A 72,089-nucleotide genomic window follows, 5' to 3' on the forward strand; every position below is an offset into this window, starting at 1 on the left:
GGCCTTGTGGATGCAAGGCAAGCACTTTACCAACTGAGCTATATCAGCAGCCCAGAATTCTCAGTTTGTACATTTCAAATTCTAACTTACTATCATGAAGTATGAATCCCTGGCTGGGAGGTCCACATGTTTATCTACCCTAGGATTTGATTAAAACCAACAAATGGGCCTGAGAGTACAGCTCTGTGATAGAACACATGGCCCTGGGTTTGATCCCCAACCCAGAATGAAGAAAAGAAGAAAGGAAGGGAGGAAGGGAGGAAGGGTAAGGGGGAAAAAGAGGATGTGAGGAAGAAAGAAAGAACCCAGAGTTCACACTATCTATTCTGAAGTGTGTTAAATTGCAACCCATTAATGGGGGGCATTTTGTGTTTTGAAGGTATAGTTTCTGGGATACCCAGCTCTTCCCTCTCCCCCTTCTCCTAGGCTCTCTCTACTATAAGACAACAAGCACTTGGTCAGCTCTTGTTGGCTTGTAGAGCCAGGGGTCTTGATCCGTGGTTTATAGATAAGTTCCAGGAACAGTCTCATTACTCAATTAACTCACACACTTTAAATCCAGTTTAAACCTCCACTCATATCCTCTCTCCCCACACCTCAGGTTGCCTAGCTCCTTTGCTGGGCCAGCTCTTGGCACGCATTCATTCATTCAACAAATATTTGTTTAAGCACCTGTAGACAAGGTGCTGACTCAGGACCCTATCTTGCTGCTAAATCAGCTTCTGTCTTCTGGCCCACACATATTCCCCTATCGTTTACTGCACAGAAGTGGAGTCAGGGTGCTTTCCTGCTGGAGACTAAATGACTTTGAAAATCTTCATGATCTTATCAGGTGGTAGCCTGAGTACAATGCCAGGCAGGCTATGCTAGGGTCACAGAACAGGAAGACTTCAGATCAAAGTAACAGGCACATATTGCACAATGTATTAAATTGACTTACACACCTAGCAAGAGGGAAAGGGATCTAGATGGGTTTGGTTAGCACACTTGATAAGGTACAAGCAGGTGGCAGAACCGAACTACCTGAATTCTATTTCCACAATGTTCATCCTTCCAATCTGTCTTTCTCTGTACTGATATGGTTATCAGGACCCAAACTGATTTTTGAGCAAGGGGGCCCAGCAGATGGGGGGGAAGGGGATGCATGGAGCCAAATATGCACTTTTATTCTACCAAAGTCACAGGAACAAGGACACCTAGCAATAGCTATAACTTACCAAACAGCCTGCTGAACAACTATGGATTTTACCTGTGTTTGGACGCTAACTTAGGGATGACATAGCTGTCACCCCAAAGTGATTAGGCCTCTGACTTAAACTTTTCATTGCTTCTTTATCTAAAAGTAATAATTTTGTTTATTCCATTACATATTTTGTTATATTGTTAACATGTCTTTCGGGTTACTCACCACCTCTATTTAACATTTCTTATGAGTTCTGCCTGAGTCTCACAAGGCTTGCTTCCTGGTTTTCAGCATGCCTAACACATCCAGTGAGTTTTGCCCATATTTAATAAGTAAATTCAATAGTACACCAGTAATGAATGCTTCACACATCTTGTGAATTTGAAACATCCTGTTTGGTTTTCTTGAATTATTTGGTTATTTTTACTTACCCAGCAATATCTGTAACAGGTACCCAAAATGAAAACATAGATTATAAAGTGGTACATATAATGATTACAAGTAAATGGATACTAATTAGAAATATCCGTTTACAAATGGAAGAATGTACTAAGATAGTGGAATCTTGAGAAAACTTTCAAAACTTTCTTTGATATCATTTGTAAAATATTTCCAGTGATAGTTATTGTTTTTACATAGTTTGGAATTTCATATATGTTATACAATAATTCTTTCTGACAAAGAATTTGGGTGTAGAGTGTTTAACTATAAAGTCCATCTTAACTTTAAGGGATGTGGTGAAGTAAATTGAATCTTGAAGAAGCATATTAATCCTAAACCATTTACATCTCAATGCAAGGGTCTTAACAAGACACATGCTTTACATATTTCATAGCAAAAATTTTAGGCAATATATTTAGCTACGTTTTTTGCTTTTATTTAGAATAATTAAATAATAGTAATACTTGTAATACTTTTCCCTCCTATTTGTTCTAAGTCAATTTGAAGTTTCAAGGTAACAGAGAGAATACAGAAATTTCTTCTGTGTGTTTAATTGCCCAGCAAAAGGTAACGCTATTGGGTTCTCTCTGTTTATTACCTTCTGAGCAATTTTCCAGAATGCCAATAGCCCCCAGTTACTATGACACAGGTTAATCACTTATATTATAAATCAGTCTCTCAAAAGAGAGAGAGTTGAAAGGGTCTTAAACCTATGCTGGGGATTGAACCCAGGGCCTTGTGCATGTGAAGCAGGCACTCTACCAGCTAAGCTATATCCCCAGCCCTAAAATCTTAGAATTTTAAAAAACATAACAATTGCAAATTCAAATGGTCAGTCAGTTTTCAAGATGTATTGTTCAGAAATGAGAGACCCTCCGTGGCTTCCAGCTAAGCATCTGCCAAACCCACTTACAGTTTAGTGAGAACTGAGCTGTCCTTTCATCAAATTGCCCAGCAATTTAGCTTCTCTGTGTGATGACATGAATAGCTAGATCTGTTCACATCTTATCTCTTGGATTTTGCCGAACTGCCCAAGTTGAAGAGTGTGTGACTTGAGCAAGGACAGCTTGAAATTTTCAAATGCCAAGGAAAAAATTCAGAATGTCCTTGATATGTATGAGAGTTATCTTTTTAAAGTATTCAAGTGCTTAAAAGACAAACAGGTCCACTAAATGCAGAAATAATTTTTCACGTTAAGTTTGAGCCCCTCTCCTAGTATTTATCACTAATTAAGTTAGTGTCCCAGCTAACATATATCATGCTTGCTTTAAATCTTCTTACTCTATTTACTTTTAGTGAGGAAGAGCTGTCTGTCCATCAAACTTGTGCAAATAAAGGCATTAGTATTAGTCAAATCATAATGCGTTTTTGTTTGCTTCAAGCCAATCTTTCTAATCACTTTATGTGTGTGTAAAGAACATAAATAGTAGAGAACTTTGTTTTAGGCAAATAATTCTCACTGGAAATAAAATGAGTAGTATAAGTTGGTAAATAATAATAGGCATATGAATTATATATGTGAGAGAAATAATGATGAAGCATCTATTTCAAACCTATTAGATCTTATCCATTATCATGAATGTGTTTACTTTGGAGGATGATTCCAGTAAGGCTGCCATTTCTTGAAACCATTTTAAAATCCTCATTAAAATTGCTTTTAGGGTCATTTTAAATGAAGAAAAGACTATCAAAATATCATAACTGAGCTTTGTCTGATCTTCTGCTTTACTCACTGACACTGACTGCTAAGGTCTTCAAATGATCTGTAAGAATCAATTCATCTTCCAAATATAAAGATTTACCACCTCTAAGTATATTTCAGAGAAATGCAAGAGAAGCAAAAGGACTTTTATTTTTTTCAGTACTAGAGATTGAAATCAAGGCCTCATGTATGCTAGGCGAGTGTTCTACCACTGAGCTCCATCCCCTGCTCCATCAAGGAACTTTTCATGTATTTTGAAGCTGCTTTGAAAAGGCTCCCTTAGTTGGGTGAATATGTGCTTGTTGAAGAATAAATCTGGCTCCTTACCTCACAGTTTTCCCACTCCATGCTAAGGATGAGGGAGCTTACTGATCACAGTGGTATCTCCCACGAAGCACCCTTCCACAGAACCTCAAATGAGAGCCTCGCAAGACAGGCGCCCATGGTGAATCTTACTCGTCCTGGGCCTGCTTTAAAATAGCCTTGTGGACAGGAAAGCTCTTCTAACCCTTCTCTAGTTCTTGAGTCCCCAGTATGATGGTGCCCAGCATTCTCTTACCACTTTCTGGGGACCCAAAGGAAACCAGGACCAATGAGAGGATGAGGTTACTCAGTGCCCAGCAAATGGATCAGGAGTTATAATGCAAACTGGAGACAGTAGCAGAAAGAAAAACCCGGAGGAGTTACTGAACAAAACCAGCTTGATCCACCTTTGGCCAAAGTATCAAATCAGGGATCAGGAAAATGGCAAAATAGGCTTCCTTTGTTTTCAAGCCGTGGTAGCACTGCATTAAAAACTATCCCAAGGTCTGAAAAAGCAGGTCAGTCAGGTCACAGGATAAACCATGCCTCCACAGAAATCTCTCCTCCATCCAGAAAAAGGAATCCCAAAGGCAGGCCATGAACCTAAGCCTTCCCCTACCAGGTTCTTGCCATTGATTTCTTGACCCCTTACTACCTGGAGATTTTTTTTTTTTTTAAGGCGGTGGTGGGGCGGGGATTGTGCTGAGATTTCCACCCCAGTCTAACATGCCGGATGCTGGGACTCCATCGCTCCTCCATCTCATTTCTCCTCCATCTCATTGCTAGTCATGTAAAACACATTTCTTTTATGGTAGAGTGGGAGAGCATCTCAGGGTTCAAGGTCATCAACTAAGCTAAAGGACACTGTCCTCTGCAATTTGGTTAACTGGAGCCAGGCTTCAGGATGAGCCAGTTTCCTTCTTTCCTGGTCTACTCTGCCCCACCCCCACCAGGAAGATCGTGGGTTTTTTCCCCCCCAGAAAGTTCATGTACTTCCACTTCAGTCTTAAACTAAGCTCTCCCTGAGCCACTTTGGTCACAGAAAGCAAGGATCTTTCTGCTGGGCCACAGGTTCACTTCTAGGCTGTGCATTCCTCCAGCTTCTACTTAGCCTCTTAGTGCTCAGCTGGACAACATGCCCTGGACTCTGACCTGGGAATCCCCTCAGAAAGATCTCCAGGGACTAGAACAACCACTGAGTTTCCCTAAGCTGCCACCAACTGTCAATATATTCATCCCTCTTTCTACCCACTTCACCTCTAATTTCTCCTTTCCAAGATTCAGGCTTCCCAACAAGAAACACCCCCAAAACAAACCAGGGGTCACTATCTATTCTATCTGACATATATCCAGCCTATCCAACCCACCCACACAAAGACAGGCACCTGAGTAAATTACACCTATTCCCTGGTATGTTTTAATTCCCAAAACATCCACTGATAAATATTTGTGAAGAAACAAATATCTGGATTTCCCTCCTGACCTGACCACATACGAAAAAGCATTAGGACTAAGCCCTAACGATGGATACATCCGTAACTCATCGAGGCACTTCATAAACATTGGGATTATATTCATTTATTCTGGTTGCTGCAGAGGCCAAGCTATCCCTTATCTTCCAGTCCTGATTCTTCCACTTGATAAACACACCTGTCATGCATTTCTCTCCCGGCTTTTAAATATCCATTGAAACTCCCCTACAAGATTGGCCTATCCTGGGTAAATAGACACAGAAACTAAGCCTTATACCCTGGGCTTATAGCCTACATTTACTCCAGACTGATGTTATTCAAATCTCACTGTATGTTGGAATTACCCAGGTTTCTGGGTCCCCTATACTTGGGATATTAGAAATTTTCTTTTGTAACCCCACCTATGATTCTGAGAAACACTAATATATGTGTTTCATACACTGTAAATCCTTTGTGGTCAGGAGTCATTTATTTTTGCATCTTCCGTAGGCTTTTGTATAGTTTCCAGCACAAGGTAGGCCTTCAGTAGATCGGATGATGTTGAAAAGCATCATTACATTGACATTTAGCAATTACTTATTTTCACACAGGGTATGCGACATTGACCCTCTAATATGACTATGCTTGTAAGAATGACCACAAGCAGTTGTCTGAGCAAAACACAAAAACCGGTATGCAGGGAAGGTCTGCACATCTTGTCCCACTTGCCACTCACTCTTTTCTCACCAAAGCTCTGTGTTTATAGCCTGGTCATTAGCTTCTCTGCTGGGGCTAGTGAAACGTTAACTCTTAGATGGTTGTTAGCTAAGAGCCAGTGCACCAGTTATCTACTATCCCTCTGTTTAATCTCTGTCCCCAAAGATGAACTTCTCACATTCCTTTGAAATGACCTGATTCTTTAAAGCACAGCCACCCATTGCTAAACCCAGCTGTCTAGCTAAGGGTTTTATATGTACCACCTCAATGTTCCCAAAAAGTAAAGGAGCTGGGCTGAGTGTTGCTCAGTGGTAAAACACTTGTCTTGTATGCATGAGGCCCCGGATTCAATCCTCAGAATTACCAATTAAGGTGAAAAAAACAACTACCAAAGAGTGAATGGCTACTCCTGGCCATAGAACATAAGGTGAATTATGGTGGGTTACCCTAGGAACACCAGTATCCATCCCAGGTCCCAGATGGCAAGGGCTGAGCAGATAAGCCAGTCCCAAAGGCCTGTCTCAATCCTGGTGAAATGTTCACAGGGCACCTGTATTTTATTTCATCTGGTTGAAACTCTTCAACCTCTGCTAGGAGCTTTCTTCTCCTGTCACAGGTGGATATTTTAAGAATTTCAAAATGTTTTATTTTGTGTTTTTTTCCTTCTCTCCCTCTGTCACTGAAGGCAAAGATCAAAGACACGGATTCCAGTCCTGCCTTGCTGTGTGACCTTGGCCTTCTCTTCACATCTCTGGATACGCAGTTCCTGACCGGTAAGAAGACATGAAACCAAACTGTGCCTGAGGAAGTGTACCATCTCACACTGTGATCTGAATGTTGGGGGGCAGGAGAGAGAGCCAGAGTGGGAAGGCAAAAATGGGGGACAGCACAGGCCATGATGAGCAAGTCTACTCCAGGTCACCTGATCTCCAGGAGAAGATCAGCTCCAGGACTCCATGAAAATACTTTTCAGGCCCAATTACAATGTAAAAATAGAGGCCTTAGAAGACATACATCTTCCCTTGTCTCTGAATCAATTCCTGACACACAGTATCCCATCCTCGTGACCCTCCCGGAGCGTCAGCTGCCCTCATCTTTTACCCCTTTTTCCCCTCCTGTGCCCAGCCCACCCCACACTCATGTGGCCACTGCTTTCCTCTCCGGACACTGGAAGGATAATAGTAACATGCCCAGGTCATGCCACACTCTCTTGAGAGGATGCCTGGAGCTGCCCTAAACCACAGGTGGCTGAAACCAGTCCTTCCTATTCACACGGCTGTCCCAGCAAGTCAGAAGAGTTGACATCTGTGGGACTCTAGGAGGCTTCTCTGTCCTTGTCTAGTGCCTAAGTTACAATAAATTCATTAACGTGATAATATGAAAGTTAATGAATCACCTCCTTGGCAACACCTCCACAACCATACCAAGCAGAGGGCAGGCTCCAGCCACCGAGGGGGAATCACCTCACTGTCACTTGGGCTTCATGGTCTTGCTCACTGTAGAAACAGCTCCTTTATATGGGAACCTCTTAGTTGGTTCAGAAGGGAAAGTCCCAAAAAGTTGGGATGGGACAGGAAGAGAGGAACATGACCCTCTTGCTCCAGCTCCCTGGCAGTGAATGAGGGCACACGACTCTGGGATAGATGAGGATCCTGTCCTAATGCTCTGGAAATGTACCAGTAGCCCAAATCTCTAAAGCCCTGTACTGTTCCCCTGAGCCCAAAATAAGTTTCCAGACAGGAGATATTTAATTATATAAGCAATCCCCCAAGTTCTCAGAGAGGTTGAAACCCTAGGGTACCTAGTAAGGAAACCTGAAGATCAACTAGCCCAAAGCCTTCATTTTACAGTAAAGGGAACTGAGTCCCGGGAACCAGTAATGACATACCTAAAAGCTCACAGAGTTAGCACAGAATGATGATCAGAGCAAGGCCCTGAGCCCCACTCAGATGCCTTCCTCTGGCTGCCTCTGACTAGTCTCATTGGCAGGGTCAAGGAAAAGGAGCAGTAGCCCTTAGGTTCATGAGATTGGTGGGGGGCCTGAAGAAAAGCAGTCCTGAGAGGAATGTCCCATGTGAGCCCTTTCACATTTTGTTCATTTCTGAAGAGGAATGTCACATGTGAGCTCTTTACTGTCTTTTTTTGGCTATTCCGTTTTCAGGGGAACTTTTTTCCCCTTTGGAAAATTCTGAAAATATTTGAGGTCAGCAGATCTTTGTGTTCTCATGATCTGGTGACAAGAATTGCCAGGAGGTGGGGAAAGGAGAGGAGATGGAGAAGGAGGAGGAGCTGGAAGGGGAAGAGACAGCACACAGCACTGACCCTGGTCTTCTTATGTGCCACACCCTTGACAGTCACCAGCTGGTTCAATTCTCACCACTCCATGAAGCAGATACATTCTACAGATGAAGACACTAAGGCACAAAGAGTCAAGTTTGCTTGGCCAAGTCATATAACTAGGCATGTTTAACTATAAATGAAAATTTAGCAAGCTGTTCAGCATACCAAGAGCATTTACAATACTTGTCTAAACTCACTTCAGAGAGCTTCAATGTTCCCTCACCTTCAGCAAAAGGAATCTTCTAGCATTATTTTTAATCCAGAAGAGTAAAACATTGATGTCAAACTTGTAAACTGTTTAGAAGCCTGTAGCTGACAATGACTGCCCTAGAATTAGCTATGAGGAAGCTGGGTACAATGGCGCATGCCTGTAATCCCAGTGACTCAGAAGGAAGGCAAGCTTGCGGTCTGGCTGGGCAACTTAGTAAGACCTTGTCTCAAAATAAAATATGAAAAGGTCTGGGGATGTAGCTCAGTGGCAGAGCACACTGGGTTCAATCTCCAGGACCACACACACACACACACACACACACACACACTAGCTATCAGGAAAAAAGTTTTCTCAATTGCAGCTGCTCAAATGAGATTTCTAAAACCTGACCCCTCTCCACCACACACATAGCCAGCAGGGAATTTGGCTCATCAGCCATTATTTTAGTGAGACAACGTCTCTCTTTGAGTCCCTGAATTATCGCTTAGTGTTTTCTGAATTGCTTCTTGAATGTTCAGGAATGATACTAAATTTAAGATAAAAGAACTGAGTCCAAAAAGCCCAGGGAAAGGAAACATGAGGGGTTTTTTTGTTTGTTTGTTTGGTTGGGGTTTTTTTGCTGTTTTGTTTTTGTTTTTTGTTTTAATCTACCATCTACAAAGCAGGTGATGGGTGTTTAGTCTCTTCTAAAGATTGCCAAGTTTACCCCCTAAAAACTACAGGCCACAAGTGAGGGGCCCATGCTTTAACCCTTATCCTGAATCTCCAACTGCAGTGTTAAGTGAAATTGTCTCTCTATAACTACCCCCAATAAAGACACTAGTGTTTTCACATGGGCTTTAAGGAGAAGCTCACCCTCAGCCTCTCCCCCTCCTCGTGCCTGGTGCCCTATCAGCACTGTGCCAGTACAATCAGAGCCTTGTTTCTGATAAGAGTATCTGCCACTGAAAAAGAAAAGGCAGTAAAGGCAGTGTGTGTGTGTGTGTTTTTTTTTTAGTTGACCCCCCTCAATAAGCAAGACACGAAAGATAATTAATTATAAGCCATCCTCTGTCCCAAACCCATATACACATTTGCATTTCTAAAAGCTCCACTCTAACCCCTTGAAAAAGCTCTGCCTGGGTTTTTGCCAGGTTGGTAAGGAAATGGTAGCACCCTCAGGCCCCGCCAGCATCAAATCTCAGTGCACAAAGATGTGCGTTTAAATACCACAGGCTCATGAGCCCGGGCTTCACAGGGAAAGATATATAAAGACAGAGTTGGCACCATTTCTGATTCTCACCATTGGAAAAGCAAATATCAGCCAGAGGAGAAGGGCAGCATGCTCACACATGGAGAAGTCCCCACCTTTTGTGCAGTGGGGTCCCAGCATGAACAGCACCTAACTGAGGTTTTGCAGTATTTGCAGACTATTCCACATGAAAAGGAAGAGAAAATGTTTTATTTGGAATAGTTCATTCTCCCTGGGAAATATGTATTAACTTGTCAAACTAAAACAACTCATGGAAGCCACTTCTTCAGACATGCTTTGGAAGCTCAGTTCACCGAGACAATCCTCATGTTTGTATTTGACATGATGCAAAGTCTTAGAATGACTTGTGTTGAAAGAACAACCTGGGCAGGGCTGTTCTCCCCTGTGCAAGAGATGTGCAGCGTGTTCTAAAAGGTGGAGGATACACTAGGCAGGACTGGTGCTGATGGGGCACAAGGCACTTACATTTGGAAAAGGGAAAGGGGGAAGAAGGGAAGGAGCCCACCTGTGAGCGCTCTCCTGCTTAAAAAAGAGAACAAAGTCTTCTGCATGGCAACTTGTTCTTAATATCACCCTTAGCCCCTAACTTCTAAACATTCCATAATAGGCACTGTAATTATCAATATCGTCATGCCTGACTGCTAATTGTCCACTGTACAGTCCCGGGCAGCCACGCCATGGCTTTCCCTACTAGAGTCCTGAGTGAATGGCACAACCACTACTGGAAACCCAAGCCCAAGGCCCCCTCCAGTCCATGTTCTCTGTCCCTCAATGGGGACTGAGTTCTGATCTGATCTTTCAAGTTCCTATCACTACATTCATGTTATTTGGGAGGAAAACTCCAAGTCTCCTGAACCGTGACCTTATAGGAGTTTTGGTCTGAAATACACTAATTCTGGTTAACTTTTGCTTGAGCAGCATCTATTTCCCCACTAAGTTGGGAACAATAAGCAGACAGATCTGCTGAGGCACCAGCCCAGGGCCTGGCATATAGTAGATATGTAATGGTTATGGAAATGAAAAAGGAGACAGTGGTCCTCTCAAGAGAACAATATCATGTTCTCGGCATCTAACAAGCTCACTTAACTCTTTGTGTTTACTTTTGTGTTTACCCCTATCGGATGGGTTTTCCCAGGATATAGAAAAGAATGACAACTGAAAGTTTGAAAGGAACTTGCATCCTTAAGAACACGATACTCTCAGAAATGGATGTAGCTGTGCATGGTTGTGACTACCAGGTAAGGGCTGAGGGCAACCTGGGTATTCCATATCACTGAGATGTTTAAGGGATTCTTATTCTTAAATCCAACAGAACACAAAAAATATGGAGATATTTTTCAAAGACCTTAAAAGCATGGGCTGAATTTGCATTGGTTGCTGTGGAACACAAGGACAAATTGCTGGATCTCCTAAGTCCCAGGTTTCTCATCTACAAAATGAAAATCAAGCAGTTATCTCACGAGGTTATTGGCAGGAATAAGGGAGAACAAGTGCTAACAAATATTCAATAAATGTGAGCTCTTAATCATAATGATATTGAAGGAATAAAATGATCCAAGGGATAAGAAAAAATAGGCTCACAAAGGAATCCATGTGGGTTGGAAGGGATGAGGGCCCGAACCAACAATACCACCCCCTCTCTACCCCCGCCACACACACACTCCTGCCAAAACAAGGGTTTTCAACTTGGGATCTACAGAGCCTTCCAACTCCCTCAAAACAGACCACAATCTTTTGTGCATGTGTACATTCTTCTAAGAAAGTCTATGGTTTTGCAGGACACTCAAAGGGGTCTGGCGCCTCCCAAAATTAGGAATCACTGCCTTGGGGTATATCAAACTCTTCTGGTGAGTCTTGTTTTCAAATTTAAATACTCACAAAACTCCCTTTCTTCCGCTTTTGGTTCAGCTGACAAGGCTGCTGGGCTTTTCAAAAGAATTTGCTAAGATTCTAAGGAGAAATTAGAAAGGGAAATAAAGCACATACAAAAAAGAAAAAAACATCAAAGTACCGTGCACTTCACTGATTCTAAGATAAGGACAGTTTGCAGGTGTGTGGGCCCAGGTTCCTTCTTCTGTTGTCCTTAGAAGATTCACTGCTCTTTTATTTAAGAGCAGAATTCATTTAGAAAATATGCTGTCTGATTAGGCTTGTTCATGTAGATCCAGACCATTGCTTCTCTCTTAAAATAACTTTTATTTTTCACTTTTATATTTGGTCTTTTTAGAAGTACATGACAGTAGAGTGTATTTTGACATCTTATACATACATGGAGTATAACTTATTCTAATTAGGATCCCACTCTTGCTGTTGAACATGATATGGGGTTTCACTGGGGGTGTATATATGAACATAGGAAAGTTATTAAAATAACTCTTGAAGGGGAGTTTACTATAACCATAGGAGCTGGGTGTTGGCTCAATGTCTTGGTGATGAGACTAAAAATTGTTGGCTGACTAAAAATGCCAAGGAGATGAGAAAGAGAAATTGGGGAGAACCAGAAAAGAGAAACAAAAATTAAATCAAACCTCTACATGATCAACAAAAGGCGTTATTTTTTTTTAAAGAGAGAATTTTAATATTTATTTTTTTAGTTTTCGGCAGACACAACATCTTTGTTTGTATGTGGTACTGAGGATTGAACCTGGGCCGCACGCATGCCAAGCGAGCACGCTACCGCTTGAGCCACATCCCCAGCCCCAAAAGGCGTTAACTTAATAAGCAAGTCCACCATTACCAGTTATCAAGTCTTGAGTGGGAGCATTTTAGGGGGGTTCCTGGGGGCCAGGTCAGAGCTAGATAAAGAATAAAAATATATTACTATACAAGATCCTTGCATATGCTCATCTCCCCCTCCCTAGCACAAGCTTCAGATGAGTGAGCGGGGAGTGCTGGAGGCCAGGAAGCCCAAGATCAAGAGGCTGCATCTGGTGGGGGCTTTCTGCCTGTGTCATTACCTGGCAGAGGGCATCACATGATGAAGAAAGCAAAAGAACAAGAGCATAGGAGCAAGGAGAGGGAGCTCACTTTTATAACAAAGCCACTCCTGTTAACTACCTCTCCTGTGATAATGTGGTCACCTGTTCACTTGGCCTTCGAGGTCTGATTGTTGGCCATTAGGCCCTCCTCCCTACACTGCTGCATTAGGGTTTGTGTTTCCAACCCATGAACCACAGCAATCCACAAGCCAAATTTCTATGAAAAAAAATTTCCAAGGATGGAAGAATTTCCTAGTCAAGTGCAAAGAGGAGCCTCTCTGAACATTTCGGTTATAGGCAGAGTAACTTCTTCCACTTCCCAGGAAATGTGGAGAAAGAAAAGAGAAGTTCTTTCTTCTTTCCCCATACACCGAGCCCTTAAAACTCTTTCCTTTGCTTTCAGAAGATCTTATTCTGTAAAACCGAGTTTTTCTAGAAACAACTTTGCCAAAATATATGAAATCTCTCCACTTGAGATCCATAAAAGTAGGCAAAGTATGGGGCACCGTCTGGTGCCGTAGACCACCTTGGCACCAATCCCTTCATTAGTCAAGCTCTAACAGGACGATTCTTCCAAGTTCTCCTTCCTCGCCCTATTTCTGCCACCAAGAGGGTCAACCGCTTATGAATAGGCCCCAGTCTAATTCTAAACCAGCACCATTCTCACCACTGTCGCAGGAGCTTTTCAGGGAGTCACTGAAAGAGAAACCTTGGAACAGCCACAGATGCAGGCAAGGGACAGGGAACAAGACACGTGAACCCGGGAGTCCTCCAGAGGTGAAGCAGAGGGATGGAGGGAAGCAGCAGATATACTGGCAGGAGGCTGAGCTCCGTGGAACTCTCACCAGCTCACACCCACCACAGCCACCTGTCTCTCCACCAGGCTCCAGCCCACCTTTAAGACCTCTCCCAGAACTGTGGTCCACAACCAGGACCAGGTTAGTTGACACCATAGTTGATAGATGCTGTAGGAGGTGAGAAGTTTCTAGTCCAAAGTTAGCACTGAGAATGACAGCTGGACTGTCCCGTCCGGCAGGACACATCAACGTGGGCAGCGAACCTAGATGGGGAGGAATGAAGGGACAAGAGACACGAAAGGTGACAGCAAGACAGGTGTCTGATCAAGCTGCAAACTTTTATTGTTCACACAGGGGTATTTATATGCTGGGGGTGGGGAAGCTCTCTAATCAACAATTGCTGGATGTGGGTGGTAAAACTGCCAGGTGCAAGATGTCTGATGATCCTGATAACCGCAGGATGTTCCAGGGAGATAGGTGGCTGCAGGATGCCTCCCAGGCAGGATGTCTCCCAGGGGGCTGTCAGGCTAATCTTTGAAGGAGAATTTCCTTCTAGTCCCTGACACTGGACTCTCTAGACCACACACACACACACACACACACACACACACACTTCCTATACCCCTTGTCTCTGCAATCCCCCAAGGACTCACCTCTCTCCCTTCCTTCCTCACCTGAATAGCTAATTCCTAGAAAATCAAGTCATCATCCCCTCTTGCCTAGATGACTATGATCCTCTCTTTTTTAAAATATATTTTTTTAGTTGTAGATGTACATAATACCTTTATTTTATTTGTTTATTTTTATGTGGTGCCAGGGCTCAAACCCAGTGCCTCACGCATGCTAGGCAAGCGCTCTACCACTGAGCCACAACCCCGGCCTGACTTTTATCCTCTCTAAGTGCTCTCTCTCTCCTTGCTTCCAGTCCTGTCTGCTTGCTCACCCTTTTCCAAATGATTCACCACAGAACTGGCACAAAAAAGTAATATGAATCTGTTCCTGCTTAAAATCATTCAGAAGCTGCCCAATGCCCAGAGAATAAAGTTTAAACACTTCTATATATGACATAAGCCATTTCCTAATCTGCACATCTCTCTGAGTTGTCAGTTCCCACCTCCTACCACCCTGAATTACACTGTGCCTCACCCATGCTGAGCCCCATGCTGACCCCCTAAATGAATTAGTTTAATTGGTTAAAGCAAGACAGAATTTGCTGGAAGGATAAGAGGTTGAAGCTTGGGAAGAGTCAGGAACATGGATACTTGGGAGGAAAGAGAAAGTACAAGAGTGTTGGGAACAGTTCAGCAGGTATACACCATGGCAGCGCATTACCTCCAGGTCTTCTGTGCAGCCTTGGATCCAGAGGACAGTTCCAGGAGAAAGCATCCCAGTGGCAGACCTCAGCTTCCTGCATGGTTGAACTGAGGTCAGCTAGGGAAGAATGTGGCCATTCAGCTCACTAGTAGGAGGAAGGGCTGCATATAGTCCCTCCTGCCTACCATATAACCGTGGGGAACAGGTACAGAGAGAGGTAATTTCACAAAGAAACTGGGATCAGGAATTGGCATTGGATATGAGGAAGGTGGTATCCATGCTGGTCACTGGAAAAGTAACAGTGGTGTCCATCATGACCCCCATGTTTCCTTATACTGAAATTCTGTTTCTCCCTACTCATACACTACAACTAGCCCGTTCTGCCTGATGCAAATTTCCTACTTTTATGCACTCCATGTAAGCTTAGCTCTGATATTATCTCCTCTAGCAAGTTGTCTTTAACTTTCATAGACTGTGTTGGGGCCCCTCGTCCACAGATCCATCATACAAAACTAAAATTATGCATTTATTCTTTTCCACAATTATGGGTTAAATGGCAGTTATGTTTGGCTCTGAATGGCCCCAAAAGGCCCATGTGATAAAATCTTGGTCCCCAGTAACCTTTAAGAAATGGGGCCTGGTGGGAGATTATATCACTAGGGACATGCCCTCAAAGGGGACTGTGGGACCCTGGTCTCTTTCTCTTTTATGCATCCTGGCCCTGCAGTAAGCACCTTTGCTGTGCCACATGTTTTACTCTGTGATGTGCCGCCTCACCACATGCACGAAAGCAGCAAAACCAATGGACCATGGACTGAAACCTCTAGACCTCTGAACCAAAATAAACCTTTTCTCTTTGTAAGTTGATGATCTGGAGTATTTGTTGTAGTAAGAGAAAGCTGACAAACACATGGCCTCTTGTGAAGTGACGAGAGATCTAACCACCAAGTGTAAGTCTGTGGGAAAATGTAGATGAGCTTCAAAAGACTCACTTAAAAATAGTGACCTGCCAAAAATAATTTTTGGAATGCTTTACTAAACCATTTTTAATGATGGGAATGGAGGTTTCTCTGGAAATCCCTAATAAATTCTTTCATGATTCATTTGTCTTTATACTGTTGTTGGGATTCTTAACCTGTAAGAATTTTCTGTTGCTTGTTTTATTATCTGCATAAAGAATCTTAATTTGTGGAAATATAGAAACATATTAATGTATTTCTATGGCTGCTTTGTGTGCCTTTGAGAATGATTCACTCATTTTTAAACGATGTTCCCTCCTAAATTAGTCTGGCTCTTCTCCAGGCCCATTTCTTGAGAGGATATTGCAAATTTATTACAAAAGTACTTGCTAAGTGAATCACTGATGGGCTTAATAAAGTCACTTAGGAGAGAATTAAATCTATATTCAGTGGGCTTTGTCAGGCACAGAGTCATTTTAAGAAAGTAACACATGATAGATGGGAAGCCAAGGACAATATCAATCTGGCAGTAGCAGTAATGGTAGATGTCTCAGGGACAGTTTCATAGAAACTGTTGCTGTTCTCTTCTCCAGAACCAGAGTCTGGGGACCCAGACAGCATTGTAAGCTCATGCTTTGAAGTCACTCCCTACACTCTAAACACACAGCAATTATAAATAAAATATTTTAAGAATAAATTTAAAACAGTAAAAAAAAAGAAGTAAACCATATGCACATACATATATGAAGAAGAAATAAATATCTATTCACTAGAAACTGAACAGTAATATAACACAATTAAGTTACTAAATCTGTGAGCTTAGTAAACTCTGGAGACAGGCACAGATAGGCAAGATAATTCCACCCCAATACTGGGGAGTAAAATGTACCCTTGATGGCTGGAGCTTAAGTCTAGATTTGTTGCTTGAACCTGAATACAATGAGGAATTCCTATCTTGAAAAGATTGCAGCTGCTACTTGAGGTTAAGGCTTATGTAAATGTGAATCTAGAAAAGTAGAAATATACAGATATGACCAGGACATGGGCCCAGCTACCTGTTGGCTCAGTGAATGAATTTGTAATAGAATATTATTATCATAAGATAGAAATCCAAAGCCATTAACATAAAACCAGGTCATATACTGGAGCCCTCAGACTTGAATGGGAACAATTTTTAAACTTCTAGACAGAAAGGAATAAGCAAGGTAAAAAAGGGGCTGTAGGGGAAGAAAGGATGTATGATACAACTCTAAAGGTATATTTGTGTGATACCACTCTAAAGTATATTGCACAAATTAAAATTCTAAAACACTTGAAGAAAATGGACACTAAGAAGGAGAGCCAACAAAATCAAGATTTGGCATACATTCATTCTAGATTAAATGAAAATAATTAGCAAAATCTGAAAATGAATTTAAAATAAGATCTGTTTGAACCCTCAAAGAGAAAAAGAAAGACTATTCTTAAAAAAAAAATTATTGGTAAATTTTGAAACAAGTAAAAATGAAACAAGAACAGGTAGAATCAAAAAGGGACCACTTAAAAACCCTAGTAATGGAAAGCATTATTTGAATCAAAAATCTTAATAGATAAGATTAATTCTTGGGTGTAACAACAAAAACAATTAGTGAATTGGAAGATGATACTAAGGAATTTAATCAGAATGCAGCATAAAGAGTTGAGGGGGAGAAATATAACAAAATAGAAATTAAGAGACATGAAAGATATACCAAGAGATTCTAATCTATGTCTCAAAGTGAAGCCAGATTTAAAGTTAGGTAGTCAGTGTAGTTAGGTAAATCAGGTCTAATATCAAGTGAAATCTAAAACGGAGGCCATGAGAATGAATTCCCGGAAAAGTTGAGCAACTCTCCGAATGTTAATGAAGTCCAAGAAACAGCCCCCAACAGATTTGAAGATAGCTCACCCCAAAGAAATGTTAATGAACAGCAAACTTGAAGATGCTGACTCGGAAGTACCCAGATTACTTCTTTGGCCCACCTGTGTCCCACCCCTTGGGCCTTCCCACCTACATTCCATCACCGAAAACTATAAAATGGGAGACAACCGCACTTCCACAGATTCCATCTCTTGGGTCCCCTTCTTCCTCCGGGAGAAGTCTTTTCTGCTGTCCTTTAATAAACTTCTATTTTCCACTCTGACCTTGCCTCGGCATGCTTCTCTGGTGTTATTCTTCAACATTGGGGAAGCAAGGACTCCTCACCGGTCAACAGCGGTAACAATAGGAGTTCAAGAATAGAATAAAGAGAAATATCTGTGAATTGACACTCAAAAAAATTCTGGCTGAGAAATTTTCAGAATGAATAAAGTGATATGTGTTCTTAAAATATAAGGTTATACCACGTACCAAACAGAATACATAATAACAAAACAATAACAAGAAGCATTTTATTGTGACACTGCCAAACATTGAAGATAAAGTCTGAAAATCTACCAGAGAAAAAAGACAGATGACCTGCAAAGAAAAGACAATTCGGCTAACTCATCTGCAATGAATGCCAGGCAACAGCGGAGTAGTCTTTTCATAGCCTGGAGGGAAAACAATTGTTGATAGGTAAGCTATTATTCACAACAAAGTAAATTAAATCATTTTCAGGCCTAAAGAATGGTGTGTTACCACTCACATATGGCTTGAGAAAAAAAAACTTTCCACCATTTCTTACCTACTAGTAAAGGAAAACTTGAACACTGAAAGACTCAAATGTCATAAAATTGAATTCAGATGCAAATGAAAATTTTTGTCTCTTGAGTATCTAAGAGATTAAAAGAGAACTTTAGCGAGTCTTCGATTCTCAGTTGCTATATGATATACCATTTGTGTAAAGAACATTTTTATATTAATCAGTGATTAGAAAGCGCCACTTCATTTCCAAAATATTAAGTCACCATTTTAAATTAATAAAATACATTTAATTGACTTTGGGCCAGGAAAAGTGATTCTCAGGTGCATAAGATTTGGCTGGGGAAAGCTTATTAAAATGTAGATCCTGGGTAGTGCTCTGAGATTCTTATTCTGAAAGTTGAGAGAGAAGCTAGGGATTTGCATTTCTAACAGATAATTCTGATACAGGTGATGAAAAGACTGCAAATCTCCAAAATGCTGTCTGAGAGAAAGAAAGTTAAAGGTAAAATGAGCCAGGCAGCCCCAAGGGAATCTTGACACCCAAACGTTGAGTCACCTGTTCTGGGAGAGAGTCAGGTTGGAACAATGACAATTTCTATTAATGAATTAAACATTGGTTGAATATTAGTCTAGAAAACAATTTCTTTTCTCATTCTGTTGGTAACTAGTTTTGAGACCCAGGAGAGGGGAATTGTTTTTTCTTTCTGGGCCTCAGTTTTCTCATTTATAAATGAGATTACATTGGCCCTTGCCAGCTCTGATGTTCTTTGGCTCTATGAATCCAAGTAATGGGAGTGTGGACCTGTAATTAATTTAGTCTGTATGCATTCTTTGAAGGAAAAGTTTCCCTTATTTCCAGGGGCAGGACGGAGGGATGGCAGTGGGAAAGCATGGCTCAGGGAAATGCCCAGGGCTGTTTCTGTCAGCGGACTGCTTCACAGCACTCGGGCTGCAAGAAGTAGTTTCCAGATGCTACATCAAATTGCCCCTCTGCACCAGATTTCCACCTACCCGGTTCCAAATTTATCCCCTAGTAGGCAACTTCCCAAACAATTACAGCAGAGGATGAGTGAAGAAAATGCAGTAGAGTTCCTCTAATTGCAAATTACCTTGGCAGTCATGCAAGCAATTTAAAATAAAACAGGTTGAAAAAAAAAATTGATTCCTAACCTAAAATCTTTCAGCGTCAGCCCCAAACTACAAATCCTGGGAGATTCTGGCCTTTGGAAGAACCATGTGCACAGTGGCAATAGGAGCAGGTAGCAGAAAGGATCTTCAGACACTAAATGAGAGCTAGTTAATGAACTTGTTCTTCTGAGAAAAGGAGGTTTTCCTTTAAAAGGTATCTTTGGATAGGATTGGATCTCTCCAGCAAAGGATATAATGCCCAGTAGCTTTTTCTGCTTCTTTTTGGCTTATATTTTGGATGAGGATACATGGAAAGAAAGTAAGAGACAGGATGGATTTTTCTTCCTCTTCATCTGACAGTAATTACAGGGTGTTAAACCCAAAGCCAACCAGGCCATACAGTGTCTCCAGAAAGAGCCAGCTTAGGAGGGAAGCTTGTCATTCCTGAAATCTTTCTCACAAGCATAGGAATCCTCCATTAAATAATAAACGCCTCGTACTGCCTCTGGCCCCAAAGCCCAGTTAACTGTGGCCCAGTTTCCCTGGGTGTTGGCTCCATGTCTCCCTGGGGCAGAGTGCCAATCAACAAATTACTGACATTGATCCTTTTCATTATCTTTATTTTCTTCTCTCTTGTGTCCTACAACAGTGTCATATTGTCAATTCAGATTCTAGAGTTTTGGAACCCTTCCCTTGCTACTGAAAAAGAATTTTCTAAATATAAGTGAAGACGTGTGATTGTAGAATGCTAATATGGGAAGAGGGAACAACCCTGGCACCTCTCGAATAGGGATAGACCAACTCTGGCTTCCACTGCCAACTTCTGTTATCTTTGATGCTGCCACCCATTGCCATAGTTTGAGGAAAATGCCTTTGCTTTGGCATGAACAGAATTTAACCTAGGATTTGTGTGCCGTCTTCGAATTGGTTTTCAGTTTGGTAAATGGCCTCGGAACAAAGCAATAATTTCCTTTTGCAGTTCTTATTCTTTGCTTATAAGTAGTGCAGAGGAAAGGATTTCAATTGAATGGTGGCGGTCTTTCCCCAGACTTCCATGGTAGACAGAATGCCAACATGTATTCACAAGACCCTTCTGGGACTGATGTACTTCCAAATGGGCCTGGCTGCCAAGTTGCCTCTTGTGGGACTGGCCTGGAGCCCCTAGAGCAAGGGTCAGGAGACAGGATGCAGGGTTGATGTCGCTGTCTGCACTGGGAGCAGGGACTGGGCCAGCCCTGCAGTGGGAACGGCAGGCTCAGACATTACTTCACATCTCAGCAGAGTGATGCAACGGAGGCTCTGCTGTGAGTTCTGTCAGACAGCTCTGTGTTTGTTTCTCCATCCTCGTGATATTCTTGTCACAGAGCCAAAGGCTTCATCAAAAGAATTAAGCAAGGACCTGTAATAGCCATTTGTTGTTATTGATAGTAACAGTAAAAATTGCGGACTCCTATCCCAACCACTCTGCAAAAGCCACAAAGAAAAAAAAAATAGCTCCACCTTTCTAATAGCTCATCTCCCTAAATTTATTTTACTTACCTCTATATCAATCATTCAACAAATATTCATTGAGTAGTTTTTATGGGCATGGAAATATGTTGGGTGTTGGGTTTGTTGGTGGATGATGAATTCAACCCATCCCTACCCTCAAGGAATTTGTAAGACAGCATGGAGGATAGATGTGGCCATAAAAACTGGATAGTCAGTCCTAAGTACCATTGGAGATACCAAAAGGGGGTGGCAGGCAAGTCTATTTCCAGCTAAGGAGGGTTGATAGGGAATTGGACTGTGTGGTTATCTTTTGTATATCTTGTACTCGGGTGAGTAATTAATCTCTGCCATTCTGAACAAAAGAGCCTCTGAGTTGTGAATACCATCTGTTCTTCATACCACCATGTAGTGGAATAATTTTTTTACATAAAATCTCACTTGGTCTAGTCTTTATATGTAGACTCCACTTTGATAAGTGAAAAAAAAAAAAAAAAAGAGAGAAAGGATCTCTGAAACTGTTGAGAATGGTGTCTAGTAATAAACCTCATGGGTCCCTCAGGATCCAGTGATACCTGTTGGATAGGTTAGCCAGCCACGAGCAGGTTGGTAGTGGAAGGACAGGAAAGGGCCACAACTTATAGGGAGGAAATCCGGATATGCATCAGAGAGAGTCCATAGGTCACAGGAGTAATAGAGAACTTTATCAAAGCAGGAAAGAACAGAAGGAACGGACTGTGGCCAGGCAACTTAAACACCTGTCCAGCAGCTCTAATAGTGGCCTGGGGAGGAAGGAAGATAAGCCATAACCCTCTCTGCTCCAGAGATATTCACAGTCAAATTGGAAGAAAAGTGGGTTTTAAAATGTATGAAATATGATATGTCAAGAGCTTTGTAATGTTTTGAACAACCAATAAAATTTTAAAAAAGAACCAAAAAAAAAAAAAAAAGAAGAAGAAGAAAGAAAAGTGGGTTTTATTCAAAGCCAGCTTGGGGGAAAAATGGGAAAAACTTCATTGTTTCAAAAGTTCCCTCTCCAGAAGCTCTTGGAGGAAGAGAGCTTTTAGAAGGGGGGAAGGATGCCTAGGGACAAAACAGGAGATTTCATAAGTTTCAAGCAGGTTTTCATTTCCAAGAATTTCACAGGTTTTAACTCCTCTGAGTCCCCAGGAGCCTTCCTTATCACATCAAGGGGACTTCCCAGGGCCAGCATCCACAGCTGCCAATTTCAGCAGGGAGGAGGGTTTCCAAGTTCAATCTTTTTTAAAAACTTTGACTTTATAAGGCTCATGTTGACCTCCCTGAGGTGTATACACTTCAGGTATCCTGAGCCTCTGTATTCTCCATCTTTTTAATAAACCTTTGTCTGCTACTCTGCAGCTTATTTGAAATCCTTCCTGTGGGATCACAAGTTGTGATGGTGGAAGATCTCCCCAGTAGCTGAGGTTCCATGGTTGCTGGGGCTCCTTGGGTCAGTCTTGGTCTACAACAATACCCACTCAAAATCTGAAGAGAATCCTGCCAGAGAATCCAAGCCAGCAGTTGTCTTCGTTTCCTTACACGGCTCCCCTTCTTCCCTCTACCCAAAATGCAACACATACCTCCAACTTCCTCGTCCCAGTGAAACATCACCTCCTAGGAACCTTCTTGAACCACTCTACCCAAGATAGGCCTCCCCATCCCTCACCTGTTCCTTCTCTGCAGCAGCAGCTTGAAGTGCAGCATCGACCACTTGCAATGCTAAATTTCTGATCATCAGTCTCCCAGACTAGACTGTAAGCTCCCTAAAAATGAGATTCCCTTTGTCTTTTTCACAGTGGTATACTCAGTGCTTAGCACAATGCCAAACACACAGAAGATGTAAAGAAAATCATTTGATGGGCATGCATAAATGGGCAGGAGCACTATGACCTCAGGAGAGTCCTCATAGCTCTCTAGACCATGGTTGCCACATCAGTTAAATAAAAGAATTCAAACCAAGGATCCAAGTCAAATAATCTGTGATTCCAGGTCTTGGCAAAACCAAAACTATTTTTTCACCAGAAAATCTTGAACATCCCTGAATTAAAAGCCGTTTTCTTGGTAAAGAGATAAAATAGGCAATGGATGGGAGAAAATCGGGCATTTGTGTGCCACTTTTAAAAATATGAAAATGCCTAAATACATTGTGTGCCTGCAGAGAAGCCAGGAACTAAAAAGAGGCTGCTCTTCAATGTCCAGTTGGATGGATTCAGAAAGATTGGGCAGTCATGGGTCCTCCTCTCCAGCCCATGAGCTTGCATTGGTGCCTCAGCTCAACCAACTCCAGCACCATCTTGAGATTCAGAAAGTGGGTGGGATGGACCTCTGCTTGTAAGCTACCTCAGACTCAAACAAACCCCACATTAGTTTGACATACAGAGACCAGAGGGATTGGCTTGATCAGGGAGGTTGGTAAATACAGTGGGTTTCTTTTCCTTTAATCAACAGGAAATACAAGCTCCTGTTCAGGGTAGAAGGGTTGAAAGTAATTTATATCGGAAGCGGTTTAGTCAACCATGTGAAATGCGTCGGTGGTATCCTAATTCACAGCAGACCCAGCTCTAATTAAAAAAAAAAAAATCAATCTTCTTTATTTGTTTTTGTTTTGTTTCCTGTTAGCAAAAAGCATGGGGTTGTTTCAGAAAAAAAAATCCACTGGGTTTTCCCAAGTGTTGATAAGGTTTGGAATCTCGCATATCTCATGAGAAGAAATCAGAACTCCTAATTAAAAGTTTTGCTCTCACGGTCAAATCTTGAACCTGTGCCCTTTGGCTCCACTTCTCATATAGTTAATTCATTTTGATCTTTCTCCAAAGGCTCAATTGACAGCGTGTGGGAGGAAGCATTATCAGAAGCTTATTCATTATTATTACTTCTGATTTTGAAAAGGAAAGTGTTTTGCTGAAATGAGTACCTCAAGTCTTCTATGCATGTCTGCATCCCTAGCACCTTATTCAGAACCCAAGGCCCAAGCAGCAAGCAGTGAGTGGCAGATGAACCCTTCCTGGATTAATTGAAATTGTTCATACTAGAGCTGGCCAGGTAAATAGAAATAGTTTATGAAATAGCTTAGGTTAAGGCTCATGTTGAATCTAGCAACAGGAAACTGAAAATAGGCTTGATATCAGATGACTTGGTATTTTTCATAATTTTAAACAGAGCATTCAGATCCTGGAGTTTTGGAAGGCTGCCCAAGATCTGCTCCCCATATAAGCAAACTATAAAATGCAAACTAGGGCTATGCTGAACCACCTGCTTATTTCCCTGAGGCAGACTTCATATTTCCTAAATCAAAATACTTGTCCGACTACAGGTCTGTATATTTCGAATTGGGGCTGTCCCAGAAATACAGGAGACATAGTTAGGACCTGCAGCCTAAAGTCAATTTGGAGTTTTCTATACCTGAACCCTTTCCTCAACTTCTGCTGCCTCCTCATAGCCAGCACACACACAAACCACCCCAAATTTTACATAACTAGGAAGGCTAAACAGATTTTTTTAAAGTTATTATCACTTATTTAATTTGGGGGAGGGTACAGGAGATTGAACTCGATGGCACTCAACAATTGAGCCACATCCCCAGACCTATTTTTGTATTTATTTAGAGACAGGGCCTTAGTGAGTTGCATAGCGCCTCTGCTGTTGCTGAAGCTGGCTTTCAATTCATGATCCTCTTGTCTCAGCCTTCTGAGTCCCTGGGATTACAGGCATGTGCCACCACACACAGCCTACTCATTTAATTTTTTAGGAATCACTATGTTGTCCAAGCTGGCCCTGAACTCCTGAGTTCAAGCAATCCTCCTACCTCAGCCTCCTGAGGTTGGGACTACAAGTGGGGGTCACCACACCAACCATATGTATTCTATATATTTCATATAATTTAAATACTGAAAACTATCTATAAAATTTAAAAAGTAATAGTACTTGATTTTTTTCAAGTCCTGCACATTTATAACTATAGAAGAAGAGACACTCAAAGTGCAAACATTAATGCAGTGGTAGAGTCACCCAGGCAAACCCCTTTTTCAGCAAAAATGAGAGTAGTACTTCTGAGATCACTGGAGATGACTTAGAAATTTCTGGAAGGGAAATAATGTGGACTCCCTTTTCATTATCAAGACTGTCAGTAGTTACAATAAATTATAAAATAAAGTCATATATATATATATATATATATATATATATATATTTTTTTTTTTTTTTTTTTTCCTTTTAGGGCTGGGGTGGTGACTCAGTAGCAGAGATCTTGCCTGGCATGTGTGAGGCACCAGGTTTGATTCCCAGCACCACATATGAATAAAATAAAGGCCCGTCAATAACTAAAAAAAAAAAATGTTTTTTTTAAAAAAGTTCCCTTTTACTTGGTAAACAACCCATCTGTGTTGGAAAGTTGTGGGTGGAGGTATAAGCAGGTGGGAAGGTAACCCTTGTGCCTAAGCAGCAGCAGCCATTGAGAGTCTGAGAATACAGATGGAAGGTGTTATGGTTTGGATGTGAGATGTCCCTCAAAAGCTCACATGTGAGACAATGCAAGAAGGTTTGGAGGAAAAATGATTGGGTTATAGCCTTAACCTAATCAGTGAATTAATCCCCTGATAGGAATTAACTGAGTGGTAACTGAAGAGGTAGGGTGTGGCTGGAGGAGATAGGTCTCTTCTGAATCCAGCGCAGGCAATGGGAATGGGGTTCCCCTTGGTGAAATGGGCTGGCTGAGAAGTAAGAGCTAAGACAAATAGAACAACGAAAAAAACTACAGGACACAGAAAGCAGTTTCAAAACCGGAGGCAGGACAGGCAAGCCAATCATATGGATTGAACTTCTATACTCTAGCAAAATGGAGCCTGAACTTGCTTTATTTATATTGGGGGACATCGAAGGCAGGGATAAGGTTTCAAGGGCCTAGTCTTGCTTCCTGGTGCCTTGGGATCAGCAGATTGATTGACATCTTGGCAGGTCACACCCTTCTCAGGTGCTGTGTGGGATCTCTGGCAGAGCTTGAGGGGGAAGTTCACCTACCTATATCAGGCAATCAATACCTGTGGGGGGGCTGCCACAGGAGGTTCCCAATGCCAAACTTCTTCCCTCATTAGGCTACTATGTGCAACATAGTTCATACACAACCCACAGACAGCTCATGCCAGGTGGAAATTGGGGATGTGGCTTTGAGGTATATATTTGTATCTGACAAATGGAGTCTCTCTCTCTCTCTGCTTTATGGGCTGCTTTTCTCCAGCACACTCTCCCACCATGATGTTCAGCCTTGCCTCAAGCCCTGAGAAATGTAGCCGGCCTTCTATAGACTAAGGCCCTCTGAAACCTTGAGCCCTCAAATAAACCTTTTCTCCTCTGCAATTGTTCTGGTTGGGTCCTTTAATCATAGCAGTGAAAAAAACTGACTAAAACAGAAGGTTGGTTAGCCCCAGTCCATTTTTCCCCACCTCCAGAAGATTCCTCCACCTTGGGTTACATGAAATAAGGAGGAAAGGTGACACTGAGGAGAAAACTTGTTAATCAGGAAGGGCCTTCCTGTGGCTCACTCGGCTCTTCGCTACTCACTGGTGGGTTCTCCAGGCACTTGATGCATTCTCCAATGGCCAGACATGCTTTCTGGCCATTTCTTGTGGTGCCCTAACAGAAAACAGGCTTGGGGGAAACCTAAGAAGTGAGATTTGAATGGCGTAGCTTTCTTACCCTTTACAACTAAAATATTTTTTTTTCTGAAAGGGGAAGCTGAAGGATATAGGCTTCTACAGTCATGCCTGATGGATCTGCTCCCTCTGCCCCTGTGTGCCTGACACTGAGTCAAACTAATTGAATCTGTTTTGTCATTTATATTTTTTAAATCTATATTTTGAATACATGTAGGGATATGTTTGCCAAAGAGCAACATCTTCCTAAAGCTGCTCTCTAGTGATCCAACTCATATTCCCTTGATTTTCTTTAAGGAAGTCTTGAGTTACAAGAAAGACGAGATAGCTCTCCAGTCCATGATGTATTGGAGAGGTCACCTCGCCCTATGAAGAGCCAGCAATATTGAAATAGAAAGAGAATTTCACTGAGTGACAAGAAATTCCGCCCTCCCCCACCCCACAGATCACCACGGGAGCCTCCGCCTCTGTAAAGGTGGGAGAGCTAATGTCCCAGACTCCTTCCTGAATGGAGTTGTAGAGGGCTCTTCCCCTCTGCCTTTTCCTCCTCAGAGTCCAACACCAGGCTCTGTGGAGGCTGCAGGCAGGTGCATTCCAAAATGGATCTTGAACATCTCATTGACACTGGGATCCTAATTAGTGGGTTTCTATGGTCACTCAGCTCTCCAGCTCTCACTAGAGGCAGAAGTCCATCTTTGTCCCCTTCTAATTCCAGCCCTCTTCATTCCTCACACCCTAACCCCACACCTACTGGCACCCCTGCTGAGAACAATAGGGGGAGAAGAAATATTTCCGGGATGAGTAGCTTAAATCTTTCACTGGTTTTCCTGGAAATTCTCTACCTTTGAGCAAGCCAGGTGTTGGGGGGAGTCTTAGAAGATCATTCCTGATTCATTCACATGTTCCCACCATGGACCAGCTGGATCACTAAAAATCATTGAGCCACCTGGGAGGAAAAGGCTTTCACCAAACTATAGGCTCGTTCAAAGACCTGAGTGAAATGCTCAGCCCGGGCATCCAACCATAGCACCAGTGGCCCTTCAGGGGCCATTTCCTAGCCCCTGAGGTGACCAGTATCCCAGGAATGCTTTCTTTCATTAACACACTGTCCTTACCTAAAAGTTGACAAAAGATGAGGTTGAGGAAGGAAATCCATTGTGTCATTGGCTTGGTGCATTTCTGGAAACAGAGAAGTCATGTAACCTTCCTGCTTTTGATATAGAGTGGTCCTGGGAAATATTACCTTTCCCCAGATGGCCTCCATTTAAACTGATAACACAGTTTAAATGGCCTCTAGATTTCCATGTGTGCAATTCACCACTTAGACTCACAACAACTTTTATCATTTCTGCTTTGTTCTCTTCCATACCTAAAAGATTATTATCACTTTCTCATTGCAGTTGTGCCTGTTTTCAGTACTTTATTAATGTTGTGCTTGGTCTGCCTGTTTTATTAATAGTGGGAGTTACCATCTATTGAGTGCTGACTACACCAGGGCTTTCCATATACTTGATGATCTGTGACTAACAATACCACCAAGGAGGTGTTTAAAAACTTACTCAAAAGTAGGAAACAGGTTTAAAAAAAAAAAATAGGACTGAAGCAGGGCATAGTGGCACATGCCTATAATCCCAGTTCCTTGGAAGGCTGAGGAAGGAGATCATAGGTTTGAGACCAGCCTGGACAACTTAGGGAGACCCAGTTTCAAAATAAAAAAAGACTTAGTGGCAGAGTGCCCCTGGATTCAAACCCCAGAACAGGGGGAAAAAAATTTAAAGGGCTAGGGTTATAGCTGGTTGGTAGAGCTTGTGCCTAGCATATCCAAGGCTCTGGGTCTGATCCCTAGCATGGGGTGGGGCAGAGTACTGTCACTCAAATCATATAGCTAGAAAGTGCCAGTGAGGATTCAAACCCTGCTCTGTGTATCTTCTAAGCACTAGTCCATAGCCACTTCACCAAAGCACACAAAGCCCAGAAGATGTACATTTCCTTTGACTAACATCCATAACCCAGGTCACACTAGAGAGCCAAATGATGTCCTCCCTGGCACCTCACTAACCCTCTGAAGATGATGAAGACCAGGATGATCATGCCAATTAAATGCTTTTCATGATTCAAGAGAGTTCCTCAGGCAACAGGAGCATCAGAGACAAGGAGAGACCCAAATAGGGCAACCAGCACAATTATGAATAGAAGAAGCCATTGTGTGGAAGTCTGAGGGATAGAAGAGGGTCAGAGGTAAAACAGAAGTTCCTCTGAACTAGATTCTGGTCTTCAAATCTCTTCACGGTTTCCTCCTCTCCAATACTAACCCTCTGGCAATGTGAACTAGAGAATGCTAGAGTCTAATAAAGAATGAGTTTTAAAAGTCATTGGAGCTAATTAGGAAAGTCTTAGTTTTGAAATCTTTAGTCTCTCAGTCCTTAGTTTTCTCACCAAATATATCAGTTCAATTCAAAATATTGAGGGCCCGGGTTACAAAAGGCTTGCCTTAGCACTGTGAGAGGTGCAAGAAATACTAGACATGATCCCTGACCCTGAGTAGCTTGCTCTCTAAGTTATAGATCAAAAATTGCATCCATAAAAATGGGAATGTGAATATTCCAGAAACCATCTCCACTTCAAGGTCTCATGAGCACCTTGAATTTTTTTTCTTTAAAGAGAGAGAGAGAAGAGAGAGAGAGGGGAGATTTTTTTATTTTCAGTTTTTGGTGGACACAACATCTTTATTTTATTTTACATGGTGCTGAGGATCAAACCCAGCGCCCCAAGCATGCCAGGCAAGAGCGTTACGGCTTGAGCCACATCCCCAGCCCAATACCTTGAATTTTAACATGTTTAAAACAGACTCTTGGCTTCCCAAGACTTTGACCCATAGTTTTTACTCTTCTCTGAATCCTTCTTTAAGGCTCCATTTGTCTCAGCCCCTTCCTGAAACCAACCTGCCCTTCTGCCATGCCTCTGCCTTCCTGGCCTCAGTAAAGAGCAATACTTACCACCTACTCTAGTGTGGCCCTTGAATGTCCCTCAAAGGCCCATGTGTTAAAGGCTTGTTCCCCAGGGTAGCACTATTGGGAGGTGGTGAACCATTTAGGGGGTGAGGCCTAGTAAGGAGTCTTGAGGTCATTGGCAGCATGCTCTTGAAGGTGATTGTGCAACCCTAGCCCTTTCCTCTTCCTGTCTTTTGCTTTCTAGCCATGAGGTGCTCTGCCACACACTCCAGCCATGATGTGCTGGCTTGCCACAGACCCAAAGCAACAGGGCCAACAAATCATGGACTAGAACCTCCCAAACTGTGAACCCAAACAAACCTTTCCTCTATAAAAAGAATCTTTTATCTTCTAAGTTGCCTCAGGTATATTATTTTAGTGACAAAAAGCAGATCAATACACCATCCAACTTTCTAGAACTCACTCTTGGTGACTCCCTTCATCTCTGCAGTTGCATCACTCAACCAGTTCTGTCAGCTGCATCTCCCAAACATGTCCTGAGCTGCACCTTCTCTCCTTCTGCTCTCACCACCATCATCCCCTTGGACTATTGGAATAGCTTCCTAACTAGCCTCTCCACTTCCTCTAAGATGTTCCTCCACACAGCAGATGAAGTGATATTTTTAAAATAAATTGGAGCGTATCATTCTGTGCCTTAAAATTCTGGAATGTCTTCCCTCCGCACCTAAACTTTAGTCCAAAATGTTCTATGAGATGCTACAAGGCTGTTCCTGATCCAGACCTGCATATTTGTGACCATGTCTCTTCCTCCCCACCATGTATGTAGCATGGGCCTTCTTCCTGTTCCCCCAACCACTCCGCTTGTTCCCTCCTTGGGGCAGTCAACTTGCTATTCTCTTCACCTAGAAAAGTCTTACCCTAGCAGGGCACGGTGGCACGTGCTTGTAATCCCAGTGGCATGGGAGGCTGAGACAGGAGGATCATGAGTTCAAAGCCAGCCTCAGCAAAAGGGAAGCACTAAGCAACTCAGTGAGACTCTGTCTCTAAATAAAATACAAAATAGGGCTGGGGATGTGGCTCAGTGGTTGACTGCCCCTGAGTTCAATCCCCAGTACCAAAAAGAAAAAAAAGGTCCTGAGGGGGCATGCTCTGGAAGGAGAGCATGAGATTTAGGGTCTTACCTTAAATCTTTCCAGAGTTGATACTTATGGCTATAAGTATCATTTCTGAATAGTTACCTATTCAGAAAAGCCTTTTCTACATAACCAATTAAAAATAGCTAAACAGTTGGGAGCAGTGGTGCACACCTGTAATCCCAGCGGCTGGGAAGACTGAGGCAAGAGGATCAGAAGTTCAAAGCCAACCTCAGCAACTTAGTGAGGCCCTAAGCAACTTGGTGAGACCCTGTCTCAAAATAAAATAATAATTATTTTTTTTTAAAAGGTGGGGATGTAGCTCAGTGGTTTAGTGCTCTAGGTTAAATCCTCAGTACCAAGAAAAAGCTCAACAAACACTTTTATATCTTTTACTGTGGACTCTCATACACACACACACACACACACACATAATTAAAATGCAAGCTTCATTATAGGCCCTTTTCCATACTATTTCTTCAGTGCCTAGGAAGGAATTCAGTAAATATTTGCTAAATAAATTAATCCAGCATGATGTAAGTTCTCCTTACTAGGAAATGGTACCCTTAATGCCTAAGTACTAATGTGTTTCAGAAAAGCAAGAAAGCCACGTGAACTGGCTGGGCCAGGGAGGCTGCAGAGTGGAGGTAATGCAAACTGAGCCATGAGGAGGATTGGGATTCCAGCAATGAAAGGGAGGAGACCATGCATTTGGTCAGGGGTTTAGGACAAGGACAAGCCCTTTGATATGCAATGAGAAGCAATAAATCCTTCATTCAAACCAAGGAGCCCAACAAATGGGTGCTGCAGCCCAGATTCAGACACAAACCCGAGCACTCTCACTGCCAGGATGGGGGATATTGCACTCATTCAAATTTGAGATGCTGAAGTAAAAACAGTGGAGTTGGAATGGAAGTAGAATGGGAATGGAAAGAAGGGAAATGTGGGAGACACTATGGAGAAGAGACAAACATGCAACAAGTTATTTTAATATAATTGAATTGAGTGAGTACAAGCTAGAAGTAGTAGGAGGAATCAAAGATGAATTTGAACCTCAAAAATCAAAGATGAATGAAAACTTGGGGAAAAGCTATTGGTGTTACTGATGGTGGAGAAGGTGATCCAAGTTATGTGGGAAAGTGGATCTGATTTTAGCAGTTGGATTTGAGAATAGGGGGGCCTTCAAGAAAAAAAATCCAGGAAGTCATGGAACTAATGTCTGAGAGTAAGATTAAAGCCAGAGAGATGAGTCTATAAAATCCTCTACCCAGAGATCAGAAAGGATACTCTGATGTATTCTAAGAGAAGCGGAGACTGAGGAGAGGATTCCAACATCCCTCCTTCCCTTTCTGCTCTCAGCTTCAGGAAAAAAAAATGTGGAGGAAGATATCAAGCACCAAAAACACAGAACATCCTCACTGCAGAACTGAACTGCAAATTGGAGCTCAAGGGAAATGGGGTGTCTGGGAGGAAAACCACAGTCCAGCTGCTGGGGCCAGAGCACAGCACACATACAGACCAGTGGAAACTATGTGAAGAGGGAAGGAGTCTTTGGTCCACCCATGTGGGCATACAGAAGAAGGCAAGGAAGTCAGCAAGCATATATGACCACCTGAGATTCTATGGAGACCCAGGGAGGTGAGAGTCAAGAAGCCAAGGGACGAAAATTCAAGAGAGCAGATATGACCAGAATGCCTGCATTGCATGGATGTGAAGGAAAATAAGACCCATCAGGCTTTCCAATTTGTGAATTCACAGCAATTGTTAGGAACAGCTTTAATCCTGTGGTCGGGCAGAAGCCAGATTGCTTGGGCTTAGGGAGGAGTGGGAGATAGAAACTGCAGGTGCACAGGATAGGTTCAAGAGGAAAAGTGACAGTAACTGTTTTGTTCTTAGTGTTCTGTAAGGCAGTGGACTTGACATTGGCTGAAAGAGAGGAAACAAGGGGTCAGAGGAGCCGTAAAGTGGTAGCAGAACTGCTTGGAGACCATGCTAAACTGTAAATTCTCAAATTTTCAAATCCAAGCACTTGCATCTGCCATTATTCCATCCAAATGTAACAATGTCCCTTTGAGGTCGGTGTTGGGAAACTCATTTTCAAAAAACAGAGAGACAGGGGCTGGGATTGTGGCTCAGCAGTAGAGCGCTCGCCTAGCACACGCGGGGCCCTGGGTTCAATCCTCAGCACCATATAAAAATAAATAAATAAAACAAAGGTATTGTGTCTGACTACAACTAAAAAAATAATTAATTAATTAAATAAATTAAAAAAAAAAAAAAAACAGAGACAGAGAGAGTTCTGAGGGTGTCAGTGGTAGACCCTTGCGTAGCATGCCTGAGGCCCTGGTTCCACCCTGAGTAGCAGGAAAAAAGAAAAAGAAAGGAAGGAAGGGAGGGAAGGAGAGAGGGAGGGAGGGAAGAAAGAGAAGGAAGGAAGAAAATGAGAGAGAGAATTGAAACTGACAAAGGATTTTTTAAAGAGACTCAATAGCTAGGGGCCTTGAGAACACTGGTGCCTAAACTCCAGTGAAGTCACTTCTCACAACAAACCAAGGCAGGATTAACAGAGCCAGTGGCCAGTGTCTCATTGAGGGGTTCTTCTTCCTACCGAGGAGGGTGTAAGCCAAAGTCTCAAATAATTAGTGAAGAACAAAACACACATAGTCAGAAATAATAAAGTGGAGCCCCTGAAAGATCTACTCCACATGGGTGCTGGAAGTAGACAAAGGAAAGATGGCCCCTGTGGTTTATTTAAGGGTATATCAAAGGCAGGGATAAGCTTTCAAGGGCAGAGTCTTGCTTTGTGGTGTCTTGCAGTTGGCAGGTTGATTGACATCTTGGCAGGTCACACCCATCTCAGGTGCTGTGTGGGATCTCTGGCAAAGCTTGAGGGGGAAGTTCACAGGCATCACGTGGTCAATCCCTGTGGAGGTACCCCGGGAAGTTCCCAGTGCCAGACTTATCCCCTCACTAGGCTACAATGGACAACATAGTGCACACACAGCCCACAGATGGATGACTCTCAACGCTGGATCGGCAGAGATTAGCTATTTTTTGCATCTGTGTTTTTGGTCTAAGCTCAGCCCCATCACTGAAATGACAGTTCAAGTCAAATATTTTATTCAATTTTGGAATCAGGTTTAGCCAAAGATAGTAGCCACTAATTATTAAGTGATCACCAAGTAGTATATTGTTTACTTTAATCCAAATCCTCATGAACGTGGCTAGCCAAAAGAATTTTCTTGCTCTTTGTGCTCCAATAAACTTGGCTTAAATCTCCCAACCCTAAAAAAAAATGTGAAAATTTAAAGCCCTCCTCTACATTTCCATGAATTCACAGATTTGGAGAGCCTAATCTCCTAGCATCTGTTTTTGCAGTCACACATGCTGCTTTCCTTCTAGGACAGAATAGAAATCGTCTCCAGCCCCATCCCCCTCACTTCTTTCCGCACCAATCTGGTAATTTTAATCAACTTTTCATATTGGCAAGGAGGTGGGAAAGGGTGGTGTTTGTGGATATGCAGAAAGAGCCCATCAAACAAGCCTGCCACCTCCTCCAAGGCCCTGTCTCTTCCTCCCTGTTCTCCTCCCTGCCCCACCACTCAGAAGCCAAAGGAAGTTCTCCTCCCAGCTCCCACAAGTCAGTAACCATCATATTTTGTGTCTAGGGCTCGTTTTTTTAGAGGTCTCCCCCTCTCTCCAAAGTAGTTTATCCAAGACTTTCTTCCATATAAGTGCTATGCAGTAGTCTCTCTAAGGGAAATTAAGGCAAATAAAAGTGTTCTCCAATTTCTGACATTCACAGGGATTTTTGAAGCAGGTAACATTATTATTCCCACTTTGTAGATAAAGAACCTGGGGCACAGTATTTTCACAGTTAAGTAGCAGGCCCAGATTTGAACTGAGACTTAGATAGAATTAGACACTCTACACCAGGAATAAGACATCATGATCTTGAGGTTATCCCAGCAACAGGTGAGGGTTCCATCTTGAAGGAAAGAAAATAGGGAAAGGTGCCTTGCTTCCAGATTCAGAAAGGAATTGCCCATCAGAGAATTAAGGGAGATGTTTCCTATTGTATAGTTTAGTGAAAAGAAGACCTAAGAGATCAAAATTGTATTTTAAAAGAGCACAGTGTAGATGTGTCTGTAATTTTCAAATATGACAAAGAACGATCTCTCATTGTGAAATTTTTCACTCCAAGTTACTTAGACCTTAACATTATAAATTTTCTAGACTTCATGCTTTAGAAAATTACCACGGCAACAGGCCCCAAGGAAAATGAAGTCACATTTGAGAGAGCATCATTCAAAAGATCCGGAAGCTGGCTGAAGCTGGCTGTTCAGATGATAATGGATGACTGGATTTAACTGGGGAAATGAAACAGCTAGCCCCAGGGTTTTTCTTCCTGCTGACACTTTGAGCCTATAGTCTGCATGAATCCGGCTAACCCTTGTACACCTATGAAACACCTTGTATGGCAGGATAAAGCCTAGAAATAAAGTCTATGCAAATAGAGTGAGCTATTGCTTCTGACTTCTGACTTCTGACTCCTTTTCTTTTAACAAAAATTATAAAAGAAAATCCTCAGAGGGTGCTGCTCATCACCACCCCATATCTTTTCCAAGAAAACATCATCACCATCATTGTCGCTGATTATCATAAGCCAGGCACTGTGTGAGACACTGTAGGCGTAAGATGGGGTAAAAGCAGATTTGTTGCCCTCACAGAACCTCTAATCAAGCTGAGGAGAAGGCAATCTTTTTAAAAAAAAAAATCACAAGTCCAAGTATATAATTGCACTCATAAATTCTAAATGCTTTACTTTTGCTGGCTTACCTAATTCCCATAATTAAAGGTAAGCAGTATTTATCCTCATTTTATGGATGAATCAATTGGGATTCAAGGAGTTAAGTAACCAGCCTAAGGTTACATGAGACTGGGATTTGACCTGAGTCTATCCAATCTCAAAGTTCTATCTCTCTGCAATTTTGCACAACTGAAAAAAAGGGGCCTGAACTGAATGTTTTGACATTGATTTACATGACATGTGAAGTCATGCTACTATGTTAAAGTGATGGTACAAGACAGGAGGAATGACTATCTGCTGAGCCTGTGGAACTTCTTGGGACCTTTCACTTTTCTGCTGTCACATTCCACCAAGTTACAAATATGAGTGACATCTTGGATATTTTCTTCCTGAGCTCCCCTTAATAAAAGAGTTGCTTTTAGAATCTACCTTTGGTCATGCCCACATATCAATGAGAAAATGTCCAAAATTCTTAACAGGAGAGGTCCCTTATAACCTGGCTCCTCCCCACCCCTCACCACCCCCAGCTCAGAGCATATCATTCTCTCTTCCTGACCATATCTTCCCACTTAATTGCTTTGAGAAAGTTTTCGCCACCTACCACTGGCATTTACTCCTTTGTGTTCTCTGCTTTATTAAACCTCTTATACATCATAGGTTGTTGTGCCTCAACAGATGAACCTGAACTTCTCAGGTAAGAACAGTGCATATCATCTTGCTAGTTCTAGCACCTAAAAACAGGTGGGTGGTAAACTCTCAGTGGATGAACGTATGAATGATACACTGTGACAAGGATTCCAGGAAGGCACAATTTCAAAATTCTCAGTCAAATGTTTTATTCAAACAGAAATAGAATAGCAGAATATCAGCTCTGGAAGGAGCCTGAGATGACCTCATCTGATACTTATTTTCTAGATAAGGAACTGAGGTTTGAAGAAAAAAGAGTAGCCTGGGGTTGATTCTGCCTTGCTCACCCCTCACCCCTCAATCATTCCTGGTCAGAGGAGCTTAATTCTTCTAACGTGGAGCTCAAATGCAATCCCAAGATATTTTTTTAATTAAAATTAATGATCTACAAAGAGGCCTATTAGTGTCACCAGAACTCAGGGACCTTGAGAGACACTCCCGTGGTGGAGAGAAACAAAAGCAATGAGGTCATCGTGGCATCCGTAGTTATCAATGAGAATCTTAGCTCTTCCCTCCATGAAGACTCTACACTGCATGGGGAATTTTAAAAGCCTGTGGTTTGCAATTAGATCCATCACTGTGGCTTCAGTCAGGTCTATTGTTCCTTTCTACTCCCTGCAAGTACAAAGTGGGACTCAAATAAATATAGGTTGATGTTGAATAATATACATATGGCATCAGCAGCAGATGATAAGCCCAGTCATAGAGAGTGCAACTAATACTCAGCCACATACCATAGTCAAGAATGTGGCAAAGTCTCACCCTTAACAGTTGTTAAGGGGGTGGGGTTTTGGTATCTCTTGTTTTGATCTGTATTGAGGATTGAACCCAACACTTCATGCATGCTAAGCAACCACTACCACTGAGCTATGCCCCCAGCCCAGTGTTGCATTCTTCACAAACAGGAATTTTCTTAAAAGAATTCTATGAAGGGCTGGGGATGTGGCTCAAGCGGTAGCGCGCTCGCCTGGCATGCGTGCGGCCCGGGTTCGATCCTCAGCACCACATACAAACAAAGATGGTGTACCCGCCGATAACTAAAAAATAAATATTAAAAAAAAAAATTTTTTAAAAAGAATTCTATGAAAAGTGCGATTATCAAAGAGGAAGCAATCACTACCACCACTCTGCCCATGATGGTTTGGCTATTGTTCTTCCCTCTAGAAAGCAAGAGTTTGGAGAGCAGGAATCATTTCTTTTCATTTTCCTATCCCCAGAGCTTCAAATATGGTAGGTGCTCAATAAGTGTTTGGTGAAATCAACAAGTAAAAGGACCAGGGTTTGCCTACGATAGTCATTAAGGTTTAACTAAATCTCATTGAACACCAAAATAAGATGACATACAAGTGTCTTTCTCTGCAATAATAAGACCAAACTGATATGGTGGATCCAAGTTCCTTTGATCTTTGGGCTCCCTTCTTCTTTACTCAAGGTCAAGGTGGCTGCTGAAGCCCCAGGCATCATCTCTATGATGAAGGCAGAAAGAAGAAGAGGGAGAATGCATCCCACTAGACCTCTTTTGTTTTTTTCAACTTAAGGATTATTTATTTATTTATTGTGTGTGTGTGTGTGTGTGTGTGTGAGTGAGTGTGTGTGTGTGTGTTAAAACATATAGAACAGAATTTACCATTTTAGATATGCAACTCAAGGGCATGAAGTTTATTCACACTGTTGTGGAGCAAAATTTTCATCCTTCCAAACTGAAACTCCACACCCATGCAGTATTAACTCCCATTCTCCCCTCCCCTCAGTCCCTGGTGACCACCATGGAATCATGAAATAGCTGTTCTTTTGGCCTCACAGATCTCACTTAGAATAATAGCTCCAAGGTTGAGCCATATTGTAGCAAGTGTCAGAATCTCTGTTTTAGGGCTGAATAATATTCTAATGTATGTATAGACTACATTTTGTTTATCCATTCATCTGTCAATGGGTTTGGGGTTTCTTCCACTTTTAATCTTTTGTGAATAAAGGTGCCATGAACACTGGTCTTTAAAGCAGATCTTTTACAGAGCTTGCCGGGAAGTCCCACTCGATTCCTCTTTTCATTGGCCATCCCTAAATGCAAGAATGTTTAGGGAAAGTATCCTTTTACCTGGGAACATTCACCATCTCAAATAATACAGTTCCCAAATAAAAGAGAGAGGGAATTTGGGGCAGACCGCTGGCAGATGGTGCCTCCACTGCATAGTCTAAGTCTCATCCAAATGCCTCCTTACTCCTAAATAACTCCTAGTCTAGTCCCATGTTGGAACTTTCCTCCAAGACCATTTTTCTGTGGGGAAAGGACTGTATCTCCAGAAAGCCCCTTCCCTTGAAAGGCTGACTGTTCAGGCCTGAATAACAATTCTCCTGCACATTTAGGAGCATTTTCACATATCTACTCTCTCATCTCCAGACCTACATTTACAACATCCTGTTTAATATGTCCAGTTAGAAATTCACTGGATTTATAACTCAACAGATTTGTAACAACAACTGGCTCTTCCTTCTGACCTTCTTGTTTCAAGTCAAATAGGCTTACTTTATATAACCTTAGTCTTTCATAGGATCATTTATGTTGAGAAACTCCAAAAGACAGGTATAGACTAGCACACTTTTCAAATGAATTTGTCCATGGAAAATCAATCTCTCTCTCCCTCTCTCTCTCTCTCTCTCTCTCTCTCTCTCTCTCTCTCTCTCTCTCTCTCTCTTCCCCTGAGCTACATCCTCAATCCTTATCTTTTGAGACAGGGTCTCACTACATTGCCCAGGCTGGCCGTGAATTTGAGATCCTCCTGCCTCATCCTCCCAAATCTCTTTGATTGTAGGCGTGTAGCACTACAGCTGGTCTTCTCTTCTTTTGTGGGTTCAATTCATGGTCAGGTGTGCTGAGCCACACCACCAAGCCTGGAAATTCACCATCTTCTTCAACTGCTTTCATTCAGTTGTTTCCAAGGATTCTGCCTCCACAAAAATCTCTCTCTTCCAGCTCTACTGCCAACATCCCACCTTTCCCAGTATAATTCTCCCCCTGAGCTAGAATATTAGTTTTATTCATTCATTCATTCCACAAATCTCTTACCATGCTGGCACTAGGGAAGCAATAATGAATAAAAGAGCCACGGTTCCTGTCTTCATGCAGCACCTGGCAGCAAATCCAAAGGCCATGAGCAAACACACATCAAATACTCCTGTGATAAGTGTGAAGTGACAAGGAGAGCAGACAAGCTGCAAAGGAGAGGAGCACTGTGCCGTGTGGCTCTCTGGGAAGGCCCCTGAGGAGGAACTGAAAGCTGAAGGATCCCAGGAAATGAGCAGAAGGGAGGGAAGGGTTCACGGGGCAGAGGGGAACCTCCTGTGCAAGGCAGAGCTGTGGTGGAGGCAGCCTGGTGGCAGGGGGCTGAAAAATGGCACAGCTGCTGCAGGACACTGTGACTCGCTGTGGTAGAGACGAAAAAAAGGAGCTGAAGATGCGAATGCCTGGTAAGAATTTTTATCTTTGGCCTCTAAGCCAGGGAGTGATTCCACATAGTTTTCATTTTGAAAAGTTGGCTTTGTCTGCTGTATGGAGCATGGGGCCCCAGAAATGCAAAGATAGATGCATGGAGGCTACAAAGAGGTTATTGCAAGCATCCAGGTGAAGATGATGGTGACTTGAGCCTGGGAGAGTGATGGCTATGGAGAAGTATGAACAGATTCTTGCAGTACTTAAGAGGTAAGATCAACAAGACATTATATTAGATATTATTCATATATCTGTGGACTGGTCTTGTTCTCACTAAAAGATTTTTAATTCCTTAAAGACAAAAGCTTGTGTCTTGCTTTTTTATTGGTTCCTCACACTTCATTGCAAAACTTGCATTTAATGGGAAGAAGTCATTAAGTTTTTGAACTGATGTGCATTGAATGTTTGCATACATACAGCAAAGGTAGGAGAAATCCTACCCAAATCTGTACTTTCTGATGCAGAAAAGAAAAGGGGCAAGTCCCACTCTACAGGGCAATCCCAGAGAAGAGCAGATAGAGTTGAGTATCACTGAGGCGTATGCCTGGGCCCAGCAAGGGGACACATAGGCAGCTCTGTCTACCCCCCACTCTTTACCTGATGGTCCAGGTATAGAACTACTCTATGGAAGAAATGTAATTGTCTGATCATTTTCTCAATGAATTAGGGAGAGAGGAGCTATGGAGCCATATACTCAAACTGTAGAGAGATTTGGGGGTCTTGTTTCAAATTAGTATTACACAACAAAGAGTAGTTGCTGGGCCACTTCCTAGAGTAATTGTTGCTTTTCGGTGTGGGTAGCTGAGCGTAAAAATAGAAGAAAACAAACAAATTAACCCAAAAACAATGATCTAAAGAGGTTTAAATCAATTGCTGTAGTTCAACATGCAGTGTGAAACCTCCAAATAATTGTCATGATGTTCCACGTCTCTTGTCAAAACTAAAAGTAAAGAAACATTTGGCCCCAGCCATTAACAGGGTTGACTTCAATCAGAAATGCTGAAGAAAGTTCTAGAAAGGTCCATCCTAACCTCTTATTTGTTTTTTTTTTTTTCTGATGGTGGAGTGATTCTACACCAGAACAAAGACCACCTTGTCCTCACTTGTCTCTTCCTTCACTCTGAAAAACATGAGTGTTCTCCCCAAATCGTCATGACTAACACTGCACCATAATTACAATGCAATCGGAACATTTTCCAGAGTGCATTTTCTACATCACACTCAAGTGACAGATAAAGAAATAGAAAGATTTTTCTCTAAAATACAACAATGCTATCAACAGCTGCTATTCTTTGTGAGTGATCAGAGAGGACAGGATGGTTTAGGGGAATTTCAGAATAGTAAATGGTCCTGGGATAAGAGGAGGAAAAGAGGATGCCTGAGGGGAATTACTAAATTTAGGGCTCTCTCTCACACACACACACACACACACACACACACACACACACACACTTCTTCTTTTGCTCTGCATTTTCATTAGTTGCTGTGAGTGGAACTGCAAAGGTCATAGACCTGAATTTTATGTAGGGACACCACATAATAGCAGCATTGACAAGGAGCCCAGTGACCTACCAGGATGCGCATCCCCACTGACCTGAAAGTTCCCAAAACAGTCAGGTAAAAATGTCTATGGAAAATGAACAACATACACTTGGGATGGTTCTAGATGTAATAATGGTGTCGTGGGTGTGTTTGAGAGACAGAGAGGCATAGCTCTCAGAGGCCACACTGAAGTATTTACAGATGAGATAACAGGATGCCTGCAGTGTTCACCAAGATAAATCTATTGAGAAAAGCAGGGGATAATCAAACATCATCTCCTTGTATGGGTCATTGCTGCTGCTGCATGCTGGAGAGATGGGAGTTGGCACACTGTGCTGTGTGTGTGTGTGTGTGTGTGTTTGAAATTTCCCCTGATTAAAAAGTTCCAAAATACCGTAAGCTTTTTTTTTTTCAAAGACCTCAAGAAAGTCAGACTTTTGACACCCAGAAATCCCCTTAACCAAGGGTAGGAAAACAATCTCGATGTGTTGTCACCACAGACTCTTTGTGTGTATTAAACATAAATGTTAAACTCTTTGCCTCCAAAAGAAAAAGAGGAAGCTAGGAACGCCATAATAAGATGAGTGAGTCACACTGACATTTTTTCCCTCATTTCTAATTGCATGTACCCCCATGGCCTACCAGAGGTTAGCCAACTAATGAGTTTCAAGAGAAATTTTTAAATTCTACTATTGTCATCATCAGGCATGAGACACTACATGTGATACACTCTGAGAAGGACCAAAGCTAAAATCTAGTTCTAATCTTTATGTTCAAAATAGAACTTGTATCCATAATTGTTTCAGTTAGCTTTTCCACTGCTATGACTAAAAGATCTGACCAGAACAATTTTAGAAAAGAAAAGTTTATTTGAGGGCTCACCGTTTCAGAGGTCTCAATCCATAGACAACTGGGCTTTATTCCTCAGGTCTCCAGGTGAGGCAGGACATCATGGCGGAAGAGAGTGGCAGAGGGAAGCAGCTCATATGGTGATCAGGAAGCAGAGAGAAAGAGAGACTCTACTCTCCAGATAAAAATAAATACTCAAAGCCATGCCCCCAATGTCCACCTCCTCTAACCACACCCCACCGACCCCAGTTACCACTCAGTTAATCTCATCAGTGATTAATTCACTGATTACGTTAAGATTATGGCCCAATCATTTCTCCTCCAAACCTGCTTGCATTGTCTCACATGTGAACTTTTGGGGGACACCACATGGAAACGATTACAATAATATCCCCAGAGAACTTCCCCCTTTGGGAGTTTTAAAGATTTCTCCGCACAGGACTCTGGCTCTTGAGGTTTGTCTTAGATGGCTTATTTCTCATGCTCTGTGTCCTTTCCCAGAAAGAGGCTGAAATTGCTTTTCCGGAATTTTCCTCCCACCCTCTGGTTTCTTCTGCACAGCAGCACAAGACAACTCCCTTTTGCTCAGGTGTGCTGTCCAATCCAATCCAATCAAACCTTAGCACTGTCTGCACACCCAGAACTTCCTGATATCTAAGGAGAGAGAGAGAAAAAAAAAAGCTGGTACGTAGCTACCATCATGAGGCCCTGGATTTCATCCCCAGCACTGGGAGGAGGGGGGACAAGGAGAAGAAAGAGAGAGAAAAAAAGAGGGGGAGCAAGGAAGAGTAAGAGAAGAAAAGCAGACAAGCAGGAAAGATATGAAGTAGGTAGGAGGAAAAAGAAAGAGAGAAGGATAGGAAGGAGAAAGAGAATGAAAAGAAAAACAAAGGAAAAATGACCTCACAACAACTTTCCATCTGCCTCTATCTTTTCCTAGAAAATGACTTATTCAATTCCTAGAAAATACCTTATTTCCTAGAAAATACTTTATTCAATACGACAAGGATTAAATAATACAGAAACTTCAAGAAAAGAAGAATTAAGCCCAGTTTTAAGATTTGTCTCCTCTTTTTCTCTTCTCCATCACTTGGGTCCAGAAGACTATTTCTAAGCCACGTCATCTGGATCAGGACCTGACAGTATGGTAGAGGCAACATCTTCGCTTGATAATTCAATCCACTTGGTGGGGAACTTGATCGTTTTGAAGCCCTTTGTGTCAGCACAGGTCATTTGTCTGCTTCAGACAGGAAAGGAAACTCTGCAGCCACCTCAGATCACCTAGAATGTCTTCCCAAGCAGGCCAGACTCCGTGATTTGTCAAGAGAATCTGAACGTTACTCAGTGAAGATCTTCCTGAACGATGGGTCCAGATGTTGGCCTGAAAAATGTCCCTTGTGCCTGTTTCATTTTCAAAGTGTGTGGTGAAAAGACTTTGGCGTGACTTATTTGTTGGTTGGGTATGTGGTGGAGTAGAGGGAAAGGGGCAGAAATTATATGACAATTTAAAACATAACAGATTTTGCTTGGCACTCCTTGGTGGGAACTTGAAATCAAATACAGTAGCAGTCATCTGTCAAGGACAACTTGCTCTGATGTCCAAGAGAACCTCCTTAAAAACCTATAAGTCATCGAAATAAGAAATAAATGACATTTTCATTCCTTCCATTCTTCATGTCTTGGGGATATGAGACACAAGGAATGAGATCTTGGATTGTAAATCATGGTGACTGGTTGTTAAATCTGAGCCAAGGCCTATTGCTTAGTCTGCGTGTTCTGCATTGTTCATTTCTAGTTTTCTCTCTTCCTACTCCCTCTCACCTCCCTACCACTCAACCCCTGTAGGCTTGTTATTCGCCCTCATTTATCTTGGTAAGGATGACATAATGGGAAATTGTTAAAGCTTGAAGGAATCACAAAGAAATGGTCAACTGAAAGATTTAACATGGTCCTGTCCCCGCTTTTGGGGCTTGTCATAAAACTTATGATAAATGGAGGTGGGGTGGGGAGAAGGAATTGAATCTAAAAAGCAAGATTCTTTCTCATACTGAAAAAACGCGTTCGTTTGGCTGTTTTTGTAAAAGTAAACGTGAAAGTGATATCTGCCTGGAAGATCTTTAATTACCGGATGGCACAGTAAAGGAGATAAATTCTATTCTGTTTATGTTCCCCGTACCTACAGAAGTCACACTTGTAGAGACTTACCTGGAGAATGGAAGGAAAACAAAGAAGTGGCTTTATTTTACATAACACCAGCATAAATGTGACCTTGAGTCCTATTGACAGAAGTGTGTGTGTGTATATCATATATGTGTGTGCACATGTATGTGAGCATGTGTGCACATGTGCTGGTGTATGTGCATGTGTATGTCCATGCGTGTTTGAGGGCAACATAGGAGACAAATTAGAACTTGTATCACCCTGACTGTGGCTCTGGCGTTTTCCAGTATGTGCAGCTACACCCCCTTTTCCCGGGTTTCAAAACTCCCACTCAGTTCCAAGGGTGCACCCCCAGAGGCTGCCAGTGTGGGTCTCTCCTCCACCGGGGCCTGGATGTGGTCAAGCACAGAATCCAGGAGGGGCTGGGGCAGGACGGAGGAGCAATTATCACTTCCCACAGTGTCAGAGGGCACACTGCTATTCCACCTCCCCAGGGGCACAAGAAGGATCTGGCTGACTCCATCTGAAAACCTCTTTCTGCAGAAGGGAAAAAAAAAGTTATTTTAGTTAATAAACTGACACTATGATTTGTATCGGCTCTGGCAGGAGAATGAGTTGAATGAGTTTTTACAAATGGACAGTGGATGCTGTGGCCCTTAAAATGGCCTACAGCCATCAGTCATTCACAGCCCCTGTGTCTAAATGTGGTATCCTCGTGAGCAGGAGCCCTGCAGAAATTTTATTTTTATATATGATTATTCAGGTCCTCTGAGAACAGCAAGAGGCCAAAGGAAGCCACACAGTGAGTGGAAAGGCATGGCCGTAAGTGGGGACACACATGAAACCAAAGCCCGAGCTGATGGATGAATGCAGGGTCCACCTCCAAGTCCAGAGTGGCCAGACACACTCAAGAGGGGAGAAGCTTCAGACCCATCTACAGCCAGTTTCTTCCTCAAGACCAGGAAATCTCCAGCTCCCCATTGTCCTGTGTAGGTCAAGGAGAAAAGCACACCCCTCTACAACGCCCCTTCCTTCCTTCTCTCCTTGCTCTGATTGCTTTCTGTGTCATGTTAACCAAGATCACAGGAGACTGACTAGCCATCCAAAACTCAAGTTTATTACTTTAGGGATGAACACAATGGCCAAGATGACCAGACATCTCATGCCAACTTCACAGGAAAATCAGAATAATAGCAGATGCTTGCTGGGTAAGGAAAATAGCTGCCAAGAAAGTTGGACCTGAGAAACATTTTTATCAAGATATTACAACTTGGGAAATTACCTTTTTCCTCTCAAGGAATTCATCTGCTATTAGGCCTGAATTGCTTTCTGTTTCCTTTGCACTTACAGCATGGAGACTTTCAGCTACATCCCAGATCATCATGCTGAGAAGAGTCAGGGATTGGAGGCAGACATCAATTTGTGAAGGAAAAAAAAAAAAATTCTCAGAACATCAAGCAAAGCAAAAGTTAAGGGAACTATAAGCATGAGAATGGTTAAGTATCCATGCTTTGCATGAAAAACCAGACCCTACCGCTTACCAGCTTTGTGACCTTGATCTGGTTAAATATCTTCTCTGAGCATAAGTTTTTCTACCTATAAAATGAAGTAATAAAGTTGCTGTGAAGCTAAAATGAGCTGTAAAGTAATCCACAAAGCCTAGCCTGTAGCATGTGTTCAATATATATGAACTAGTGTAATTATTATATTTATCATCTACTATCTTAAGTTTGCCATTTTCACCTTACACACTTTCCAGGTTGCTTTGGATTTCTCTATCATGTAATGATCTCTCTACTTTAGAAGATGGGTCCCACTGGCCCTATACACAGTCAGAAATTTTCTTATCAAAGGAAAAAAAATAATTAAACAGTTATTTGGAAAAGAAAGAAGGGACCTACTATAGCACAGCATTCCTTTTCCCTGGAGAGAAAGCCTGTGTCACACTGCCCACCAACCGGTACTAGGAGACTCAGGTGACTTTCCCTGTGGCATGGAAGCCACAGGACACTCTCTCCTGAGTAGGGCCCCATTCCTCCCAGGACTCAGGAGTGCAACCTGGCCCTCCATCACCTAGACCCCGATTACTCCCAGAGAAGATGGTAGGTGACCTGGTTACAGCATTGCCTGATTTTTAGCCACCTCTGCTAACTGGAAACAGGCAGAGCAGAGCATTCTCTGGCTTTGGCCAAGTCCAAGGTAATTTTATTCAAAGACACTTTCGTTCCAAAGGAACTATTCATCTGGGTACCTCTTTCTTGTTTGGTGTCTTTACTGTTTAGTGTCCAAGACCCCATAACCCATATGCTCCTGGGATAGGATTATTTTGAGTCCTGATGTATTCCTCAGCTGCAGATGAGCACAAGCATAGCTCGGAAGAGGACTCAGGAGGAAATGATTATGAAAACAGAAACAGAAACCAGAATCTTTTTTTTAATCACAAAGTAGATACACCTTGGCCAACATGTAACTTATTACTACCTTTCCCTCCGTCCCATAAAAATCAAAATCTCCATCACATGGAACCCCATAAAAATGTACAATTTTTATGTTTTTATGTATCAGTTAAAAATAAATTTAAATTTAAAGAATAAAAAATCGTCACACATTTCTATCCAAAAATTCTGCTTACAAATCCAGTATGTTTAAGGATATATTCATTGTAGTATTGTTTCTAGTGATAACAAATTAGAAGACCAACCAAACTATAATAAACTACTATATGCCTAAATTTAAAACACCATCTAGTAATTTTTAAAAATGATATAAATCTTCATGTAGTGCCTTGGAAAGCACTCCAAGATATATTTGGAGAAGAAAAAAAAACAAGTTACTAAGCAAATTTAACCATATTTACATACATATGTATGCATGTATACATTTGTATTTATGCCAAACAAAAATAAAATGTGCTTTTCTATATGCACATATATACATATATCTGTTAAGGCATAGAGAGAACACAGAAGTGGCCATGGTCCATTGGAGAGAGGGAGTGGGACAATTTGGCAGAAGGGCTTTCATATTCCTATATTATTCGAATAATTTACAAGAATGTATTTTGGGCATTATTGACATATTTAAATATGGGTTTATTTTTAAAGGAATTATTAAGAAAATTAGTGAAACAGTATCAGCTCAATTAGATGAAAATATTATATCTAGTCAAAGTATCATCTATGGCAGGAGAATTCTCTTGGCATTTACCAGCCAGTTCTACAACGAAGAGACCATTTTGTGTGCCTTAGGAAGAAAAGCTTGAGACAAAGATTTGAGAGAATCAGAGGACTATATATTTTAATGAAATCAAATTTAATAATTTGGTCAAATTAATAATAACCCACCACTTGTTGAGAGCCACAAATCATTTACTAAATTTGAAACCTCCTACCATGTAGACAAAAGATTCATCTTCCAAGCCCAGCAGTGAATCAACCTAAATCACTGCTCTCCCACTAACGGTGCCTTAACAGAATAATTTCCCAGTTCCCTTAGGTTTATCATGGAGGCAAGAAACATAAGTCACTTCTTACACAGCAGGGCAGCCGACGTGCCATAGAGAAGGTGAACAATCCACATAAGGTTTTCATAATCTCAGAACTGCTCATTTGATATCCTGTTGTGGAGCACAATAAAAATATGATTGAAGCTGTAAACACAGAGGTAACTATTGGATTGTCAAGTTTACATCAGTCAGCTTATTTTTCAGCCATTCAAGCTGAAAAATCACATATATTTTCAAAGATAAGTCTTCTAGATAAATAAAATGAAAAAAAAGGTATTCTGTATTGAGTTCCCATTGAAATTTGAAAAATATAAATCTGAGCTTTGCCACCACATCCTTGGCCTCCCTCCTTCCCTTCATAAAAAAGCAGAAGGAGGAGTAAAGATCACTGATACGGTAAGTAGCATGTTTTTGAGACTTGTTTACCTGGAACAATGTCAAGAAACTGAATAAATTCTAGAAACGGGATGGACATTCATTGCTTCCATTGTTTCCAAAATATTTTAAATCTATTATGGGATCGTTACAACCTCCCTATGGAATAGGCAAACAAATTACAGTGTTCCCATTGCACAGATGCTTATGAAGAGCAAATTTGAGTTAATGATTGTATAGCTAAAAATTGGCAGGGCTAGGGCTGGAATTTAGGTATTGCTTGGCTTCCAATCAAGGTCTTGGAAATTACATAAGTAAAATATCAATTTCCTAATTAAAAAGGGATACTCAATTCTCCTAAAATGACAAGACTGGTCTTTTATTTAAGTCTTATGGAAATGATCACCTGCTTATGGTGGGCTTTCAAAGGCCATTGGAGTGGAGTGAGCCATTTTCCCCAGTCTCGACTGAATTTTTGCTGTTTTGTAGGTCAGGCTTTTCCTGTAGCTTCCAAGTTATATTCAATTTCCAGGAAACTGTAAAGTTTCTATCCAAATTATTTCAAAGTTAAAACATGTGGGCATTAGAGGCACTTCAGAGAATGGATATTGCCTGTTTACTTATTTTAAGTCCTAGGTATTGCCCAGAGGAAGCCTGGGTAGAAATTCTAGTAAATTGCTGAGCACACCTATAATCCCAGCAACTTGCGAGGCTAAGGAAGGAGGATTGCAAGTTTGAGGCTAGACTCAGCAACTTAGTGAAACTGTCTCAAAATTAAAAATAAATAAATAAGGGCTGGGAATGTAGCTCAGAGGTAGAGCACTTGCCTAGCACATACTAGATACTGGGTTTGAAGCCCAGTACTACAAGAAAAAAAATTGTATGTGTGTATTTCAGTATGTTTCTGAATAAGCAGTAACTTATTAATTAGTCTTTCAAACTTTTCCATCAAGAGACAATCATATTCCTGCTAATAATGATTCAAGTCTCTCAGACACCCTAGAAATGAGAGCTTCCTGACTTTGCAAAGGGCTAGAGTTATCTGGTAGCTTCACCCTTTGTACCAGCCAGCAGCCTCTTCTCTATAGAACTGAGTTGCACAAATGACTTGAGGCTGTTATTGCAGGATCAATGACCTGAATATATGGAAGTAAAACTCCCCTAGAGAATTTGATGTAAGAGACTTGGAGCTTCCCAGGAATCTGGAAGAAATGGCATTTAAGTTTTCATGGCCCACTAGAGCCGGTTAAAAGGTCAGAAATAAAAGGTTATTGACCTGGGAGACTTTCTTGAGAGGAGGAGGACCCCAAGAATGCAGCTGGGGGGTCCCTCCAAATCAGAATCACAAAGGAGTTTACAGGTCACTGACTCCAGAGAAAAATAAAAGTGAGGAAATGACTGGAAAATCGACTCTGCATCTTATTTGATTTTTATTGAGGTAAGTTACTAAGCAATGCTCTGCTTTCTAAAAGAACATAATAAGTCTAGAACAAGTTGTATCCGTTTGGCCTGGGTTTTATAGTCTAAATCCATATTCCTTTAACGATTCCTGCATTGGGACTTCCAGAGATTCTGACGTTCAATTTCTGGTCACCAAATAAGAAAAGCACGGTGTATCTGTCTGATTTGCTATTATCTCCTAACAATTACCCCCACTGACTTACAACCAGAAAACACAGCGAACATAAAATCCCCATTAGCTTTGATCAAGACAAAATGTCAGTCATTGGAAACTGCGTTTGACAGGGTGGATAGGCTATATAGGAAGTGAACTAGTAAACCAAGCTATAAAATTAGAGAAAAGGGGGGAAACGGAAAGTTCACTGATCCAAAACAGCATGTCCACTAAGATTAACTGTCTCCAGACGTAACACTGGACACCCTTTGGGAAAGATGAGCCCTGTGGAAAGTGCGGTGGTATGTTTCCTAAGAGTGTTGGGAAAGTACTCCAACCCAGAATAATCAAGAGACTGAAAATGTCACTTTCCCTCAGAATCCACAACCACCTGGAAATGTGCTGTTCCTGGCCATTTATCACACCCAGTTTGAGCCATTAACATGCTGTTTCACATACTTCTAGAAGTTTGACACTGGTTGAGCTTGTTTTTCTGGCCCCCTGGGGCAAAAAAAAAAAAAAAAAAAAAAAAAGCAATAGCCAAGAGTAATTTCACATTTTAAAAAGTCCTTTCCTCTCCCAAACTTCAGCCCCCACCCACACTGCAATACCTAAGCTCACATTCAGAAGAGGAATAGAAAGGAGATTTGACACAGCTCAGCAGACAACACTTGGCCAAGGAACAGTGGGTCATTGGTCATGGACAGGTGACCACCAATGGCTGGACTGAGACTAGAGAACAACTTTGCACAAGCCTCTCAGCAGCCACTAGTGAGGACGATCTGGGGCTGAGTTAGACCTGAATCAATGACTTGTTAAGGCATCTTGGACTGCCAATCTTAAACCCAGTTCCTCACGTCTTTTGATGATTTCTGATCACTGCTACATGTCCAAATTCAAGGTGCTTCCTTCAGTACACTGGAAATTCCAAAGGGCAGAAAGTAAATATATTGTTTCTATGGCACTACATCAAGGCCTAACAGTCATATATGCATAATTCCCACAGCAGCATATTGAGGAAACTGTGAGACAAAGGTCCTCATGGTGTGTGTTCCCAGCATTCCTTCCCCTTCCCGCAGCAAGCTTAACAAGAAGCCGTATTTAGCTGGGTGTAGTGGCACACCCACCGTCCCAGATTCTCAGGAGACTGAGGCAGGAGGATCGCTTGAGTCTAGGAATTAGAGACCAGCCTGGGTAACAGAGAGAGATCCCATCTCTTAAAAAAAAAAAAGAAAAAGAAAAAAGAAGAGGTCTTTGCTATTCCAGCTCTGGTCTCTGTACTTTTTGTGATCCGTATCAGGAACATGGGCAGATAGCTCTGAACAGAAAGAATGGAAGAGACAGGAAACAAGGGGAAAAAAGGGACTGGATCAGCCCAATACAGAAGAGCTTTTGCTTATTGAGGTTTGAGATTTTATTGGTTTTATTAGTTAGGAATAAGGAGTTCTGTAGAGAGACACAGGAAAGGATGTCTCCTTCCTGTAAAGAGCAACCTGAAAGTGGCTAAAATGGGAAGACATAATTTTGAAGATAATGTGGTATATATTAAGGATATATTGTTCTCTCTCCTTTTGCAATTCCTCTAGGTGCAAGTTTAAAAAAAAGCTGGTATTAGTCATGCTTTTTTGTTGAATAACAGTTTCTTTAAGTCATCTTGAGGCTGGGCTACCTGAAGCTCCAGTTATAACTAGATTGAAATCAGTAATAGTAAATCAAATCCTATAGTCATCTGATTAGAGCTCTATTTAACAGACCCATTTACCAACATTTACATGAACAATATTTCTGATGTACTGAAAGGAGGAAGGTATGCCAGACTGCCATTGACCTCATCCTTACACTGACAGAAGTGTCAATCAACCAGATATCTGCCTTTGATTATCAAAGGATAGAGATGATTAATAAGAATTTTCATTTCATCTGTCAGGAACATATGGCCATTAATTCCATCAAGTGTCAAAACTCTAGTAGGTTTAGTGCAAGGCATGCTGGTATCTCAGCAGAGAACATATAGATGATGGTGAAGGGGTTCAAGACATGCTGTCCCAAAATATGGCACTTTGGCATTTGAAAAATCAGCAGAAACAGAAAGGTTACTCTCACCTTCTCTTTGACCTTCTCTCTTGAGGTCTTGAGGCTTTCAGGAGGATTTGACCCTATACCTGGAAGAAAGGGGCAGCCTTATCTATAAAGGTACAGGACACAGAGAAGAATCTGAATAAACAGTGTTAAGTCTCCCCCAGTTTATTACTATTCCATTGTACACTCTTGTACTATTCTACCTCCACCCAACTATCTACTCCTTCATTAAACTTAGCTTTAAAATAATGCATGTTCTCTCTCTTTGGTTCTTCATTTTTGAAGGCTCTCATGCCACTGAAAACCTAAATTAAATGAATTTGTATGCTTTTCTCTTGTTATTCTGTCGTTTGTTATAAGGGTGCTATGATTTGGATGTTGAATGTCCCCCGAAGGTCTATGATATAAGTATGGCCCCTGGAGTAAGTACTATTGGGAGGTGGTAGAATGTTTAAGTGGTAGAACCCAGTGGAAGTTCCTTAGGTCATTGGCAGCAGGCCCTTGAAGGGACAGTAGGACCCTGGCCCTTTGCCTTCCCCTGTTTGGAAAATACACACACACACACACACACACACACACGAACATGTACATACACATACTGCTTCCTGGTTATAAGATGGGTAGTTTTTTCTGCCACATACTCCCACCATGATATACTGCCTCCCCACAGGCCCAAACCAGCAAGATCACCCAACTCTCAAACTGTGAGTCAAAATAAACTTTTTCTCTTTATAAGTTGTTTATCTTAGGTATTTTGTTATAATTACAGAAAGCTGACTAACACAATGGACCTCAGTCATGAGCCTAACAATGAGAAGAGAAACACTCCTACTCCCCTACACTGGGATGAGTCTTCTGGGCAAAAGGAAATTACAGTATTCAAGAAGCATGATGAACTTGGCTTCAGTGTTGCATCCAGAGCATTTGGCATCTCCAGTAAATTATTTTTCTAAAACCCTCCCCTCTATGGGACAAAATTATTTTTTAGTAATAATCATGAAATAAACTCACTACTAATAGCCAAAAAACAAACACAGACATTGAGGACTGAGAGCACATAGCTCAGTGGCATAGCACTTGCCAAGCGTGTGCGAGGCCCTGAGTTCAATGCCCAGTACTGGGAAAAAAAATTAAGAAACACAGGCAGTAAAAATTTTTTTATTTAACTGCCTGTGTATAATCATACCTATAAATGACAATAATAATGTCTTAAAATACCTCTGAAAGTATATGCATGGAAAAATTAATTCATGAATACTTTCTTTTTTTATAGTGCTGGGGATTGAACCCAGGGCCTCACAAATGTAGGCAAGTGCTCTACCACTGACCTACACTCCCAGCCCTGCATGAATATTTTCTAATTTACATTCATGCATTTTTTTGAGAAAATAAAAAACACCTAAATATTGGTCTGTTACAATAAACCTCACAGTTCACATTTTTTTACCACTTAAATTTTTAACTATGCATAAAAACTTCAAGTAGCCATGTTTCTTCATGTTGACTACCACTGTGCTATCATTTTTATTTTGAATCCTTTGTTTGAATGCAAGACTATCTGGTACATAGAGATGGTGGCACAAACTTGCATCTGAAATGAGCTCAAGGGACCCTATATCGTTACAAACATGGATCTCAGTCAGCCTAGGTTGGAGGCCAACTGTATGACTAGAAGTCCTCAGAATTAATCCCATTAAAAGTAAAATGTGTATTAAAGGGTAATAATAAAATGTGCCTGCTTGAAGTTGACAGAGAAGCTTGTTTTAATTATTAAAAGTCAATTGTTTAGAACTTAAAGAAAAGTTGTTTGCTTGTTTGGGGAAATACTTCGTCACTGACCTTTTTGAGGATGATGAGCCTGTAATGATAAGATGGACCCACTTTAGTCTCTTTTACTATTGTTCTCTACAATGTTCCTTCTTATTTTCTACACTGTGTAAGAACTATTCCCACCACCCTGTGCTTAAAATGCAGCTGTCTGGCCTCCTTCTAGACTAAGCTTGCCTGGTTTTGTGAGTTTCTAGGTAGTTTCAAGATTGGGGAATGGAGTTGAAATCAGACGTACTGAACATATACAACAGGAGTTGGGAAGGCTGCCACTTCATGGGCACTCAAGACCACCTCCAGCCTCCTTGCTCATAAGGATTGTATGGTTCATTTTCTGCCAAGTTTGGTCCCAATGGTTTGGGACCAACTGGGTGGATCAGGACTCTGGAGATAAATCTCTGATCTCTGCCATTGAACAAGGCTGGAGCAGGCATGTGCCAGCTTAGAATATCCTTTGGGAAGGGTTTCCTCAATACCAGATGGTGATTAAAAGACTATCAAAGCTCTTCCAACCCATCGAATACACTCATATTGTTATTCCAAAAGTGTGGTTGTTTATGAAGTGAATATTAACTTGGGGAAGCCCTCATCTGTCTTTTTCATTAAAGAAATAAAAGGAATAAATAAAAAGATGCTAAGGCAAACCATTTCTTTTGCTACCTTTCCTTGGGTTTCTGATGTGACCACTTTTGAAAAGCAATCACACATTTCCTAAGTTGTGATGTAACTATCGTGCTTCAAAAACCACCTGCTCAGCAGGTGCCTGGGCAAACCTTGATTTTTAATTATTATAACTACCATTTATTGGGCATTAACTATGCTCCAGCCCTATGTTAAGCCACATCTATAAAAGTAATGATAATAATTGGTCTTTTCAGTGAGATTTACAGAGATAGTTCCCCATCACAAATAAGAACAACAAGCAGACAAAATAGCTCAAAAGAATTAGTCATAGTCCGAGCTGATAGATATAATCACACCAAAGTATGTCAGAGTCAGGAAATACCACAAGGTTAAGAAGATTACAAAGGACGAAGATGACTATAATTACTTACCTTTAAGTGACTAATATAATGGAATCACATAATTCGTTTCCATTACTTAAGTCTCTGGCTTAGTCTCTTGGGAACTACATGTTGGAATGACTCTACTCCGCTTCCCTTTTCACTAATCCAAGACTGCTGGGAGCTGTCCAGCCCCCTTCTGGACTAAGAGGCATGGCACTCACTGGGCAAACCTAAGGCTCTCCCGCCCATCCCACCCTCTGAATATTCTGCAACATTGCAAACTGGAATAGAGCAAACCTTTGACTTCTCTGGGGTGCAGAGAATTTTAGGAAACAATTAGAAAAGCAACTTTTTAATGAAGTATTTAGACACAGTACTACAACAAAAAGAATACTAGATTTGGCAATAAAAAAATCAGAATTTGGGTCTCCATTCACTCCTAACTGGTTTTGGACTTCAGCAAGTTCACAACCTTTGAGGTTCCTGGGAAGTGGGGATGATAATAATACTGCCCTGCTTGTTTTGAAGGTCACTTCAAAAGAGAGGACAGGAGATGATACACAGGAAGGCACTTGTGATAAGCCACAGCTTTCCAAAGGAGAAAATCATCATTAACATATTTCTACCTTTATTCCAAATGTGTGTTAATGACCATGACTTATTTTTTGAGCAATAGATAATATTAAATTTAAAACTTAAATTCAAAATATGGTTTGTTATAAAAATGATTTCCAGAAAAACAATTTTCTTGATTTTTTTTTAAGTGATCTTGTAGTCATTTCAGTGTCATTCAATCTGCTTTTAATATTTCTCTCTCTTTCCACTGGGCCAAACGCAGAAACTGAGAGAAGTCAGGCTAGCAGTGAAGGCTGGGCCAGATTCTTGCACGGTTTCAGTCCCACAGAGGACCAGAGAATGACCCAGGTTTTAGGGTACAGGGGTGAAAGTAGAAGAAAGCCAGGGAGATTGAGAGGGCATTTCCGGCTCTAAGAAAATATCCCTGAGCAGGAAACAAAGCCTCAGGACATTGGATTCCAGTAGGCCATCAGTTCAGTGTCAGCCTGAGCCTGCTGTTCACCCCCCACCTATCCACTCAGTCCTCAGCTATACTGAGCTTTGACAAGAGTGGTTGGAAAGGCCATCCTTGGGCCCTCAGCTGGGGTCCACTTTGCAGCCCCTGGACTGAAGAGCAATGTCAACATCAGAGGAACGTGTTTACTTAGGTTGTGGCAAGGCTGGCTTCACAAGGAGTAGATATTTGCTTAAGCCTCAAAGCTTATTAGATAGATTAGGAAGCCATTTGCTTACTCTCCCCGCCCCCCTCCCCACCTCTGAGGCTGTGTCATTGTTTTGGGGTTTGTGTGCCTTGGTGCTTTGTGTTCATTTGTTTGGCTGGAGGGGAGCAAATTGAAATGGCTGCATTTGAGAGTCTCTCAATAGAGTATTTAAAAAAAAAAAATCTACTTTAAGTAATGGATTATTTCAAGTAATCTATAAAATGAATCTTTCATATGAAAGGAATAGGCTGTACACTAAATCACATTTCCTGTCCTACCAAACTACTGTTGACAGGATTTTTTACTACATTCACATTTTCTGACTTCTACTTTGTTTTGATACCATGAAAATTATCTTGTCTGGGAATATTTATCATACAAGGGGAAAGTTAAGTCAGAACATCACTGGACTTTGATTCTGTATCATTTGTCCAGCACTGTGTGCCCAATACAGATTCCCCAGGAGCCAATCAGAGGCATACTCATGCTGGGAATAAGACCAGCCTTCCCCAATCTTCTCATCTTCTTCATCAGGGAGCAACAAAGAGCCCACATAAGTGCCGCCCAGAGACCACTGAGACCAAACCCATTATCACAAGAGTCTCGTGGGATGTCTGGGAGCTTTGAAGTGTGTGTGTGAGGGCACCAGAGTGCCTGTGTTTCAATCCCAGTTCTGATGTTCACCAGATGTTACCATCAGTCTCTTAGAACCTCAGCTTCTTCACCAGTGAAATTGGGATAAGTATGGTATCTATTTCATGAGGTGGTGGTCAGGAGACACTGATTTAATACATGTAAATCCATTAAAACAGTGCCTAGGTTATAAGAAGCCAATAACCATAATCTATTATTATTATTACTTGAAAAATGCACTGCTCCACAATTATTAAAAATAGAATCCCCTTCTAATCTCTCAAACCAAAAGGACCAAAACTCAAAAAGGTAGTAATACAAAGAAATTGGATTTCTGTACTCAGAAACATTCAACAAGGTAGCCACAATTCTCAAACTCTGGGTAAAACCAGGTAGAAATTGCCTGGTTAAAGCCAATTCTGCAAAGGGACTATGAATCCTGGATTTTCCCACTCTGATCTCTAATACTCTTTCAGAATCTTGGAAAGTCTACCAAATCAGGTACCTTGATAAAATATGACCCAAGAGTCCTTTAACTCATGACCTTATGAGAACAACAAAAGACTGTTAGGAACAAAAGAACTCATTCTATTAGAATTATGTACAGTTTTATTTGTAGGTGTGTGTGTATGTGTGTGTGTGTGTTTAAAATAGCATAAAAGATATACAACTTCTTTTGATCTCAGTTTTAATTTCTCATTAGCACAAAACCAGCAGTAAATGCTTTCCTGGTGTCAACCGTAATTGGTCTGGATGTGATCTCCTTTGGGTTTCTCAGGTTGTTGATGGCAATGCCTCTTGCTGTGCACCACCTGCTTCAGAGCCCTTATTTCTACCCACATAGTTTTTTTGATGTTATTTTTAATTTTTTTATTTGTTTTGATTAGTTATATATGACAGTAGAATGCATTTATGCACTTTTATATATCATACATAGATGGGTTATAATTTTTTTTCTGAGTGTACATGTTGCAGAATCATATTGGTCATATAGTCACATATACATACATACAGTAATAATGTCTGTTTCATTCTACTGTGTTTCCTATCCCTGCTTCCTCTCCCATCATTTCCCTCTACCTAATCTAAGGTAACACTATTCTTCCCTAGTACCTCCTACCTTATTGTGAATTAGCATTCACATATTAGAGAGAACATTCGGCCTTTGGTTTTGTGGGATTGGCTTATTTCGCTTAGTGTGGTATTCTCCAACTCCAACCATTTACTGGCAAATGCCATAATTTCACTCTTAATCTTTGTTGCTTGTTAACCCCAGGAGTGACTGCACAATGTTATACCTCATACTTTCCAACACGCACTGTCTGTCTGTCATATTGTTCAGCATATTGAAGGCCTATCAGCTAAACCCCATTTTTTTGTCCCATCTTAAATCTGCTTAAAATGAAAATTAAAAGTGGATGTCTTGTGTAAAACTATGGGTGCCATGATGCTTTGCCTGGAGCTCTGTTGAGCCTCTGGTCACAAGGGTGGGATGTTGCTGATTCATTTTACTGAGCCCAATACTCTGTGAGTGGCTGACATTTCAGGTGAGGTCTGCACAGATTTTTCCTTTCCATGCTACTTGTTACAGTCTAGATCTGAGTTGTCCCACAAAAATCTCATGTTACCACTGAGTTAATTCAAATCAGTATATCAGTGGACTAATCCACTGATGCGAATTAACACAGTGGTAACTATAAGCAGGGAGGATATAGCTGGAGGAAGTAGAGCCCTGGGGGTTTACGTTTGGGGTTTATATTTTGTCCCTGGTGAGTAGAGCTCTCAGTCTGCTTCCTGGTTGCCTTGCTCTGAGCTACTTTCATCCATCACACCCATCTGCCATGATGCTCTGCCTCACCTCAGACCTAGCGCTATGGAGGCAGCTGACCATAGACTGAACTTTTGAAAACGTGAACTAAAATAACCTTTTTCCTCCTCCAAGTTGCTTTTTCCAAGCCTTTTGGGTCACAGCAGTGAAAAAGCTGACTAAAACACTACTGAAGGAAGAAAAGTTTTCCTAGGTTTTTACTCCAGATTCTCTGCTGGAACCAGACCATGCCCAAGCACTCCCAGAGCCTCTATGAAATCAAGGCCTTCCAGTTTTGAAGATGTTGACCTTGAGTCAGTCTGCTCACACACAGATTTTGCTAATGTGGGAGGCAGGTTGATCAATTTGATTTAAAAACAATATTAGTGTTAAGACCTTGAAACTTTCCCAGAACAAGTTTGCCGCTAAAAACATCAAAATTTGGCAAAGTGCAGTGGCACACATTTATAATCCCAGCAGCTCGGGAGGCTGAGGCAGGAGGATCGCAAGTTCAAAGCCAGCCTCAGCAAGACCCTGTCTCTAAATAAGATAGACTTTTTTTTAAAAGGCTGGGGTTAAGCACCTAGGTTCAATCCTGGGACAAAAAAAGAAACCATCAAAATTTGTGCCTACCCTTGAGCTTGAGGCCCAAAGCCAAATGATCTGCTCATCCCCACTTTCTCTTATAGGATCTGTGTGTGTTCCAAATAATTCCTCCCAGAGTCTGTGTGGCAGAAATGTGGATAAACTAATAATTCTTAGCATTTGAGATAATATAAAGGCGTTTAAAGCAATGGGCTCATTCTCTAGAAAATTATACATCACAAAATTTGCATGAAATTTTGGGAAACTATGCACTCACCATACTTGCAGTCATCCTTCAATGCCTTTGGCCTGAATTCAAGGTGTGAATCAGAGTTGGAGAAACAGAGGAAGTATTTATATTCCAAGGAAGAATGAGAAGCTAACCCACCTATCCTCCAAGGAAAGTCTGCTACTCCATCTTTTGTACTTGATTGACTCTTCTAGAAATCAACTATGAAATGACTCAAGTAGCAATGGATTTGGAGCCCCAGTAATTTTGTGAAAAGCATCACTGTACAAACGTACCCTAGTACAGGTCATTTCTAAGATTCTTCTAAGGGATTTGTACTGAAGAGAGGGAGTCCCAACCATTCTCTGCCCAGCAGGCTTAAACTGCAGTCCATAGAAACTTTCACTTTCAGGCTAATAACCTGCTGCATTCTTAAAAGCCATACATTGTCTTCAGCATGGAACTAGTTTCTATGTGAAATGGGACATTTCCCCCAAAATGTGTAGGATAAGGTTACCCATCTCAAATAGTTGATTAAAATCTCCTTAATGGCTACAAAATAAATATATATCATTTTTAAAATAAGAGAAAACCCATATAGTGAGAGATTTGTCGTGGTTGAAGTCCAGAGCATATTTTCCAGCAAGTATGCCACGTGAGCATGCTGGGGAACTAAGAGCTTTCAGGAGAGGGTGGGGCATGAGCGGGGCCTATTTTATGTTCAGTTTAACTACTGTTCTCAAAGAACACTTTCTTCTACCCCACCTCCACCTTAATCCACCAGAATCCACCTCTCAAATATTGTCTTAGCAACCAGTTTACTGATTAACACTAATGAGCCAAACAGGCCCGCATCAATGTCGCCGCCCGGAACTTAGACCTCCAGCTCTGGGCTGCTATCACACCTTCACAGAGTTTCAAGGTCAGAAGGGACTTAAGAGGTCACCCAGTTCAAACTCTCTTTTGTTGCTAAGAGACATCTAGGGACACATTTTGCAAACTTCCTGGAAGGGAAAATCTAGTGGTTGTAGAAGTCTAGACAACAGACCCAGCCTTGTCCCCATGAAGAAGCAGGTGCTGCCAGGACACAAGACATACCTGAATAATCTCAGCACCATGAGTAACACCCAGTTGCCCCAGAGATTTAGACTGGCATAATGTCAAGTTATGTAACTATGGCCACACATTGAATTATTCCTTAAACCAACCCAAATACCAGACCAGTCATATTGCAGTCATCGAACCTGAGTCCCAGCTGGTATAGAGGTGTGACAATCCCTACCCATGCTAGCTCAGCTTCAAGCTCTTTGAGGGCGTTCCTAAGCCTTAAGCTCAACAGACAGCTTCATGTGACTTCACTGGACTGCACTGAATTGCATGAACTGAATTGTACTGAATGACACAGAATTCTCCATCATGAATGAGAGAAAAAAAGCACAGGAAATGTGACAGCAACTGAAAACAATAAAACTTTACTAAAATGGAGCAAATATATTATGTCAAAATGAATCCCACTATTATGTATAATTATAATGTAATAATAAAACATTTTAAGAGAAAGAAAGAATAAAACTATGAGTAAATCAACTACCTTCCCTCCCTCCCCAGCCATCTTGGGAGAAATAACCATTCATATGTATGATGGTAAAGATATTGATTCGTCTGGAAAAATATTATAATGACCCACATAGATTAAGATCTTCCTCAATGGACAGCCCTGTGCCAAATTCCTTACATGGAATTCCCATAACAATCCTATGAAAAAGATTCTCTTATTATCTCCATCTTGGAGATGAAGAAACAGAATAATTACGAAGAATGAATCTAGAGATGGCATTTGATTTTGTGGAAGAGGTAGAAATTGGGGTGGGTTTCAAACAATAGGTAGGACTTTGGTATCAGTATTTAAGTAAAAAGAGGAAGAAATGTGAGAGGGAAGTGTTGTTGTGGCAGGAAGAGGGACAGAACCGAGTGACGTTACAGCAGCTGAGAGGTGAGACTTCCAGAGAAAACAGCAGAATTTCAAGGGCAACACAGGCAAATTAGAAGAGGACAGAACTTTCCATCAATTTGCCCATGAGGAGGTCAGAGTTGACTATGGCAGGAGCACTTGTGAGTGGATTATCTGGGACAAGAGGCGGATTGCAGGGGCTAGGACAGGAACAAGTATCAGGGAGCCCAGGCGGAGAGGATGTGATGGAGGTAGACTGGATGGACCAGGAGCAGAATCAAGGAGGGTTCTGTGGAGTGAGAGACCTTGTGCTTGTCCATAGGTCAAGAGGCAGGAGCCAGTGAAGTGGGAGAGGACAGGGAAGCAAGAGGAAGAGGAATGGTAGAGAAGGAGGGGTCGTTTGCTTTAGAATGTACACACGCACAGAACCTCCCACACACCTTGGCAACCTTCCTTTTCCCACATCCTATGCACAGATTGTTTTCCTAAATAACTACGTTTTGTCCAAAAAATGATTTTTACATTCTTCACCGGTGCATCATAATTATAAATAATAGTGGGACTCCTTGTTACATATTCATACATGCACACAGTAGAACAATGTGATTTGGTCAATTTTGTTCCCAAGAAATAGATTATTTTTAAAAAGCAGTTTCAGGTTCACAATCAAATTGAGTGGAAGGTATAGAGATTTCCCACGTGTTCTGGTCCTCACACATGCATAGCCTCCCCATTACTAACATCCACCACCAGAGTGGTGTCTTTGTTACAATTGATGCACCTACACTGACACATTATCGTTACCCAGAGTCCACGGTTTGCTCTTGGTGCTGTACATTCTATGGATTTGGACAAATGTGTAATGATATGCATGTTTTATCATTATAATATCAAAGCAATTTCATTGTCCTAAAAATCCTCTGCTTTACACATTTTTTTAAATAGCTTTGTATCTTTTTGCACTTTTGAAAAACGGCAAGAGAAGAAAACTCACGCTTAGAGGATGTGCATTCTGTGGCGGGCTTTGTACCAGATAATTTGATGCTTATTCAATCAATCTTTTCTATTTTCTTTTTTCTTTTTTTAAACTTTTTTATTTTTGGCAGTGCTAGGGATCGTGCCTACAGCCTGTACACTCTAGGCAAATACCACTGAACCAGACCCCCAGCCACTATTTGATTGTTTTAAAGTTTCAGATTCTCTGCTGGTTACAGGAAGTGAGATGCCAGCCAGATGACATCCGGTCCCAGTTCTGTGAGGGTAGAGGTCAGAGTATCCAAAATACTTGTGCTGAAATGATCCTGGCAAACCAGGCAGCCCACTGCCATCTGCCCACAGAAAGTTCCATTATGGCAAAGAGAGAATGACTAAATCTCTGGTGATCTTTCGTTCATTAGCCAACTTCTAAGTGAGGCAACTTAGTCACAAAACATTTTCTTTTCTCCTTCATCCTGGAGATGAAAATAAAGTATCCTCAAGGATCAAAAACCTACTTATCCATTGAACATTTACTGAGCACCTGTATATGTCAGACTTAATCAATTTGCTTTTTGATGCATAATAATCCACCCCAAAACAACAAACACTTACCATTTCTCACAATACTATACAGGTAAAAATCAAGGATTTTGATGCAGGGGTAGTAGAGACCCAAAGATGCTCCAAACTAGCCATTTCTGATTGAGGAGCTCCAGGAAGCCCTTGATGGGAGTTTCAGACACAGGATCGAGGTTTTTTGGGGCTCAAAAAAGGATAACCCAAAGTATGATGCTTGGACATTCTGAGCACTTTGGACTAAAGAAAAAGAGCTGACCTTGGAATCAAGATCTCTCTAACCTTTTCCCTTGTTTCTCCCCTACCCCCAAGCTCAGGAAGGGGCCAGTTTTTCCTTGAGAAGGACTAGATCCAGCAAAATGAACATGACTGTCTTTCTTGCCCTCCTGAGGTTTCATTCACCAAAGACAATTAAACTCATGTCACAGGAAGGAAGACTGGGGACTGTCTCCTCTCCTAGACAGACTTGGTCACAAGCTATTGTCTGCTCTTCAGCACAAGCAACTTTGAGAGAGAGTTGTTTACAAACCACTGTCTGTTCTTTGGGCCTATTCAGTTCCCCTGAAAATCATTTACTACCACCTAGAAAAAAAACCTACATTCCCCCATTTCCCTCTCCCCTGTGAAGGAGAGAATATGAGTTTCTGAATCTCATTGGGTTATCTGGTGATAACCACTCTGTGAAGCCCTTGGGCACTTAATATATTCAGGTCCCTTTTCTCCTGTCTATCTATTGTCAGTTCACTTCAGGGAACCTTTGGAGGGTGGAGGGGACTCATGCTTCCAAGGTGATTGGGCAAAGAAGAAACAGGATGTTTGAAGAAAAGGATATAGTAAGTCCAAAGCAGAGACAAATGAAACAACACAGTAGGTTTGGGGAACTTTCCAGAAATCAGTGTGAGTAGAACACACACTGTGAGCCAGCAGATGATACAAGAAAGATTGAAAAAGTCAGAACCTGAAGGTCAGTGAGCCTTACAGAGGAGTCTGAATTATACCCCATCAGCAACAGGGAGCTTATGAAGGTTTTTAAGTAAGGGAGCAACTTGACCTAATTTGTTTTGAAAGGTTGTTCTGGCAATTAACGGGGAGAGGCTAGTTTGGAGCATGGTACACAGAGAAGGGAGGGAGTAGTAAGGGAGATGAGTGGTCAGGACAAGCAAGGCAAGGGCTGGCCAATTAAGGCAAAGACAATGGAGAAGAAGGAGACGTTTCTGTGAGCCATTTTGAAATAGACCCGAAAATTACATACAAAAAATCAGACAGTGAGAAAGATAAGGATGACTCAGAGGTTTTGGCCTGGGTTAGTGGATGGACAGTATTATGATTAGTCAGTATGGAAGATTCAGGAAGAGGAGAACACGGGTCTGAATTAACACCGTGGGAACAATAAGGTGTGACACATCTCCTCACCTATTATCAGTGTCACAGCCCAGACAGATTCTTGCAATAAAAGACAGGTCAACAAAAGAGAAGCATAACCAATGTCTTTAACCAAAGTTCAACAGAATTGAAGACCCAAAACCCAGAGGAAACTATTTATTTTTATTTTAGATTCCAAGAAGAATGAACAGCCATGTGGAGATGTAATTACACCAAAGGGTCTGACCTCATGGTGACAGACTGAGGGTGTACCAAGCAAGGCCTCTCTGTGTGGCTTCTTCTTGACCTCTCCATGCAGCAGTCCTTACTCCTGGATATGGGTCAGGACCATGCTGGATAGAGGGTTTCATGACTTACTATCAGACAAGGCAGGTCGAGAATTTCTTTATGGTCAGCTCTGTGACAGAGAGGTGGCAGAGGGGAGGGTAATATTTATAGGCTTTGTGGCTGGCTTTGGGGAAGAGGGGTACTAGCTTCCATGACCCACAGTGGGGATGAGAAATTCTAGTTTCTATGGCCTGCCTTGCGGGGAGAAAGGAGAGCAGAAAAAAGTCAGAAAAATCTTGCTTCTGAGCCCCTTTCCTTGGGTCAAAGTATTCCTCATAGCAATATGCCATAATCTGGGGCATGTTTACTAAGACCCAGCAACAATGATGAATTGGTGATACTTCTGGATCATCACGGAGTACCTATTCAGTGAATGACTCTATATATTGGTTTTGGACTCAAAAAGAAAGTTCTGGAGTGGGGGAGTCAATTTGCAAACTCTCAGCATTATATAATGTTTTAAGGATATTGAAGAGAACAGAAATCTTACACATGAATTATCCCAGATGGCAAAGAAAAAAGTAATTTCTCTTTAAAAAGGAACAAACATTTTCAAATTCTTTTCTCTCCCAACAAAGGAATTAGTCAAGGTTTTGTTTCAAGACAAAACAAAGAAGAGGAAGCAGGCATCTTTCTACATGAATGAAGTACATAATTCGTGAGGCGATGAAAAATACAGCTGCAGTTTTGCCAATAATTTCCTGTGCCTGTGTAAATAGTACCATATTCTCTAAAGCTTTTCTCCTTCAAAAAGGTAAACTCAGCATTGCCAGTAAGCAGGGGCAGGAACAAATGTACTTGGTCTCCAAATTTTTTGTGAGCAAGATCACATTCTTCCCATCCAACATCTTAAGAGTCTTCAGATACTAAATGAATGGTCACTTCCAGGCTGGAGAACCGGGTTAGGAACACATTAAGTGTAAGTAACCAATTACAGTTAGCTGTTAGTATCTTTGCAGTTGGTGAAGACTGAGTGGGGAAGGAAGATGGACACAGCCAGACTTTCTTGGTTCCCTTTCCCTTCCTTGTTAGGCAGAACAGTGTGCTACTATTTGACAAACATTTCATTCTTCCACCCAAAGGAAAAACAAAAAAGTAAGTTTGCCATCAAGTCCATTTGGAGAACCTCGTAGGAAAGGGATTGTTTAAATTTATTTAAGTCAGTGTTGCCCCAAATTTCTTTGGCCAAGGAAAGTGCAATTCAGGGGGATCTTATTAAAATCTCAGAAAACATCAAAATGCATTTTAGGGAACATGCATTTCAGGGAACATCATCTCCTGGGCATAGGCTCTGCAGAATGTCCCTGCAACCTCCCACTCCCATTCAGCATCAGGATTAACTTGATATTTGTAAAAAAGAGACTACACATTTTCCCATACCCACAGGGCAGAGGACAGGATCTCAGCTCCTGTCCATCCTTCTTTATTTAAATTGTGAATCAAGTGGTCAAAGTGCTGCCTCTCTTCCCTCAAACCTGCTCTGCCCTGGGAGGGCTGCCCACTGAAAGAGGAAATCAGCCACTTCCTGCCAAGGAGCCCTAGGCCCAAAGGAGATTTTGGTGCAGCAGGCCTTTGACTCACTAGACTGGGGATCTCTAGTTTTGAGATTTTTTTCATGTCAGAGGAAAAACACCTCTTGGAAAGATTCTTTATCCTTGAACAGCACACCTGGGGGGGGGGGGGGACCAAAAATGAACATAGTCAGATTTTTGTAGTCTTATTTTCCATTCTGTTCTACATATTATCAATGGGAAACATGCTTTCCTTCCTCCATTTCTTTCTTCTCTCAGCAAAATCTAGTTCAGGAAAAGTAAAAATGGTTATGACAGCTTTTTTTTTAGTTATTATAGCCATTCTCTCTCTCTCTCCCCCTCTCTCTCTCTCTCTCTCTCTCTCTCTCTCTCTCTCTCTCTCGTTGTAGATGGACACAATATCTTTATTTTTTTATTTATTTATTTTTTATGTGGTGCTGAGGATTGAACCCAGGGCCTCGTGCATGCGAGGCAAGCACTCTACCACTGAGTCACAATCCCAGCCCTATATGTCATTTTCTATCAGAAAACACAATATCTGTGTCTGCTCTTCTGAATTCTCTTCTTGGTTTCCTTGTCACCAAATATTTTCCTATTCTTGGCTAAAATGTCAGACACTATAAATCTGCATGTAACTTCTGATGATTCTGTTGCACCTTTGAACCAAAATTCTGTATGAGGAAACCTGGGCTGCAAAGTGTTTAGGAAAAAGAAGGAGGTGGAAGGAACTGGAAAAGGGGTGTGAATGGGCGTCAAAGTTCAGTCATGATAATAAATAAGCAAACCAACAATTGCATGAACCTTATTAGGAGACTCCTAAGTTCTTAAGAAATAGGAGAAAAATAGAGGATACAGGGGTCTCTGGATTGGAGAATGGGCCTGTGATAGGAGAGGGAGTATAATACTGTATGAAAAGTTTGCTTACAACATATAATATAGAACAGAACATGCTTATTAGGTCACTTCCCCCACTAATAAGGAATAATTTGATTTTTTTTCCAACTCTTTAGTTTATTCCTTCAACTAGCACTAAGTCAGCCACCACATGCTAACACCCAAATGCTACCTCCCATGCCAACGTGGATAACACAACCCCTAGGAAACCCCAGGTGCCATGATATAGGGAAGAAACTTGACTGAAGTTACTATATTCAAAAAGATCTTTCTCCAGGCACACACGAGTACAGTTGTTCCTTGGTACCCAGGCCTCAGAAGAGATACTCAAATCTCTTATATAAAATGGGACAATAGTTGCATATAACCTACACACATCCTTATGTGGTTTATTTACAATACCTAATGCAACATAAATGCCATGTAAGTAGCTGTTCCTTTAACTAGCAACTGTTCCATTGAAGAAATAAGGACAAGAAAAAAATTTGTACATGCAATTTTTTCCAGATATTTTAAATCCAAGGTTGGTTGAATCCGTGAATGCAGAATCCAAAAATATAGAGGGCAAACTATATAGAGGATTTAGGTTAGGTAAAGGATTGCTCTCAGCTGCAAGTAACCAACAAAGTGGCTTAAATAAAAAGGAAAGAAATCTAGAGGGAGACACCTGCAGTTTTCAGTTCAGGACCTCATCAAAGTCAGTCTAACGTCTGCAACTTTTATAGCCTTTTCCTTATGGTCCTAAGATGATTGCCTCTGCTCTAGATAACACATCTACATCCAATCTTTTTCTTTGGGCCTGAGAATAAGGGAATGGAGGTGGGTCCAGTGATGCCTTTGTCTTCTATCAGGAAAGATACATGTTTCCCAGAAGCCTAGCAAGTTTTGACTTATAACTCTTCAGCTAAAACCATGTGACATGGATATGCCTAGCTTCAAGGGAGGCTGGAAAAGAGTGTGTCAACAAGAATCTTGAGTAGGTAGGTTTATTGGCTTTGCCAATGATAAAGTTATACCAGTGGATTAAATGGGAAATCAGATCAAGGGTCCCATCATAAAGCCCCTAAGACCACACTCTGCTCATCACTGCACTTGATCGCTTATCATTGAGCAGTGACTTTGTTCTCATTTAAAAGAAAAGCTTTAAAATTAGTCCATTATTTTTTTCCCCCAGACCACTCAGGTTTTCCAAAAACCCTCAAGTTTCTTTGGTTTACATCAAAGACCTGCCTAATTTGCTCCCAAGAGGAATCCTACCACAATGGTAAAGTTGTGTATTTCCACAGGGATTTTCCCTAAACTGTTAATGAGTTGTGACTTCCTTATATGTGCATGCAGACAAGACTGGAGCACTTCAAGCAGGTAGACAGAATTTGAACCAGATGGTTCAAGGAAAGGAAACCGGATTAGCAGATCATTTCAAACACCTCCATGTGTTGACTGAAATCCATAAGGGGAATGACAAAACATGGACCTTATTTTCTCAACAAACTGTGCACCATCCTGAATATTATACATTGAGTTGAGAGAATGGTACAGCAAGCTCTGGTTTTTCTTTCCTTGTCATTAGAACCATCAGCCTAGTTTTGCCTCATTAATGTCACTACAGAAGGGGGATGTGGGGATACGATACTGGTTTATAAACTCATGGTGCTGAGGGACCTGTGGTGATCTCAGGGCTACAGCATTTGAATAAATTGGAGGTGGCAAGGGTGTGTCCAATTTCCATGAGTTCCTGTATGGAAAGCAAATCCTATTTTGCTTGATTTTCCAGTTTCAACAATAAACTATAGGAGCATCTCACCCTCACTCTTAAGCCAACTTCATTAAAATTGGGGCAGATGCAAATTAAGGCATTTTCTAGCACTCACCACCCTCCCTAACCCCCTGCCCCCAATTTAATTAAAGCCAAATTTGGTTAAGAAGTAAACTGGTATTTACAAATCAGGAGAAAATCTGGTTCCAGTAATTAAAGGGATTTTCTAAATCTTGTCCTCCATGTTAGAACACTCATTTTAATAGTTAATTAAAGACTTCTTAACCATCCTTTGAAAGAAACTTGAAAAGGAAGATTAGGGACCTGCCACAAAGACATTACTGACAACAGGGACTGAAATTCTTTGTTAGACCCTTTAGGGGAAATGAAGGTTTTCCTGTACCTAAAATACTTGGGGTATGCAGACTTTTGGTTTTGTTTTGTTTTGTTTTGTTTTTTGGGTATTGGGTCCCCCTGCTCTTTAACAAAAGGAGATACTTATTTGCCTTTGTATAGCTGAAGGCGGCCCTGCAAATTTCACAGCTGTTCCACCAACATAGGCCAGCTTGCAAGTCACCCACATACCACTGCCATCACAGTGAGGGAGCACAGATGTCCTGTTCCTTTGGTTCCCCAAGCTGTGGCTCATGCCAGAGTCAAACTACTTCCGGCAGACCCCACCCCTCTTCCCTTCTAGGGGTAGAGCAATTCTCCTTGGACATTCCATGTGCCTCTCATATTCAAAATGAGTTTATAAACTAGGTAAGTGGATCAGCCAACCAACACTTAATCACCATGTGCTAGGAACTGGGAAGGGACACAGCACAGTTCTGGCTGCTCAGGACTTGGAACTAATTAAGAAGACAAGCACATGAGCAGGTAATGCTCATGGACAGAGGGACAGAGACAGAGGTTTGGAAGGAGAAGCCATCCCAGAGGGGTCAGTTCCCAACTAGGAAAGGGAGGCAGACCTCTGAAGAACAGTATTTCCAGAGAAAACAGAGGTGTGTAGCAAGAGCAAAATACATTCTGGAAAAAGTCTATGGATCCCTGAGGCTGAAGCAAAGAGCTGGTGAAATTGGGGCTGGGAGGAGGGGAAGAGAGCGGAGGTCAGCCCAGGCCATGGACGGCAGGGCTCTCCCACCTGGCTGAGAGTGTTTCAGCCTAGAGAGAGGGGGCTTTGGGAGGTATGGAAGCATATAAGTGGAAGAGGCAAAAAGAGACTTAGGCAAGAGGCCAGTTCAGATGTCACTGCTCCAGGTCGTGGCAACAGTGCCCAGAAGTGAACTCTAAGGCCAGGTCTTCAAACAGAAGTACTAGATCTTCTGGGATCCAGAAGGGACGTGTACCAGTTAAGTGAATAATATGTTAAGTGAATAATTGATGTTGTTGTTTGTTGTGTAGGTATCGAGCATGAGACTCAGAGGTGCTTAACCACTGAGCCACATACCCAGGCCTTTTAATTTTTTTGAGACAGGGTCTCACTAAGTTGCATTGGGCCTCTTTAAGTTACTGAGGCTGGCTTTGAATTCACAATCCTCTTGCCTCAGCCTCCTGAATCACTGGGATTACAGGTGTGTGCCACCATGCCCAGCAAAGTGGATTGTTTGAAGAGACTCAGTTGCTAGATCCTCAACTTGTACATGGCCTTTTTTCCAAAAATGCCTGATAACTAATTGCCTTTGAAAAAGAAAGCCATACCCTTCACCTATCCCAAATCTTTCTCTAGTGGGCCAATGATTCATTAAGGCATCTCAAACCCATGGGCTTCCTGTCGTTCCCTGTCATCTTGATTTTTGTGTTATTTTGTTTTTGTTTTTGTTTTCTATGAGAATGAAGTTGACCTTTGGGGAAGGTTATAAATTCAGAGTAATCAATGCAGTTTTGATTAGTGACACTGATCATTTAAAGTTCCTAGAATCACCAACTTTTTAAAGATAAACCCACAGATAAAAATTTTATTGGAATTCTTTCTGATTCAAACCATTCAGGGAAGATACTTAAGGTCCATCTTATCAAATCTATCATAAAATTTATTTTAATCACTGTCAGTTCTCATCATTTCAAAATAACAAATATGCTGGATATATTTTCTACCTTCTATTAACAAAGAATAATCTTTAAATCCAAGCTGAAAAATTTCAGACATTAACTTAAATATTTGCAAAAGAGTACCCAAGCAAATGAGTTTTAAGATGCTCAACTTCCATGGAACATTGATAGGAGTCTGGCAAGAAAATAAATTGGGGATGGGAGAAGTTGGTTTCCGAGGTAAGTGTGAGAAATACCGAATTAAAGTGGAGCAAGCAGTTTCCTTAATATGTAATGAGCACGGAGATTCTCAAGAGAGAGGGAGCAACACCATTCCATTTCTCCCAAGTTTTGATCATAGGAGAAGGGTAGGGCTGAGGTGTCATTTGAGAGTGTTTCACCTCTTCCCTCAATAATCTCCATCACTACCACCCCCTCAGCCACTCCCATAAAATAAAAACTGAGTAAACAAACATTTTTTTAATTTATATATATACATGAGCTTCACGTAGTGGTGTAATGGAATCCACTTCTACAGGCTCACATCAAAGATCCGGGAACAACTAGCTTTCAAAATGTCTCCTGGGTGGAGGGGAATTGGGGAGGGATGCTTCGAATCACTGACCACACCTAGCCACATGCAGGAGAAGGTGACAATAGCAACAACATGAGAACGACGTTGGACCTGTAAAATGTCTTTGTACTTCCCTTATAACATCCCTGTCTTTGTACCTCCCTTATAACATCCCTATGTGCAAATCCTGTATTTTTACTGTTGATTTACCTGAAAACTTGTTTTAGTTCTTATTTTACTCAGCTTTTCCATCACTGTGACCAAAAGAACTGACAAGAACAGCACGGAGGAGGAAAAGTTGATTTGGGGCTCCCAGTTTCTGGGTCTCAGTCAATAGATAACCAACTCGGAAGCTCCAGGCCAGAGATGAGGCACATCAGCAGGGCGGAAGGGAATGGAGGAGGATGATAGTCAGGACATGCAATCGGGAAGCAGAGAGAACTCTGCTCACCAAAGACAAAATATAAACCCCAAAGGCACACCCCTCAGTGACCTAATTCCTATAGCCACTCCCTACCTACCTATAGTTACCACCCAGTTAATCTTTTCAAGTGGATTTATGCACTGCTTAGGTCATGGCTCTCAAAATCCAATCATTTCACCGCTAAACTGTCTTGCATTTTTGCATACATGAGCTTTTGGGAACACTTCATGTCTAAATCATAGTAGTTCTTAATATTATTTTGTATGAATTCAAGTATCTGTAGTTCATAGAATACTTAGAGCATTCCTAATTTGGGTCTTATTAGTGGCATACTCTTCATACTACAGAAGAATATGTAGAAAGTAACCAGTTAGCTAGAGGCATAAACCACAAGTTGAGACATACCCCATAATAAAGAACTTCTTGCTTTATCATCAATTCATGCTACAGATGGACTCCCATTCCCCCATGTATATTTTACAAAGTATATACAGCTTTCCTACCTCATCCAGAATGCTTACAAGTATT

Source organism: Marmota flaviventris, chromosome 5 (assembly GCF_047511675.1).
Source record: "Marmota flaviventris isolate mMarFla1 chromosome 5, mMarFla1.hap1, whole genome shotgun sequence".
In the NCBI taxonomy this organism is placed as follows: Eukaryota; Metazoa; Chordata; class Mammalia; order Rodentia; family Sciuridae; genus Marmota; species Marmota flaviventris.